A 70,416-nucleotide genomic window follows, 5' to 3' on the forward strand; every position below is an offset into this window, starting at 1 on the left:
TCCTCACTTCCTAGACGGGGCGTCTGGGCAGAGGCGCTCCTCACATCCCAGACGATGGGCGGCCGGGCAGAAGCGCTCCTCACATGCCAGACGGGGCGGCCGGGCAGAGAAGCTCCTCACTTCCCAGACGGGGCGGCCAGGCAGAGGCGCTCCTCACTTCCTAGGCGTGGTGGCGGCCGGGCAGAGGCTGTAATCTTAGCACTTTGGGAGGCCAAGGCAGGCGGCTGGGAGGTGGAGGTTGTAGCGAGCCAAGATCACGCCACTGAACTCCAGCCTGGGCAACACTGAGCATTGAGTGAGCGAGACTCCATCTGTAATCCCAGCACTTCGGGAGGCCGAGGCGGGCAGATCACTCGAGGTCAGGAGTTGGAGACCAGCCTGGCCAACACGGCAAAACCCCGTCTCCACCAAAAATACAAAAACCAGCCAGGCATGGTGGTGTGCGCCTGCAATCCCAGGTATTCGGCAGGCCCAGGCAGGAGAATCAGGGAGCCCGAGGCAGGGAGGTTGCAGTGAGCCGAGATCATGCCGCTGCACTCCACCCTGGGCAACAGAGGGAGACCGTCTCAAAAATAGAAAGGAAAGAAGGAAGGAAGGAAGGAAGGAAGGAAGGAGGACATGCTATTTCTTGAGTCTGTTGGTTAACTGCTTAATGTAATCTTATTTGTAGTAATTGCAAGTCAAAGAGCTATGTGTTGTTCCCAAAGGTTTAGTTATTTTAGCCAAATGGTGATTTACTTGCCTTCTTTTGCTAGCAGCTCCTCCACTTCTCTCTGGGGAGCCCCACCTTCCACCCTCAGTCCTTAGCTCTAGTGTTAGGCTTATGACTCATGCCTGGCCAAGAAGAGCACCATGTCTCCCTGGCCACCGTGAATGGCTCCGTGTGGCACACAACCCAAGCCAGACTAATGGGCCCATTCCACTGGTTGCTAAATTAGGAAGATGTGAGGCAGGAGCCCTTGGAGTCAAGACATGGAGATGAGCCTGCCTTGCAGCCAGGTCAGCCCAAGGCAGAACCAAGAGATGGAGGGAGAACTGGTCCTGATAATGCTTGCACTGTGGGTCCAGCCGTGCCTGCACTTTGCAGTCACATGAGTTGTTTTTCTGTTACTTACGACTGAACTAGTCCTGACCATGCTGCTGAATTGAGGAGGGGGGTTCTCTGGGTGGGGGTCAGGGATGCAGAATTCTCTTTTCAGAAGTTGCTTCCCTAATGAGGGTTGCAAGCTACTTTGCGAGTGTGGATGCCCAGAAGAAGACTCTTGGCTCTGAGGCCAGGCCTACATCCAAGATTAACCTCCGTGAAGACCACGGGCACATTCTGGGTCCTAATTCTGGCTCTGGATAGTGTGGGGAAACTTGCTTTTCCAGAAGGCAGCTGTGCAGAGGGCAGGCCAAAACATAGCGTACAGTGGCCATGTGAAGTGCTGAGTACCTGATGCATGGCTGTGTTGCTTCTGCATTGGCGGGATTCCCCTTGGAAGATGGTCTCCAGAACACAATGCCATGTGGCCCCCCAGGGCCCTCATATGCCTGTTTCTGAGGCTCTGAGTAAAGGGACATATGGACCTCCAACATCTGGCAGCCTCACGGCAGGCACTGTAGCATTCAGTTTGTAGGATCATTGGTAAGAGGCTGCTGCTGACCTAAATGGTCCCTGACCCATGCCTGGGGTGCCTTGTGCAGAGACCTTGGTCACCTGCAGACTGATAGCAAGAAGGGAAGGTCTCTGAAGGGCCACACTGGCTACAGCCACAAAGAGCAGTCAGAATAGGGAAGGCTAGTACCTGTGGCAATCGAGATCACAAACAGGACAGGACAAGAGCAGATGGAGACCAAGGAGGGGAAGGCACATTATGGTGGGTGCAGATCAGGGTCTCTGCAGATCAGGATCCATCTTGAAAGAAGGCAGGAGACACCACGACAGCAGGGGGTGAGATTTATGGGAGGCTGGGGGCCCACGGTAAACAGCTGAGGACTCTGGGGACTGGGCAAGTGGGACAGATGACAGACCACTTTGACGTGGCCAGTTGATGTGGTCGAGACAAAAGTGCTGTGTCCAGATGTAGAATTGCCATTTATAATTTATCAGTGATGTTCCCATCACCATCCCTGGCAGATGATGGGGTGAGGCTTAGAGCTGGGGTCTGATTTGATCTGATTTTCTCACTACCTGGTGAAAGAAATTGCTTGGCTGAACATTTAATGGTTTGGTTTGTAGGCTGTGTTAAATGTCCCTGTGTAAAAAAAGCCTCATCAAAATGTCAGTGACAACTCACCCCTTATCATATCTCAACAAGCAAGAAGGCTTCCTTTTAATCTTTGCAGTTAAGCAAACAGGTTTCTCTCATTGGAAGGAAGGAGGGGTGGGTGGCTTCCTTGGTGAGTTGAAGAGGGGTGAGTATGTCCTCCTTACCCAATCTGGAATGCTCTGCTACTCAACGTGTGGGTCCTGTACAGCCACATCAGCAGCCTCCGACAGTTTGCTAGAAATGCAGACCCTCAGGCCTTACCCTAGGCCCAGTGAAGCAAGACCTGCTTTTTAATAAGGTCTTCCTGTGATTCATATGCATGGAGACTGTTGAAAAGTGCTGCTGTGGTGAACATTCTTTACAGCATCTTCCCAGATCCCAGTGGCTCTCTGTTCCCTCCAGCAGCAGGGGTGAGGCTGGTAGTCCTAGGGGTTGGGGCTGGCCGTCCTAGGGGTGTGGAGCTGGCAGTCCTACTGGATAACTCCTCATGCCTTGTCACCGTTGGCTGAGTGAATTAGGGCTGGTTGTCTGACCCAAGCTATGCCAATCTGAGTGCTTCTCTGGGAATTTGAATTAGGACTCCCTCTCTCTCTCTGTGTGTGTATGCATGAGAGAGAGAGAGAGTGAGAAAGAGAGAGAGAGAGAGTGAGAAAGAGAGAGAGAGAAATGGAGGGAGGAAAAGAAGGGAGGGAGAGAGGGAGGGAGGGAGGAAGAGAGAGAGAGAAAGAGAGAGAAAGTGGGAGAAAGAGGTGAATGCCCTTTCTTTGGGTAGCTGCATGTATCACGAATATTTGGGATTGGGTCATTTTTCACCAGCTGCAAGGCCCTGAGTGAAGGAAGCCGATAGGTAGAGAGAGCGGCATGAAGCAGATGTGTTAGACACTGGGTAGTGATGGTGTCTTAGTCCATCCAGGCTGCTATAACAAAATCCCATAGGCTGGATGGCTTAAAAACAACAGAAATTTATTTCTCACCATTCTGGAGGCTGGGAAGTACAAGATGGAGGCACCAGCAGATTTGGTGTCTGGTGAGGGCTTCCTGGTTCATGGACAGTGCTTTCTTTTTGTGTCCTTGGTGGAAAGAGTGAGGGTCCCACCTCTGCCCGGCCACCCATTGTCTGGGAAGTGAGGAGCGCCTCAGCCCGGCCGCCCCGTCTGGGAAGTGAGGAGCGCCTCTGCCCAGCACCCCCATCTGGGAAGTGAGGAGCCCCTCTGCCCGGCCACCCATCGTCTGGGAAGTGAGGAGCGCCTCTGCCCGGCCACCCATCGTCTGGGAAGTGAGGAGCGCCTCTGCCCGGCCACCCATCGTCTGGGAAGTGAGGAGCGCCTCTGCCCGCCACCCATCGTCTGGGAAGTGAGGAGCGCCTCTGCCCGACCACCCATCGTCTGGGAAGTGAGGAGAGCCTCTGCCGGCCACCACCGTCTGGGAAGTGAGGAGCGCCTCTGCCCGCACCCACCGTCTGGGAAGTGAGGAGCGCCTCTGCCCGGCCACCCATCGTCTGGGAAGTGAGGAGCGCCTCTGCCCGGCCACCCATCGTCTGGGAAGTGAGGAGCGCCTCTGCCCAGCCACCCATCGTCTGGGAAGTGAGGAGCGCCTCTGCCCGGCCACCCATCATCTGGGAAGTGAGGAGCGCCTTTGCCCAGCCGCCCTGTCTGGGAAGTGAGGAGTGCCTCTGCCCGGCTGCCTATCGTCTGGGAAGAAGTGAGGAGCGTCTCTGCCTGGCCGCCCCGTCTGGGAAGTGAGGAGCGCCTCTGCCCGACCACCCACCGTCTGGGAAGTGAGGAGCGCCTCTGCCCGGCCACCCATCGTCTGGGAAGTGAGGAGCGCCTCTGCCCGGCCACCCATCGTCTGGGAAGTGAGGAGCGCCTCTGCCCGGCCACCCCGTCTGGGAAGTGAGGAGCGCCTTGCCCGGCCACCCATCGTCTGGGAAGTGAGGAGCGCCTCTGCCCAGCCGCCCCGTCTGGGAAGTGAGGAGCGCCTCTGCCCGGCTGCCTATCGTCTGGGAAGAAGTGAGGAGCGTCTCTGCCTGGCCGCCCATCGTCTGGGAAGTGAGGAGCGCCTCTGCCCGGCCACCCCGTCTGGGAAGTGAGGAGCGCCTCTGCCCAGCCGCCCCGTCTGGGAAGTGAGGAGCGCCTCTGCCCGGCTGCCTATCGTCTGGGAAGAAGTGAGGAGCGTCTCTGCCTGGCCGCCCCGTCTGTGAAGTGAGGAGCGCCTCTGCCCGGCCGCCCCGTGTCTGGGAAGAAGTGAGGAGCGCCTCTGCCCGGCCGCTCCGTCTGGGAGGTCTACCACGGAGGCCAGAAGCAATGTGGGAGCTGGACGTGGTGGCTCACGCCTGTGGTCCCGGCACTCTGGGGGGCGAGGCGGGTTGATCACTTCGGGCGAGGAGTTTGAGATCAGTCTGGCCAACTTGGCGAAACATGAAAAATACAACAGACAAACCAACCAACCAACTCAGTGACAACAAAACAGGTCTACCCCGGAGTCATACTCTAATTTTTCCTATTTTCCTCCCTTTCTGATCCTTTATCCCACTTTCTTTTTCTTCCTCTTCCTTCTCCCTCTTCTTTGTCAAATAGAGGATTGAGTTATTATCACTGATCCATATAAAGTCCCTCTCTCATTTATTTTAACTCCCACCCCCCATTTCTATTCCCTGACTTCCCATGTGTAACCTTCCTAATATGTTTGATACGCATCTTTTTGTTTGTATGTATTTTTAGAAAATGTTTATTGTTTTTGTGTGCAAAAAAAATTAATAAAAAAAAAAAAGAGTGAGGGTCCCTCTGGGGTCTCTTTTGTAAGGACACTAATCCCATAGAGCCTTCATGATGGAATGACCTCCCAAAGGCCCTCACCTTCTTGTACCATCATTTTGAGGGTTATGATTTCAACATATGAATATTGGGAGGACATAAACATTCAGATCATAACCCCACCCTGATGCGCAGGTGAAATTCCACACTTGGGTTCCATGAAGCTCCCCCATATCCTGATATACTACCCTGGCTAGCCTAGGCTGGCTTGAGCTGGCTCTGGCACTGCAGCTAACCATGTCAGCTGGGGATCTGGGCGGCACCCACGGAACCTGCCCCGTTCCCTTCCACTGGGGAGAATCTCCTGGTGGTGGTAGTGGAAAGGGGTGTCAGGAGCTCAGGGGAGGTAGGTGGCACCAAGGGAGCTGGGCAGCACCAAAGGAGCTGGGTGGGCCAGTCAGGAGACGCCACAGCCAGGGCCATACAGCAGAGACAGTTCAGCAAACCAAGCCCCTGCCCCTGGGGACCGGCAGTGAGCTGCTCCCCTCACCCTTGCTCCCCTCCAGGGGAACCCGGTGGCTCAGGCATGAGTCAGTGCTTGTCCCAGAGGCGGCCTCGGGGATGGGGAGGCCACCTCTGGCCACTTTGGTTCCCTCCTGGATCTGCCTCCCTCCAATCTGTGCACACCAAGAGCATGGTAATTCCCCAAGGAAACACCCAGTCTATGTGAGGGAAATGGATGCCGGTATCACACAGCTGCACAGTCTGTGTTCTCATCAGAGCCTGGGGCAAGGACAGAGGGGGAAGTCATTTATTTGGGGGTCAGTCTAGAAAGTGGGAGAGGAGCAGTGAGTGTGAGCCTGGAAGAAGAAAAAGCCAAGAAAGGATGTGCTATGGAGCTCGCTGCTTGGGCAACAGGGGTGTGGCTGTACACTGAGGAGCAGGCACAATGCCTTCTGGAAGGACTTGCCTGCGGACAGGGAGATGCAGACATTCACCTGTGGGACCCTCCAGGAGTCATCCAACTGCAGTGTGCTTCCATGGAGGCTGATCTTGAGCCAAACAGGCTATATGGCTTAGAGGAAGCCCAGGAGGGAAAATCAGAGAGGCGCGGGGTTCCCCCTTGAGTAATCTCTTTCTCCTCTAGAGGAGCCTGTGTCTGTCCTGGAAGCTTCCACCCCAGCTGGGGCTGAAGTCCGAGAGGGCTGAGGGAATGTCATGCATGGCACAAAAAGATTCTGCTATAGTCAGGATACAGCTAAAGGTCACATCTCTAGCCCTGAGTGCCTGAGTAAGCCAGGTTGTGGGAAGATAGTAGATGCCCCCTCATTGGAGTGGCTGAATCATTATCTTGAGGGTCATTTGCATATGATCTTACAGCGAAAATTCCCCTTTTCATCTTTACCAGTGACATACATTGGGAAACCAAGAACTTCATAGCAACAAGCAGGGAAAAAATCTCAACTTTCTCTCTGGTTTTTACGGATTTCTATTTTGTAGAAAATGTACAGTGTAGCATGCCAAACTCTGTACGCCTCTCTAATAAATAAAAACCAGTAGCTAAAATATTTCCTGCTTGATGGATCATTTTCTTAGTCCCCGCCTCATAAAATTTAGGGGGCAAATGGCAAATTTCTCATTTATTGGACTGATTTTAGTTTTCCGACAAGGTCAACAAATGCATCCCGTGGCTCTCTCTGACTATTCATTTGCAAAACGTTCACCCAGCCCTGTTTCTGTTGTCTCGGGTGAGTCTCTGTGCACGGAGCAGCCCGGCTTTGGCAAGGCTAAGAGCTGACGTTTCTCTAGTTTCATCTGCCCAGAGTTTTCCTTGTTATTTTTGATTTGTGGCGGCTTACCCCACACATCTGTCTCCATCATGACAGGTGCCCTCTGATTCACGCGGTGCAGCCCGTCTCTCCCAGGCACCGCCTGCTGGAGCTGCTCAGGACGCACCACTCTCCAGGGCTGACTCAACCTTCTGCATATGCTGCCTGTCACAATCCTGTCCCGAGATTTATCCACGCTCTTGAGTGGGCTCCGAGACTCCCACACGGGCTGCCTGTGGCTCAGATACCCCAAGACTCACTGGCTCTTGTTTCCACGTCTCAACATGCCTCAGAACGAGATGCAATGAGGCTGCCACTTCTGGTGACAGCCGCTAGTGAGAAAGGATTGACTTTTGCCCAAACGACAGTGGCTCTGGTTGTAGGGGAGATCCAGCTGTCTGTGTCTAATAAGACTCTCCGAGCATCAGGGAGAGACGAGGAGGCCTCTTAAGACCCAGCTCAAATGCTACTTGAGCTCATTTCCACAAACATTTGATAAGTCCCTGCTATCTCCCCCACCCCCACCCATCACAATGAATTGTTTCCCTTCCTGAGTCCCTTGCTAAACTCCCTACTGTGGGTCTCACAGTCCAGCTTGAATTCCACTTAGCTGTGGAGGTGTTGATTCTTCTTACCAGACCACCAGCTCCCTTACCGGGGGTTAGGCGGTGATCCTTGCATACTTTATCTGTTTCTTCCTGTACAGGGCTGTTTATGGAGTAGTGATCAATGTGTGTTTGCTGAATGAATAAATGTAGTTAATGTCCAGGTGCTGCAGAGCTTTGGGGGTCCATGGTCCCAGAGGCACCCCACATTTCTAGCCTCTCCTTCCCCTGAGTCCTGGTTACCACCAGGACAACTCTTGGTGGGCCATCTCTTGGTGTAGTGGGTGTGGTAGGGGACCACCCACCCAGAGGTGCCTCAAGCTCCCCACCCAAGTGATGTGCTCAGAGCCTCCATGCTCAGTTATCAAAGAACGAGGACTAAGTAGCATGTTCCCGGAGAGGCTCTTTTTACAAAGCAAATGTTCTTCTGAAAACAGGTGGAGAGTTACATCTTTATGAAGTGAATCTTACATTTTTGGGGGGTGGAATTGTCTTTTGTTAAATTAAAAATATTTTACTGCTTTTATCTTGTTACAGAAGTAATAAATGTTCATCACAGAGAAGCCAGACCTCAGTCAGGCATTAAAGTATCTACAATCCCACTTACATAGAAACATAAACTTTTAACACCTTGGTGTCTAACCTTCTAAATCATTATTCATACTTATGTGTGTGCTTCTCTTTCTCTGTGTAATAAAATTGGGATTCAGATCCTATTTTAAACATGCTACAGGAGCTTGCTATTTAAAGGCATTCTGAAGTGAATCCTTTTGAAATGTGAATAATTCCTTGGGGATTTATTTGTGCTGTTGGTTCAGGCAAAATCCAGAAGTCATAAAGTGTTTATGGGTGAGGGGTAAAGGATGTCTGATAATCTTTGAACCTTTGTCTGTCTCTGCCTCTATATCCATTTATCTGTCCATCAATTCGTCCATCCATTCGTCCATCCATCCATCCATCCATCCATCCATCCATCCATCCATCCATTCTCTATTAGCCTATCATATATTTCCTAATTGAGTGTTGAGAGATTGACATAAAGACAGGCAGGAAAGCCAGGGCTGGGTTGACTGAGTGCCCTCCGCAGGGAGCCTCACATGTGCAGCGCCACCTATTTATGGCATTCTCCAAGGACTGGATTACACGGCGAAAGATTAACATCCCTGCTGCACAAATTAAAAATGCTCTATTATTTGCAGCATGGAACGGACTAGCTGAAGATCAGCATCTTCTCTTTGAGCAACATTAATTGAATGTCTCTCAGCCTGAACCCCTCGCTGTATTGATTTGAATTAATTATTTGTGCATTTGTAATCTCCTGGTTTCCCCAGACCAGGAGTGCCCCACATGGCAAGGCTGCATGGCTGCCTCCTCCCAAGCTGCCATCCCTAGTCTGGAAGCCTTTGACAGTTCTAAGGACAATTAATCAGTCAAATGGAATCAGTTTTTGCTGATAAAGGAGAGCCTTCCTTGTAAAACTGACATCCCATTTTATGGGAATTAATGTTTTGAAAAGTGACCGTGGTCTGTCTTAGTTAAAAGCACCAATTCATTAGGGCACAGTTTGGAGAAACCATGGCAGGTGGAGGTGGGGGGGGGCGGGGAACAAAATTTTGCCATCAAAGAGCTTAGAAATGAGTCCGTGAAGGAGGCTTAAGCAATAATGGCCACGTCTTTTGGTATTTAGGGAGCAGAAAGATGTCTGGTCGCAAACAGGGAGTTAATCGGTTATGCAGATAAGAGTATGTTAGTAGATTGTGTTTTAGACACACAGCAGACCTTCTTTCAAAGCAAAACCAGACCATTTTGTATACTATAATTTACCAAAATAAAAAAGCACAGAAAAATCTTGCACAGAAAAAGAAAGCGCAGGTTATCTGCAATCTACTTTAACTTCTTTGCTGTGACCTTAAATCAAAAACTGGATACATGTTGTTCGAAAACATCAATTACTTGCTTCAAGAATGGGATTCTGGTTAACCCTAAAACTTCTTTTGCTTCAGCTCTCTTTCAGAAACACTCTGAATGGCGACCATTTTCTCTGGGCCTGTGAGGCCAGTACAGTGACCACAGCTGGCTGAGGCTGCAGAGGGTGAAGGCAGGGTAGAGCCAGGGGAAGGACCTCCTGGAGTATCATGGGGGCAGCTGTTACTTGGAACCCACCAATTGTCACCACATAGGAATATGAGCCCCGTGTGGCTGCATATTGTATTTTTTTCAGGAGAAGCCAGAAATTTGGGTTTTTAAAACAAATTTTAAGTGTATGTGTGTGTTTGTTACATAGGCATATAACGTAATGCTTGGGATTGAGCTTCTAGCAAACCCACCTCCCAAACAGTGAACGCTCTACCTGATAGGTAATTTTTCAACCTTCACTTCCTTCCCACTCTCCTGGCTTTTGGAGTCCCCAGTGTCTGTCATTCTCATCATGTCCATATGTATGTACCCACTGTTTAGCTCTCTAATCAGTGAGAACATGTGGTATTTGATTTTCTGTTTCTGAATTAGTTCACGTAGAATAATGGTTCCTAGCTCCATCCATGTTGCTGCAAAGGACAGGAGAAATTTGGATGTTTACATGAGACTTTCTGATATTGTAAAATAACGAGAAACATTCCTGTGAATGTCAAACATGGCATGTCTGCAGCCAGATGCAGCTTGAGAAGGGCCAGTTTGCAACCTCTGGGTGGGAGATGGAGTTAGATGTGAATTTGTCTTGGGGACTGTGGAAAGGAAAAGTTGGTACTTTGTTTTTGTTTTAATATAAGTCCTGGATAGGACTGTATCATTTTTTCCTCTCCCCCTGCCCCCCTTTTTTTTTTTTGAGACAGAGTTTCGCTCTTGGCCCCCAGGCTGGAGTGCAATGATGTGATCTTGGCTCACTGTAACCTCCGCTTCCTGGGTTCAAGTGATTCTCCTGCCTCAGCCTTCCGAGTAGCTGGGATTACAGGCACCCGCCACCACGTCCAGCTAATTTTTGTATTTTTAGTAGAGACAGGGTTTCAACATGTTGGCTAAGCTGGTCTGGAACTCCTGGCCTCAAGTGATCCACCCACCTCGGCCTCTCAAAGTGCTGGGATTACAGGAATGAGTCACCGCACCTGGCCATTCATTCATTTTTGATAACACGAGATGTACCCTAACTCATCACTCAGTTTGAAAACTAAGAGTTTGATGATGACCTTCATCCAGTTGTGGGCTCCTTACACCTCTGCTTCCCCACACCAAGGTAACCACGGTCCTGTATCCATCTTCACCTTTCCATTGCTTTCCTTTGAAGACAGTTTTATCTTAGCTACGTGTTTTCTTAAGAAGTCTATCTGTCCATCCATCCATCCATCCATCCATCCATCCATCCATCCATCCTCCCTCTATCTGTTGGTTTTAGTTTGGATTTAACTTTATGACAAAGGTATTATACTGTATGTAATCTTCAGGACTTTTTTCTTTTTTCTTTTCTTTTCTTTTTTTTTTTTTTTTTTTGAGACATGGTCTCACTAGGTTGCTCAGGCTGGAGTGCAGTGGTGCTATCAAGTCAAAGCTCACGGCAGCCTTGACTTCCGTGGCTTAAGTGATCCTCCCACTTCAGCCTCCCATATGCTACCACACCTGGCTACATTTTAAAAATTTTTAATAGAGACAGAGTCTCACTATGTTGCCCAGGCTGGTCTTGAACTCCTGGGCTCAAGCGATTCTCCCACCTCAGCCTCCCAAAGTGCTGGGATTACAGACGTGAGCATCCTGCCCTTTTTGGGGGTTTTCCTCACTAATAGATGCTAAGGCTCAGTGTTTTGTTGCATGTTCTTTGCAGATGATTCATGTTGACCCTTGATGGAGTAGCTGGTGTCATGTTCATATAATCGTGAGAACTTTCTACAGCATCTGCATCCTCTCTCCTGTAGATGGGAACTCATCAACTCATCTGTTTCCAGTGTATTGAATGGGGCTGCCTTGAAGTTTTTTTTTTTTTTTTTTTTTTCAAATGTTCCCCGGAGCACAAGAGAAAGAGATTTTGCCACTAAGGATTGGAATCTCTGGGTCACAGTATGTGAATATTCACTTTTAACAGTTAGTGCCAAAGTGTTTTCCAGTGAGGTTGTATCAATTTACACTCCCACAGTCACCCACAGTCAATGTTTAGGTGATCTTGGAGATGGACAACTTCTCTAACACTTGGTATGTCAGACTATTATTTATTTTTACTTTTTTAGAGATACGGTCTAACTCTGTCACTCAGGCTGGAGTGCAGTGGCATGACCACAGCTCACTGCTACCATGAACTCCTGGGCTCAAGGGATCCTCCTGTCTCACCTTCCTGAGTAGCTGGGACTACAGGCTTGCCATCATGCATGGCTATCTTTAATTTTTTTGTTTGCAAAGACGGTAATATGGTTTGGATGTTGGTCCCCTCCAAATCTCACGTTGAAATGTGATCCCCAGTGTTGGAGTTGGGGCCCGGTGAGAGGTGTTTGGGTCATGGGGTGGATCCCTCATGAACGGTTTCGTGCCATCCCTTTGGGGATGAGTGAGCTCTCCTTCAGTTAGTTCACTTGAGATCTGGTTGTTTTAAGAGTGTGGCACCCATCCCCTCCTCGTCTCTCTCCTCACGGCTCTCCCCTCCCTGGCTCTCACTTCACCTTCCACCACAAGTGAAATCTTCCTGAGACCTCACCAGAAGCCAAGCAGATGCCAGAATCATGCTTCCTGTAAAGCTTGCAGAACCATGAGCCAAATAAACCTCTTTGCTTTATAATTTACCCAGTCTCAGGTATTTCTTTACAGCAATGCAGTAACAATGGACTAACACAGATGAGATCTTGCTATCATGCCAAGACAGGGTCTGGAACTCCTGGTTTCACATGATCCTCCTGCCTTGGTCTCCCACAGTGCTGAGATTACAGGCATGAACCACGGCAACCGGCCTTTGTCAGACTTAAATTTTTGATAATTAAGTGGGCATAATCATTGTGGCCTTGATTTGCATTTCTCTCATAACTATTGAGTCTGAAAACCTTTTATATTTTTTTCTGGCCATATTTTCTCTCCCATGATATGGTGGTTCACATCCTTTGTCCATCTTCCCATTGTACTTTTTGTGCATTTCTTTTTTTTTTTTTTTTTTTTTTTTTTGAGATGGAGTCAACTTGCTCTGTCGCCCAGGCTGGAGTGCAGTGGCACGATCTCGGCTCACTGCAATCTCCGTCTCCTGGGTTCAAGCAATTCTCCTGCCTCCGCCTCCTGAGTAGGTGGGATTACAGGCATGTGCCACCAGGCCTGGCTAATTTTTGTATTTTTAGTAGAGACGGGATTTCACCATCTTTGCCAGGATGGTCTCGAACTCGTGACCTCAGGTGCTCCACCTGCCTCACCTGTGTGAGCTGTGGGCGGCAAGCCACCCAGGCGCCAAGGCAAGAGACTGAGGACACGAGCTGTTCCAGTATAATAAAATATAAAACAAGAATAGTTATACCAGATATAGATCTTAGATATGATTATATATGAATATCATTAATCATTAGTTTGTAGGAATTACTCTTTATTCCAATATTATAATAATCCTTGCTCTATAATCATAACCTAGGAAAAACCAGGCCATACAGAGATAGGAGCTAAGGGGACATAGTGAGGAGTGACTAGAAGACAAGAGTGCGAGCCTTCTGTTATGCCCAGACAGGGCCACCAGAAGGGCTCCTTGGTCTAGCGGTGACACCAGCGTCTGGGAAGACGCCCATTGCCAGGCGGACGGTAGTCTAGCGGTAGCGAAAAGTATCAAGGAACAACACCTGCTACTTAGCAGACTGGGAAAGGGAGTCACCTTTTCCCTGGGGGAGTTTAGAGAAGACTCTGCTCCTCCACCTCTTATGGAGGGCCTGACATCAGTCAGGCTTGCCCGCAGTTATCCGGAGGCCTAACCATCTCCCTGTGATGCTGTGCTTCAGTGGTCACGCTCCTAGTCCGCCTTCATGATCCATCCTGTACACCTGGCTCTGCCTTCTAGATAGCAGTAGAAAATTAGTGAAAGTACTAAAAGTCTCTAATATGCAGAAATAATGGCATAAGCTGTCTTTCTCTTTGTCTCCTCTCTCTCTCTCTGCCTCAGCTGCCAGGCAGGGAAGGGCCCCCTGTCCAGTGGACGTGTGACCCACGTGACCTTACCTATCATTGGAGATGACTCACACTCTTTACCCTGCCCCTTTGGCTTTGTATCCAATAAATAACAGGGCAGCCAGACATTCGGGTCCACTACCAGTCTCCGTGCATTGGTGGTAGTGGTCCCCCGGTCCCAGCTGTCTTTTCTTTTATCTCTTTGTCTTGTGTCTTTATTTCTACACTCTCTCGTCTCCGCACACGGGGAGAGACCCGCCGACCCTGTGGGGCTGGTCCCTACAGTGAGCCACCATGCCCAGCCTGTTTTTGCTTTTCTTATTGATTTCTAGGAATTCTTTGTACATGTTTGATAGTAATCCTTCCTTGGGTGTATTTTGTAAGTCTCTTTTCACTTTCTTTGTGATGGTTTTTGATAAACAAATGCTCTTTGTTATAATGTAGTCAAAATTGTCCATATTTTCCTTCTTTTTTTTTTTTTTTTTTTTGAGACAGAGTCTTGCTCTGTCACCCAGGTTGGAGTGCAGTGGCACAGTCTCAGCTCACTGCAACCTCTGGCTCCCGGGTTCAAGCAATTCCTGCCTCAGCCTCTGAAGTAGCTGGGACTATAGGTGTGCACCACCACACTGCGCTAATTTTTGTATTTTCAGTAGAGATGGGGTTTTACCATGTTGGCCAGGCTGGTCTTGAACTCCTGACCTCATGATCCACCCACCTCGGCCTCCCAAAGTGCTAGGATTACAGGCATGAGCCCCCATGCCCGGTCCATATTTTCTTTTATAATTACCGCTTTTTCAGTCTCATTTAAAAAATCATTTCTAACTTCAAAATCTAAACGAGACCACATATATGCTTTCTACTAAAAGTCCACTTACCATTTCTCCCTTTTAAACAATCAGGTACAGGGAACACATGTGATCTTTGTTGGGTCTTTGCTAGTTGGTGGCAAGTTAGGCTTGGTGTGAAGTCATGTTTTCTATGACTTGAAATATATTTTTGGTGCTCCTTGGGTCTTTGTCATTTAAAAGGGGTCACCCCTGGTGGTGTTTCCAGACTCTACCTCATGTTGTGTCTGCAGCCACAAAGTGGGGCAGGTCCCTCATAATCGTTGTGGGTTTTCCATGTGTTTCTAGGGCCCCTGGCATGAGGTAAAAGGTGTATTTATGCTGTGGTAGGGTGTGCAGGTTCTTCTTGGCTGATGAAGGCAGGGAGCCCAGAGGGGCAGCAGCTCCATTCTGGGGAGACAGGGTGCCCAGTTGGCTGAAGTTTCCTCAGTGCTGCACCATTCCTGCTGCTGCAGCCTTAGTGAGAAGGAAAGCAATGGTGTTCTAAAGCAGCAGCTGCTACATACAGGTGTGTGCATGCATGTAGGGGCAAATGCACCAAAGCCTCTGGCCACCTGTTTCCCAGGAAAAGCAGGAGTTGCATCCTCTGAAATGCAGGCAAAATGAATGCCCAGTGTCACCCAAAGTGGGGATGGGCCCACTGGAAGAAGCAGTGCAAAAGTAGGCAAGAACTCGCCGGGTGCAGTGCCTCACATCTGTAATCCCAACTCTGGGAGGCCGAGGTGGGTAGATTACCTGAGGTCAGGTGTTTGAGACCAGCCTGGCCAACATGGTGAAACACTGTCTCTACTAAAAATACAAAAAAATTTAGCCGGGTGTATTGGCGGGTGCCTGTAGTCCCAGTTACTTGGGAGGCCGAGGCAAGAGAATTGCTTGAACCCAGAGGCAGAGGTTGCAGTGAGCCAAGATCATGCCACTGTACCCCAACCTGGGGGACAGAGTTAGACTCCATCTCAAAAAGAAAAAAAGAAAAAGCAAGAACTGTTCCCCTGGCTGGCAGGGGCAGAAGTCCATTTAGCCACAAGCTCAGCAGCTCACAAATGGCTGTTTGCTGTATTCCAACCAACGGCAGGCTTGGATCCGACAGAGCTGTTGTTTTCTGAGCCAGAGCTGTAACCAGGAATGTGGGGTTGAAACAGAACTGAAACTCAGAATGCTGCAGCTCTGCTCATACCACCTCCCATCAAATTCTGGGAATTCCTGTCCTTCCTTCCAGGCTATGCCCCTAAATGTTGGTGGCTGCCTGGAAGACGCAGGTGGGTCAGCACCACATGAGGGGCTAGAATCAGGGACAATCCACATCACCAGGCAGAGCAGGGCTCCTGCACGGGGGTCTGGGCTTGGCTTGGTCTCCCCCTGCCCCCACCCTGGCTGCCCTCCTTCTCTTCCCTGCTGTCACTCAGCCCCGGGCTGGGGTGGAGTTTGCACTCCCTCTGGACTCCTGTCCCTCACTTTGGAGTTAGTTGCTACACAGACCCACAGCTCCACAGTCCCTTCAAGCAGGCGGGGGTCCTCTCAGCCTGCACCCGAGCTCCCGAGGCCGCCCACAGTGCATTCTTCCCAAACCGAAATAAATTGTCTTGTTCTCCAACCCCAGCCCATGTCTGCCAAGGCTGAAAGCAAACTCCAAAGGGAAAGGCAGTTTTGGGAGTGAGCACCACGCCACGGTTTTTGTTTCTGGAGGGCGCTTCTCTCTTCTGGTTTATATGCATTCCATAACACGCAGTGCAGGCTGAGCGTTCTTTGTCCTCATTCTTGGAGTGCGTGGGACCCCAGAAAGCACGAGCCCGGACCCCGTGGATTGGCACTGCGGACACTTAGGGGTGCACTTTACTTCTTTCTTTGTGTCCGGGGCCCTGGACCAGCGGGACTGCCGGCAGCTGCTCCATGGGAGCCTGGGTCCAGAGATTTGCCTTGGCTTCCAGACCCGCGACAGCCCCAGTCTCAGTTCCATTAACTTCTGCTGGAGGCCTGGTTCAGCCTCCCCTTCAGGGAACTTGCTCAGCCTCATGCTCAGCTTCCCACCTGGAAGTGCTCTATCCCCAGGAGGCAGATATGAGGAATAATTTTCTGTGTTTGAGGGGAATCCTCTTTGTGCAGAAAAAACTGGTTTCTCCAAAGCACACCTGTTCCTCTCACCAGGGCCCATCACACCAGCCCTTCTCCTGTGCCCATCACACCTGCCCCTCCCCTGTGCCCATCACACAAGGCCCCGCCCCTGTCCCATCACAACTGCTCCTTCCTCTGTGACCATGACACCAGCCCCTCCCCTGTGCCCGTCACACCAGCTTTTCCCCTGTGCCTATCACAGCAGTCCCTCCCCTGTGCCCATCACACCAGCCCCTCCCCTGTGCCCATCACACCTGCCCTTCCCCTATGCCCATCACACCTGCCCCTCCCCTGTGCCCATCACACCTGCCCCTTCCCTGTGCCCATCACACCAGCTCCTCCCCTGTGCCCATCACACCAGCTTCTCCTCTGTGCCCATTACACCTGCTCCTCCCCTGTAGCCATTACACCTGCCTTCTCCCCTGTACCCATCACACCAGCCCCTACTCTGTGTCCATCATACCAGCCCTTTCCCTGTGCCCATCACACCTGTCCCCTCCACTGTAGCCATCAAACAAGGCCCCGCCCCTGTACCCATCACACCTGACCCCCTTCCCTGTGCCTATCACACCTGCCCCTCCCCTTTGCCCATCACACCAGCCCCTCCCCTATGCCCATCACACCTGCCCCTCCCCTATGCCCATCACACCTGCCCCTCCCCTGTGCCCATCACAGCAGTCCCTCCCCTGTGTCCATCACACCAGCGCCTCCCCTGTGCCCATCACACGACTTCTCTGTGCTCATCACACCAGCCCCTCCCCTCTGCCCATCACACCAGCTTCTCCCCTGCGCCTATCACACCAGCCCCTCCCCTCCCCTGTGCCCATCACACCAGCTCTTCCCCTGTGCGTATCACACCTGCCCCTCTCCTGTGCCCATCACAGCAGTCCCTCCCCTGTGCCCATTACACCAGCCCCTCCTCTGTGCCCATCACACCTGTCCCCTTGCTGTAGCCATCACACCTGCCCCTCCCCTCTACCCATTACACCTGCCCCCTCCCCTGCACCCATCACTCCAGCCCCTCCCCTGTGCCCATCACACCCGCCCCCTCCCCGTGCCCATCACACTTGCCCCCTCCACTGTGCCCATCACACCTGCCCCTCCCCTGTACCCATCACACCTGCCCCCTCCACCGTGCCCATCACACTTGCCCCTCCCCTGTGCATATCATGCTAAAGGTTGGGAGCTTCCAGGCTGGGACCTGACCACCTGTGTTTGTACAGAGGCATCTGGTTTTGGTGATGGGGAATGACTCCCCAGCCCTCCATCCCCTGGAACGATCGGTACAACGTCACCCTTACTGACACATTGTCCCGGTTCCACTGGTATCCAGGAAGTACGGTTTGCTCTCCAGCACACTGGGCCAGTATTTAACATGACATTAGCTGCTGCAGTATTGAGTTAACTATAAAAGGAGATGATCCTTCTGGACAGAATCACTATCCACCAGACAGAGTGATTAAACTTACAGCTCGATTGGTGCTGATCAATATAAAGGAAATGTGAAACAAGTTAATGTACCCATCAGAAACAGCCGTCTGGACGTTCTCTCCACACAGGCCTCCCCAGACATCAGCTCCATCCTGGAGGTCTCTGTACACGCGGGACTGTCCAAATGCACAATTACTCCTCCCCTGAGCTAAATACAGTCGATCAACTACACACTGAGCCAATCAGGACAGGCTGGGTTATGCTGCAATAACGCCCGAAGATGGGTAGGTGAAGCGGCCATGGTGGACTCCTCATAGGGCTGCAGGATCCAGCGCTGGCCACAGGGAAGGCTGTGTTCATCGCAGTCACTCAGGGACCTAGGCTGGAAGAACACGTGCTGATGTGAACGCTGCGAGTCGTCACGTTAGAGGACAAGTGCTTTGGAGGATCGCACTAGCAATCCTGTGCCTTGGACTAGAAGCAATGCGGATCCTTTCTGTTCCCAGCTCATGCGCCAGAGCTGTGGCCCTACCCGCCACAGGAGGCCGGGAAGCGCTATCCTGCAACGGGCCTGGCCAGAGGAGAACGGAAGTATTTGGCGAACGACATCAATGACAACCACACTTATTGAAACCGCAGGTGTTAAAATGTGGCTGGGTTTTAAACAAATCCACGGGCTCCAGCTATCTAATGAGATGCTGTCTTAGAATGAAGTATACATAGTAGCCCCCACCCAGGGCATGCCCGTTTCCGTAGGACATGTGTAATCTGCCCCAAACTTATGAGTTTCAGAGGCTCAAAGCAATCTTCAGATGCACGGGAAGGAGTGTGGCAAGCCCTACTTTCTCTCCAAATTCCCCCTTCAAACTAGCAGCAAAGCTAACCACAGTAAATACACCTTGACATACAATCTCCAAGTGGGCAAATGAATTGCATGATTCATTGAAACGAAGTGGGGGAGGAGTGGTTCTTGACTTATTTTACACCTCCTCCTAGCGATCTCCTTTCCTTCAGGACCCAGGCTGGGGGCTCGTCTCACTGCGGCCTCCACGAGGTGCCCTGTCCCTAGGGGAGGCTGGGCAGGTGCTCCCATCTGCTCAGCGTGATCTCAGCCAGGTGCCCTGGGCTGTCCTCCACGCCGGGTGACACCCAGCCAAAAGTGCAGCTGGCGTCAGAGCACAGGAGGGGACGGCAGGCAGCCAGGCTGCAGTGGGCACCAACGCTTGACATTCATACATGGCTGTAGAAAGGTTATTTCAAAGTTGTTTTTTATTCAACTGTTCTTCAGCAATATACAATACAGTTTATAAACAAGTGTCTGACCTTGTTTCCAATCTTTATTTAAAAATAAATATTATTGACTGAATTTTAATTAGGATGTGTCTTTTTTAATCAAAATGCCTCAAAAGAAATAATTTAATAAAAAAGAAAAGCCCCCAAAGAAAAAAAGTAAATTAAAAAAAATCCTAAACACAATAATCTACTAAAAATATTTTGCTTTGTCAAAAGGCTTTGACCCCAACATTTGTACATATTATCCTAAAGATAACTGCTCAACAGTTCGTGCAAAATGAAGACTTGGAGGGAAAATGTGGAAAAGAAGACTACATCGAAGTAGAGAAATCATTGATTCCCACGCAGACTGCATGGGCCAAACTCCAAATTATTTGGAAACTAGATGCATTATTTTAGGTGTTCTACATTTGTGTAACTTCCCCAAAAATATGATTTATTTATTTTCTGTGTGGACTTTTCCATGCGTCTCTCAGTCTCTCTGTGTCCATCCAGCGACGTGGTCCTCACCAAGGGCCCCGGGCAGGTCACGTGTGGCCTCTGAGATGCTCGGGTTGGCCTTGTCTGTCAATGTCCCACCAGCAGGCGCAGGAACTTATGCAGAGCTAACAGAAGCAGGGACAAGAGCGGGTCTGTGGTGTAGCTACGGCCGGTGCCTGCAGGGGATGAGAAAACCGGCAAGGTTAACACCTGAGTCACAAGAACCTAGGAGCTCACGGCAGACCAGGAGCAGTGAGGCTTCCCCAGGCTGGGGCCACTCACGCTTAGCACCCAGCTGGAGGCTGGTGCATGGTGGCTGCCTTGGTTTAATGATAAAGCATTTTGTTGCTGCTGTTTGTAATTTACAGACCACATACTTTAGGATCCTAGTGAGATCAGACACAAGTGCCTGGCCTGAAGTGGGGTGTGACAGCTCTAATGTCCAAGTCATTACCTTATTTTAATAAAAAGATGATATGAGCTGGGTGTGGTGGATTACGCCAGTAATCCCAACACTTTGGGAGGCTGAGGCTGGAGGATCACTTGAGCCCAGGAGCTTGAAACCAGCCTGGGCAACATAGTGAGACCCCATCACAACAAAAAATAAAAAATTAGCTGTGTGTGGTGGCATGCACCTGTATTCCCAGCTGCTCAGAAGGCTGGATCGCTTGAGACCAAGAATTGGAGGCTGCAGAGAGCTGTGATCTCACCACTGCACTCCAGCCTGGGAGACAGAATGAGACTCTATTTCAAAAAAAGAAAAAAAAAAGACAATATGATTCCTTCTCTCCAAATACATGCTGCAAAATGTCCTCATCATTTCCCGCCCTGCTTGTCCTCCTCCTCCATGAAGTCTACATGATTGCACACAATTCTGTCCCTTGTGCATCCCGGCATCCCCTCCATGCCCCTGCCTAAACTGCACAGCTTCATACTCCCAGGCACCCTGTCTCGGGCATCCTGATGCTGCTGTGTGTAAGTCTTTTTTCCCCAGCAACCTTGTCTGTCCACCCTTTGGGTTGCAGTGTGGAGCTGAGAAATCGCAGGTTGGTGGAGATGAGTGGGTTGGGGTCTTTGAGGAATGACCCCAGCAACATCTGGGTCACTCCCACCTGTCTCTCCAATGTGGTCATAACCTGGCCTCTGGCCTGCCATGGATGCCGTAACACCTGTGCCTCACCCTGCTTCGCCTGGGTCCCCCGCCTGGCTCCCCGTCGGTCCTTAGGGTCTTCATCTGTTTTAAGGCCTCCCATGCAACTGGGGAAAGCCCACCCATAAACCCCGGGCTTCTCACCTGGAAAGTGGGATGCTCCCTCCAGGGTTATGAGAGGAGCAAGTGTGGAAGCACCCTGCACGCTCCTTGGTGCTGCCAAAACCCCCTGGGGACATCAGTGCTACTTGCTTAGAGTCAGCGGCATGAGTGGAAGCCGTTTCCAGCCCCGCCCTGCTCACCTGCACCATCCGGAGGTCTCTCTCCTCCCTTCTCTTGACCCTACCAGCTGGGCTGCAGCCCCATGCCTGTGAGGAAACCCTACCCTGTGTCAATTTTCAGTAGTGCTTTCACTCCGCCACTGCAGCCAGGATGGCTGGTTCTCTCCAGCCTTAATAAACAGAGACTTGAGGCTTCCCTGACAAGGCTGGGCCTGAATGCACAGCTCTCCTCTCTTCAGGTAGCAGCACCCTTAGTCATTCCTATCCAAGGCATCTCCTGCTCCTTAATTCTCCCTGCTCTGGCCATAGCTGTCTGTGTCATGGAGTACATGTCCTGGCCCCCATCATCCTCTTTTTGCAGAAGGAGGAGGTTGTACAAATCATCTGGCCTGAAAGTCTGGGATTCCACCTGACCACTGTGGGAAACACAGGCTGTATTCAAACATCTGAATGCAAAGTGTGTTCAAACATCTGAATGCAAAGTGGGTGGTGCTGTCCAAGGGGCAGGTGAATTGTCCATAGACCATCGCTTCTGCACACAGTGCAAGGCCCCGGCTGAGAAGCGTTAGGACAGCAAAACTCCAGGTGTGCAGACCTTCCTCTCCAGATCTTTATGCTTCAGGCAGTTGTCCTTCCTGGCCCTCCTGCAGCACAGCTCAGGCCGGTGCTCTGCCTCTGGGCCCCTTTTGTGGGAAGAATCGTCCTGCGGTTGCCACTGCGAAGACTCCAATCTGCTCTCATTCCTTGCTGTCGGGCATCACTGGGAAGGATGACGGGAGGATGTGATGGACGAGCTGATGGATGCCCAGGTGCCTGGGTGGAGTTCACCGAGGCTTGGGTATGTGGAAAGTGGGGATCCAGCCAGGAGAGCAGGGTACTGCCTCCTGGGTACTTCACCCACAGCCACACTGGGCCCATGGGTCTCACAGATATCCTGGCTCTGATTTATTTAATTAATTAATTGAGATGGAGTTTCACTCTTGTTGCCCAGGCTGGAGTGCAATGGTGCAATCTCAGCTCACTGCAATCTCCACCTCTTGGGTTCAAGCGATTCTCCTGCCTCAGCCTCCCAAGTAGCTGGGATTACAGGCGCCCCACACCACGCCCAGCTAATTTTTTGTATTTTTAGTAGACATGGGGTTTCACTATATTGGCCAGGCTTGTCTCGAACTCCTGGCCTCAGGTGATCCACCTGCCTCGGCCTCCCAAAGTGCTGGGATTACAGGCCTGAGCCACCACACCTGGCCTTTTTAATTTTTAATTTTTTTTATTTTTTTGAGACAGAGTCTCACTCTGTCACCCAGGTTGGACTGCAGTGGCGTGACCTCAGCTCACTGCAACCTCCGCCTCCCAGGTTCAAGTGATTCTCCTGCCTCAGCCTCTCGAGCAGCTGGGATTACAGGTGCTGGCCACCATGCTTGGCTAATTTTTGTACTTTTAGTAGAGATGGAATTTCATCATGTTGCCCAGGCTGGTCTCAAACTTCTGACCTCAAGTGATCTGCCCACTTCGACCTCCCAAAGTGCTGGGATTACAGGTATGAGCCATCATGCCTGGCCCCCGGCTCTGATCTTTAGGCTTCTGCAAATCCTGACACGAAGGCAGGTGCAGGTAAGACAGAAATAATCTGCATGAGGTGTTTAAAGGTGGATGCACTTGTGCATGGAACTCCAGGCCCTCAGGGTACGCAGTGGCAGGGGAAATGGCTAACAGGAGGGTGAGCCTGACAACGTGAACCTTGCCTGGTGCCCCATGGGACCGTTGGCATGGAGATTTCAGGAGACATTTAAAATTGCCTCTAAGTACTCCCAACTAGTCATTGGCACTATCACAGCCTCACCTACTCATGTTTAAAAGGTTTTAAATTGCAGGATTTTCAAAACACTGTTGATTGAAATAACCAGCCTGCCACTTTGTGCTGGGCCAGGGTGGGGCCTACAGTGGCAGTGGGGCTGCAGCGTTGGCTCCTGGAGGCTGATGCCTGGGGAGGGTTCACCCAGGGTCTGCTGTGTCTCTGCTGGTGGATGTCTGTACGGGTGGCCAGGGTTTGGCTCCTGGATGACACTTCATTCTCTCCCTGGCCTGGCACTGATGTTGGGGTGGAAGGGAACCTAGAGAAGTGGGATGGTGCAGTGGGGTGGCACTGGAGAGATGGGCTTCCAAGCCTAGTCCTATTTCCAGCTTGCTATATGACCCAGGGCAACATTCTTCACCTCATAAAATGGGATGTGCATGGCTCCATAAAATTAATATGTGCATGGCATTTCTCATTGGGCAAGGGTCCAGATTAAGCAATATCATAGTGGTTGATTGCAAAAATGGCTACAAGTCCCCCTTCGCCATCCCAGCATCGCTATCATAGTGCCCTCCCACACTGACTCTGGGCTTGGCCACATGACTTGCTTTTGCTGATGGAACATTATCGGGTGTGAAGTGAGCAAAGGCCTGAAAAGTGCTTGTGCACTGAGGTTTGCCCTCTCTCTTGTGCCTCCTAGAACCCACTGTCACATGAACAAGCCTGGGCCAGCCTGCTGCAGGATAAGAGCCATGAGATGCCCTAGTGGACATCCCTCTAGACCAACCTGGCCTCAATTGAATTAGCGGCCGATCACAGATGTATGAATGAGCCCAACAGACCAACAGAAGAATCGCCCAACTGAGCCCGGCCCAAATTGCTGAGCCACAGAATCCTGAGCTAAAAACAGCTGTGGTGTTCTGCCAAAGCCATTGAGTTTTGGGGTCCCTCATTATGTGTCAAAAGCTAACAATACAAACATGTAAACAACAGCGCCTCAAACAGAGTCAAGTGCCATGCAAATAGATATTACAGAAAAGGGTGACATAGCTTCTTCTCTAAAAGGGCTGGAGAATAATCTTTCTCAGGTTGTGGATTTCCTTCTCTCAAGAGGAAAATTTTCCAAGCTAGAGCCAGCAGGGCAAACTGTCTCCTCAGCCACCTACTTATTTATTTAAAATATTATTATACTTTAGGTTCTGGGATACATGTGCAGAATGTGCAGCTTTGTTACATAGGTATACACGTACCGTGGTGGTTTGCTGCACCCATCAACCCGTCACCTACATTAGGTATTTCTCCTAATGCTATCCCTCCCCTAGCCTCTCAACTCCCAACAGGCCCCAGTGTGTGATGCTCCCCTCCCTGTGTCCATGTGTTCTCATTGTTCAACTCCCACTTATGAATGAGAACATGCAGTGTTTTGTTTTCTGTTCTTGTGTTAGTTTGCTGAGAATGGTGATTTCCAGCTTCATCTATATCCCTGCAAAGGACATGAACTCATCTTTTTTATGCCTGCATAGTATTCCATGGTGTATATGTGCCACATTTTCTTTATCCAGTCTATCATTGATGGGGATTTGGGTTGGTTCCAAGTCTTTGCTATTGTGAACAGTGCTGCAATAAACATATGTGTGCATGTGTCTTTATAGTAGAATGATTTATAATCCTTTGGGTATATACCCTGTAATGAGATTGCTTGGTCAAATGGTATTTCTGGTTCTAGATCCTTGAGGAATAGCCACATTGTCTTCCACAATGGTTGAGCTAATTTACACTCCCACCAACAGTGTAAAAGCGTTCCTATTTCTCCACATCCTCTCCAGCATCTGTTGTTTCCTGACTTTTTAATGATTGCCATTCTAACTGGCGTGAGATGGTATCTCATTGTGGTGTTATTTTTATGTTTCTTTTTAAAAGATTTTTATTTTATTTCAAGTATTGGGACACTTGTGCACGATGTGCAGGTTTGTTACATAGGTAAACATGTGCCATGGTGGTTTGCTGCACCTATCAACTCATCACCTGGGTATTAAGCCCCACATGCATTAGCTATTTATCCTGATGCTCTCCCTCCTAACCTCCCAACTGACAGGCCCCAGTGTGTGTCGTTCCTCTCCCTGTGTCTATGTGTTCTCATTGTTCAGCTGCTACTTATTAATGAGAACATGCGGTGTTTTGTTTTCTGTTCTTGCATTAGTTTCCTGAGGATAATGGCTTCCAGCTCCATCCATGTCCCTGTAATGGACATGATCTCATTCCTTTTTATGGGTGCATAGCATTCCATGGTGTATACATACCACATTTTCTTTATCCAGTCTATGATTGATGGGCTTTTGGGTTGATTCCATGTCTTTGCTATTGTGAATAGTGCTGCAGTGAACATATGTGTGCGTGTATCTTTATAATAGAATGACTTATATTCCTCTGAGTAAATACCTAGTAATGGGATTGCTGGGTCAAATGATATTTCTTGTTCTAGGTCTTTGAGGAATCACCACACTGTTTTCCAAAATGGTTGAACTAATTTACATTCCCACCAACACTGTAAAAACACTCCTATTTCCCCACAGCCTTTCCAGCATCTGTTGTTTCTTGACTTTTTAATAATCACCATTCTGACTGGTGTGAGATGGTATCTCACTGAGGTTTTGATTTGCATTCTCTAATGATCAGTGATGTTGAGCTTTATATATATATACATATACATATATATATACATATACATATATATATACATATACATATATATGTATATATATATATACATGTTTGTTGGCTGCATAAATGTTTTCTTTTGAGAAGTGTCTGTTCATGTCCTTTGCCCACTCTTTAATGAGGTTGTTTTTTTCTTGTAAATTTGTTCAAGTTCCTTGTAATTTCTGGATATCAGACCTTTGTCAGATGGATAGATTGCAAAAATTTTCTCCCATTCTATAGGTTGTCTGTTCACTCTGATGATAGTTTCTTTTGCTGCACAGAAGCTCTTTAGTTTAATTAGATCCCATTTGTCAATTTTTGCTTTTGTTGCAATTTGCTGTTGATGCTTTTGTCATGAAATCTTTGACTGTGCCTATGTCCCAAATGGTATTGCCTAGATTTTCTTCTAGGGTTTTTATAGTTTTGGGTTTTACATTTAAGTTTATTTTATTTTATTTATTTATTTATTTATTTATTTATTTATTTATTTTTGAGATGGAGTTTTGCTCTTGTTGCCCAGGCTGGAGTGCAATGGCACCATCTCAGCTCACTGCAACCTCCACCTCCCGGGTTCAAGCAATTCTCCTGCCTCAGTGCCCTGAGTAGCTGGGATTGCAGGCATCCACCACCATGCTTGGCTAATTTTTTGTATTTTTAGTAGAGACGGGGTTTAACCATGTTGGTCAGGCTGGTCTTGAACTCCTGACATCAGGTGATCCACCCACCTCGGTCTCCTAAAGTGCTGGATTACAGGTGTAAGCCACCGTGCCCAGCTTACATTTAAGTCTTTAATCCATCTTAAGTTAATTATTGTATAAGGTGTAAGGAAGAAGTCCAGTTTCAATTTTCTGCATACAGCTAGCCAATCTTCCCAGCACCATTTATTAAATAGGAAATCCTTTCCCCATTGCTTGTTTTTGTCAGGTTTGTCAAAGATCAGATGGTTGCCGATGTGCGTCTTATTTATTAATAGAATAGTTCTCTATTCTATTCCATTGGTCTATGTGGCTGTTTTTGTATCAGTTTTTGTACCATGCTGTTTGGTTACTGTAGCCCTGTAGTATAGTTTGAAGTCAGGTAGCATGATGCCTCCAGCTTTGTTCTTTTTGCTTAGGATTGTCTTGGCTATATGGACTCTTTTTGGGCTCCATATGCATTTTAAAATAGTTTTTTTTTTAATAATTCTGTGAAGCATGTCAATGGTAGTTTAATGGGAATGGCATTGAATCTATAAATTGCTTTGGGTAGTATGGCCATTTTCACAACATTGATTCTTCCTATCCATGAGCATGGGATGTTTTTCCATTTGTCTGTGTCCTCTCTGATTTCCTTGAGCAGTGGTTTGTAGTTCTCTTTGAAGAGATCCTTCACTTCCCTTGTCAGCTGTATTCCTAGGTATTTGATTCCCTTTGAAGCAATTGTGAATGGGAGTTCATTTGTGATTTGGCTCTCTTTTTGTCTATTGTTGCTTGTCTATCACAGGAATACTTGTGATTTTTGCACAATGATTTTGTATCCTGAGACTGCTGAAGTTGCTTATAAGCTTAAGTCACTTTTTGGCTGAGACAATGGGATTTTCTAGATAGAAGATCATGTCATCTGCAAAAAGAGACAGTTCAACTTCCTCTCTTCCTACTTGAATACCCTTTATTTCTTTCTCTTGCCTGAGTGTCCTGGCCAGAACTTCCAATACTATGGTGAATAGGAGTGGTGAGAGAGGGCATCCTTCTCCTGTGCTGGTTTTCAAGGGGAATACTTTCAGCTTTTGCCCATTCTGTAGATATTGGCTGTAGGATTGTTGTAAATGGCTTTCATTATTTTGAGGTATGTTCCATCAATACCTAGTTAATTGAGAGTTTTTAACATGAAGGGATGTTGAATTTTATTGAAGGCCTTTTCTGTGTCTATCAAGATAATCATGTGGTTTTTGTCTTTCATTCTGTTTAGAATTATGTTTTGTGCATCCCAGGGATGAAGCTGACTTGATTGTGGTGAATAAGCTTTTTGATGTGCCTCTAGATTTGGTGTGCCAGTATTTTATTGAGTATTTTTGCATCGATGTTCATCAGGGATATTGGCTTAAAGTTTTCTTTTTTTTTTGTATCTCTGCCAGATTTTGGTATCAGGATGATGCTGGCCTCATAAAATGAGTTAGGGAGAAGTCCTTCCTTTTCAATTGTTTGGAATAGTTTAGGAAGAAATGGTAACAGCTCCTCTTTGTATCTCTGGTAGAATTCAGCTGTAAATCCATCTGGTCTCAGGCTTTTGTTGGTTGGTAGGCTATTTATTACTGCCTCAATTTCAAAATTTATTACTGGTCTATTCAGGGATTCAACTTCTTCCTGGTTCAGTCTTGGGAGGTTATATGTATCCAGAAATTTTTTCATTTCTTCTAGAGTTTTTAGTTTATTTGCATAGAGGCGTTTATAGTATTCTCTGATGGTTGTTTGTATTTCTGTGGGGTCAGTAGTGATATCCCCTTTATCATTTTTTATTTTCTATTTGATTCTTCTTTCTCTTCATCTTTATTAGTCTAGCTAGCAGTCTATTTTATTAATTTTTTCAAAAAACTAGCTCTTGGATTCATTAATTTTTTGAAGGATTTTTCATGTCTCTATTTCCTTTAGTTCCACTCTGATCTTGCTTAACTATTTCTTTTCTTTTACTAGCTTTGGAGTTTGTTTTCTCTTGGTTCTCTAGTTCTTTTAGCTGTGATGCTAGGGTGTCAATTTGAGATCTTTCTAGTTTTTTGATGTGGGCATTTAGTGCTATAATTTTCCCTCTTAACACTGCTTCAGTTGTGTCCCAGAAATTTTGGTACATTGTCCCTGTTCTCATTGATTTCAAATAACTTCTTGATTTCTGCCTTAATTTCATTATCTACTCAGAAGTCATTCAGGAACTAGTTGTTCAATTTCCATATAGTTGTGTGGTTTTGAGTGAGTTTCTTAATTTTAAGTTCTAATTTGATTGCACTGTGGTCTGAGAGAATGTTATGATCTCAGTTCTTTTGCATTTACTGAGGAGTGTTTTACTTCCAATTTTGTAATCAATTTTAGAATAAGTGCCATGTGTCACCAAGAAGAATGTATATTCCGTTGTTTTTGGGTGGAGACTTCTGTAGCTATGTATCAGGTCCACTTAATCCAGAGCTGAGTTCAAGTCCTAAATATCCTTGTTAATTTTCTGTCTCAATGATCTAATATTGACAATGGGGTGTTAAAGTCTCCCACTATTATTGTGTGGGAGTCTAAGTCTCTTTGCAGGTCTCTAAGAACTTGTTTTATGAATCTGGGTACTCCTGTATTGGGTGCATGTATATTTAGGATAGTTAGCTCTTCTTGTTGAATTTATCCTTTTTACCGTTATGTAATGCCCTTCTTTGTCTTTTTTGATCTTTGTTGGCTTAAAGTCTCTTTTGTCAGAAACTAGAATTGCAACCCCTGCTTTTTTCTGCTTTCCTTTCGCTTGGTAAATTTTCCTCCATCCCTTTATTTTGAGCTTATGTGCGTCTTCGCATGTGAGATGGGTCTCTTGAATACAGCACACCAGTGGGTCCTGACTCTTTATCAGCTTACCATTCTGTGTCTTTTAATTGGGGCATTTAGAGCTTTTACATTTAAGGTTAATATTGTTATGTGTGCATTTGATCCTGTCATCATGATGCTAGTTGGTTATTTTGCAGACTTGTTGACATAGTTGCTTCATAGTGTCATTGGTCTTTGTACTTCAGTGTGTTTTTGCAGTGGCTGGCAACAGTTTTTCCTTTCCATATTTAGTGCTTCCTTCAGGAGCTCTTGCAAGGCAGGCCTGGTGGTGACAAATTCCCTCAGCATTTGCTTGTCTGAAAAGGATTTTATTTCTTCTTTGCTTATAAAGTTTAGTTTGGCTGGATATGATATTCTGTGTTGGAAATTCTTTTAGGAATGTTGAATATTGGCCCCCAATTTCTTCTAGCTTGTAGGGTTTCTGCTGAGAGGTCCACCATTAGTATAATGGGCTTCCCTTTGTAGGTGATCTGGCCTATCTCTCTGGCTGCCCTTAACATTTTTTTCCTTCATTTCAACCTTGGAGAATCTGATGATTATGTGTCTTGGGGTTGATCTTCTCATGGAGTATCTTTCTGGGGTTCTCTGTGTTTCCTGAATTTGAATGTTGGCCTGTCTTGCTAGGTTGGGGAAGTTCTCCTGGATGATATCGTGAAGTGTGTTTTCCAACTTGGTTCTGTTCTCCCCACCTCTTTCAGGCACTTCAATCAGTTGTAGGTTTGGTCTTTCTACATAATTCCATGGGTCTTGGAGGTTTTGTTCATTCCTTTTCATTCTTTTTTCTCTAATCTGGTCTGCCTGTCTTATTTCAGTGAGATAGTCTTCAAGCTCTGAAATTCTTTCCCCAGCTTGGCCAATTTGGCTATTGATATTTGTGATTGTATTGTCAAGTTCTTGTGTTGTGTTTCTTAGCTCCATCAGGTCATTTCTCTTCCTCTCTAAACTGGTTATTCTGGTTAACAGCTCCTGTAATGTTTTCTCATGTTTCTTAGTGCAGCAAAGTTTGTTATTACCCATCTTCTGAAGCCTACTTCCGTCCATTCATCCATCTCAGCCTCTGCCCCATTCTGTGCTCTTGCTGGGGAGGTGTTGCAATCATTTGGAGGAGAAGAGGCACTCTGGCGTTCTGAGTTTTCAGTGTTTTTTCATTGATTCTCATCTTTGTGAGCTTATGTAGCTTCAATCTTTGAGGCTGCTGGCCTTTGGATGGGGTTTTCTTGCAGGGACTTTTTTTTGTTGATGCTGTTGTTGCTTTCTGTTTGTTTGTTTTTGTTTTAACAGTCAGGCCCCACTTCTGTAGGGCTTCTGTGGTTTCCTGGGGGTCCACTCCAGACCCTATTCACCTGGGTTTCTCCCACACCTGGAGGTGTCATCAGTGGAGGCTGCAGAATAGCAAAGGTGGCTGCCTGCTCCTTCCTCTGGGATCTCCATCCCAGAGGGGCACCAACCTGATGCCAGCATGAGCACTCCTGTATGAAGTGTATGGTGACCCCTGTTGTGGGGAGTCTTGGTCAGCAGGCATGGGATCTGGTACTGCTTAATGAAACACTTTGGCTCCCCCTTGGCAGAGGGGGTGTGCTATGCTGGTGGGGATCCCACTTGTCCAGACTGCCCAGATTCCTCAGAGCCAGCAGGGGAAAAGACTAAGTCTGCTGATCTGTGAAGACCGTGGCCACCCCTTCCACTAGAGGCTCAGTCACAGGGAGATCAGAACTCTGTCCCTACACCCCTGGCTATAGTTGCTGAAATTCCTGCAGGGAGGCTCCCCCTGCTAAGGAGGGATGGGTCAGGGTTGGGCCTAAAGGGGCAGTCTGACCATGATCTGCCACAGCCGCTGTGCTGCACTGTGGGGAATTACTCCTGGGTCCAAACCACCTAGTCTCCCCAATACTGGCAGGGGAAAAACAGCAGACTGGAACTGCAGTGATGGCTGCCGCCCTTCCCCTGGGGAGCTCAGCCATCTTAGGCAGCAGGCAGCCTCAGTGATGACAGCTGCCCCTCTCCCCGGAACTCAGTAGTCTTAGGCAGTCTCTAGCTGAGTGGCGTGCTTGGGACCCAAGGCCCTGGTGGCGTGGGCTCATGAGGGAGATCTCCTGACCCATGGGTTGCACAGATCTGTGGAAATAGCATGGTTTCCTGGGTAAGGTAGCATGATCACTCACCGCCTCCCTTGGCTGGTGGTAGGTGCTCCCCTTGCCCCATGCGGCTCCCAGGTGGGCCACTGCACCACCTTGCTTTTCCTCGCTCTCCATGGGTCTTGTCAATGACCTAGTCAGTCCCAGTGAGAGAACCTGGATACCCCAGTTGCCAGTGCAGGATTCCTCAACCACTTATTTTGAGACATCCCTGGATCTTCGGCAAAAGAAGGACCTAGGATTCGCAACCTTTTACTACCTGATTCATCAGACATATAAACAATCTAAGTTTCCCAAATGAATCGGGGCAGACCAAAGAAGACTGGCTTCCAGGCTGGCCCTGAATAAGCGGGGTCTGTACATCAGCAATGGTTCAGAGCTCAGGAGTCTTGCAGCTCTGTGTCCACCTGCTCCCCAGGCATTGCCTCCTTTTCCAAATGTGACACAAGACACACAGAGGTGAAGGATGTTGCCCAGGGTCACATTGTCTGTTCCATTGTCTAGCACTTGGCCTCTGCTGTCCATTGCTGTCCAGAATGACAGGTCTCAGGCCCAAATTGACCCTACAAGGCAAGGCCCAGAGGGTGAGTTCTGCTCAGCTGAGGTAGGATCTCATTCCCATCCCTGTAGCCTCTTTTTTTACACGGTGTGGAGACATCTGTGTTCCTGGGGCTGTGTGCTGAGTGGGCTGGCTGGCATGCAGGCTGATGCATTGATTGGATGCTAATGGTTTCTTTATCTATTCCCTCCTGTCCTAAGGAGTACCAGGAATAGCGCTGGAGCATGTGGAAGTTTGTCATGATTAAGCTGTAAAATCAGGCTGAGAAGTGAGGGAAGCCCTCTGATGGAACAGTAGCTGATTCATTCCTTATATTAAGCAATATCATCATTTTGCTAATCACTCTTCTTAAAGGAATCAAAGCTTCTTTGGCTCAAGATTAAGATATCAATTAAGATATTAATTTTTATCATTCAGATAGTGAGCAGGATAAGACATACGCTGGAACCATTTGAAAGAGACCCTCAAAGAACACAACGGGCATCTCTGCTTCCCCCAGCCCCCACCCCACCATAAGCACACTGAAGGTGCCAGCCCAGCAGCTTGTCTGGGAAATTCCTCATTTCAATGTATCAAGCAAAAGCAGAATTCCAAATCCCTGCCAAAAAGCAATATGGCAGCTCTCAAGCCATTTCACGTCTTGTGATAAAAGTAAAGGTGAAGGTTCCTCCAGGCCATCCTCTGACCCAAGCTCTGGAGAGTGGGGAGAAGAGTTGGGAATCCCCATATTGGCTGGGACTTCCATAGCCATGGAGTATCTGTTTCTATGCTGTGGAATGGAGTGCAGAGGGGGCCACTCTTACCCTGCGGGCATTGGGATCACAGTGGGGGACTCCCAGCTTACCAGCCTGCACAGCTAGCCAGGGCAGCCACTGCTGCCTATGTTTCTAGAAGTATGGATGGCTTCCCTCTGCCTTTGAGGTAGTATGGGCCCCAGCTGGTGTCTGTGGCCCTTGTCCTGTGGCTGTGGCTTAGAAGAGAGCTGCAGCCCTCTCCACTGGGGCTGAGAACCTTTGGGCCTGGCCAGGTCCCTTGCTCCTGCAAACCTGCTGGTGGCCTGGGAGCTGCAGCTGGGGTCAGGGGTTTGCAAACAGTGCTGTTTTTGTTTTTGTTTTTGTTTTCAGGTTTGAGAAGAGTAAGTAAAATGAAGACACATTTGAGGCCTGGCTCTACACACAAAAATGGACAACAGGTTGGTCTGGCTTTTGCAGCCTGGCTAAGTGGAGGCTCATTTCATAGGCTGATGCTGTAATGCTTCTCCTGTCTTTCACTTGCTTTGTCCAGTACTGCACGGCATATTCACACATTGAGTACAGGCAGCCACTAAAGAAGAGCTAGTTCAAGGGAAGACATTGTCATCTTCAGACAAAGCCATTCCAACAGTAAGCTTGGATATTCTACCATGAGGACAACCATGGAGGTCTCACGGACAGGCCCCTCCTCTGTGTCAAGCAGATCAAGGCCACTCACGTCTGTTCTGCATTTTGTGCTGTCATAGCACATTGATTGATTGACTGATTGATTGACAGGGTCTCGTTCTGTCACCCAGGCTGGAGTACAGTGGTGCAATCACAGCTCACTGCACCCTCCAACTCCCAGGCTCAAGTGATTCTCCTGCCTCAGCCTCCTGAGTAGCTGGGACTACAAGTACATGCCACCATGCCCAGATAATTTTAAAATTTTTTGGTAATAATGGAGTCTTGCTATGTTGTCCAGGCTGCTCTTCAACTCCTGGCCTCAAGCGATCCTCCCGCCTTGGCCTCCCAAAGTGTTGGGATTATAGGTGAGAACCGCCACTCCTGGCTTATAACAGATCTTTAGTCAGAACAAAGACTTCCTGGCTAGAAAGGTTAGAGAACCAAGCTGAGCGTCCTGGATAGGGGTCCCTCAGCTCTGATGTTCAAGCCTATTTCTAGTCTCTTTTGCTGTCATCTGAGAATGAAACAAGAGGGCTGCACCCAAGGGGCAACCATGGCCTTGATGGGCTGGACTTGAACATCCATTTAGCCATGGGGATGGCTGTCTGCCTGGGGCAGCTGGGAGCAGACCTGCTCTTCCCGATTCCCCATCACCTGCTCTGGGGCCCGCTCAGGAGTGCAGCAGAAGGCCATGCCCCAGCTGAAGGAGGAGGCTCCGTCTCCCAGCTTCCTGGGGCCAGCATACAACAAATTTCTCTGGGTTTGCAGGGGCTTGTGGAGTGAGAGTAGGAGAGGGCATCTAATAGCCATCCTGGCTACAGTCAAACCCCATCCTTTTCCCTGTGGGGAGACATATATGGTCCAGATGCCAAGGCCAGGGTCAGGGCCAGCACTGAGGCCAGCGTCAGGGGTCTCCTGGGGCAGCACTGGGGCCAGTGTCTGGGGTCTCCTAGGGCAGCCTTGGGGCCAACGTCAGGGTTCTCCTGGGGCAGCACTGGAGCCAGCGTCAGGGGCCTCCTGGGGCAGCACTGGGGGCAGCATTGGGGCTCTCCTGGGGCAGTGTTGAGGCAGCACTGGGGGAAGTATCAGGCTCTCCTGGGGGCAGCACTGGGGCCAGTGCCAGAGCTCCCCTGGGGCAGCATGGGTGCAGCACTGGAGGCAGCGTCGGGGCTCCCCTGGAGACTGGCCTTTCACTCTTCTTATTTCCCTGCCTGCCCCGCTCCCTGATTTCCTGGTTACAAAATGCTGTCTTCTACAGAGCCCAGGGACAAGGTAAAGGCACAAGGTGGCCACCTGAGGGCTGTCTGGTTTGCAGAAGGGTCTAGTTTGGTGCACACAGAGTCTTACAAATTGTAAATTATAATCCAGCATGTAAAAATTGGGAGACTTCTACATAAAAGCAGAGATTCAGGTGTTTCCTAGAAAGGCCCCAGAATTAGCAACCCCAGGCCTGCTTTTCCACCAAGCTACAGGACACTGGGGTGGGCGGGGGCTGCTCTTCCAAGCAGAAATCCTTCCCTTCATCCCTCCCTGCTAGCCCGCAGCCTGGGCCCAGGGTGAGCTGCCAGTCCCGCCCCCACCTCTTGCGCAGTTGGGCCCCTTTTGCTCAGCCAACCTGGCCCTTTGTGGGTGCCTGAATTTGCACTCTATGTGCCAGGCCTGGCGCAGGACCCAGGAGGCCTGGCATGCATCCTATCTTTGTCCCTATGCAGTTGTGTGGCCAGACACGCCCCTTCCTTCATGTGGGGGGCTGGCTCTCCTAGCTCCCACATTCCTGGCTTCCTGATGGGGCTCCTGAGCCTGCCCCACCCTGGGAGCATCTGGCGGGATCTCCTAGGCCCTGCTGAGAACCTGGCTCCCAGCTCTCCCCTGGACGCAGCACTGGCCCAGCCCGCTGCAGGGTGAGAACCTCTGCCACCTTGCAAGGAGGCTGCCTCCCTTGTTGATGTTTTATTGAAAGCCTCTTCATGGATATTTATTCAAAGGCAGTCAGCGAGGAATAATTGAACACTAATGGAGTTCGGGTAGAATTAGTTTCTGCCATAAAATTAATATGTACTGTAACTGGGGCAGAAGCGAGGGGCCACTGATGCAGTTGAGCTTTAAAGGAAATCGAGATATTTTAAAGAAAAGTCCAGTGTGGGGTGCGGACCTGTGAGAGCAGACGAGATGTGCACAGGTCCTCCTGCCCCATCCCTCGCTTCCAGGCCCTGGGCAGTCAGCTCCTGGGTTTGCAGACAAGCTGTCCTCCTGGGGGTGACATCATATCCCTTGGGGATGATGCCCAGATGGCTGCCTCTGTGTCCAGGACGTGGAAGGAGCCTGAGCACTCCTGGGCAAATATGGCTGGGCTGCCTGTTCCCCACCTGTTTTTTTTTTTTTTTTGAGACGGAGTCTCGCTCTGCTGCCCAGGCTGGAGTGCAGTGGCGCAATCTCGGCTCACTGCAAGCTCCGCCTCCCGGGTTCACGCCATTCTCCTGCCTCAGCCTCTCCGAGTAGCTGGGACTACAGGCGCCCGCCATCACGCCCGGCTAATTTTTTGTATTTTTAGTAGAGACGGGGTTTCACCGTGGTCTCGATCTCCTGACCTCGTGATCTGCCCGCCTTGGCCTCCCAAAGTGCTGGGATTACAAGCGTGAGCCACCGCACCCGGCCTGTTCCCCGCCTGTTTTGGCCATTCCCTGCTGTGCCCTCTCTCCCCTGCCGCAGCCCCAGTTCAGACCTCCACCATGCCCAATGACAGCAGTGGCCCCTAAAGCATTCTCCTGCCTTCATAACCACTCCATCCTTCAGACGCATCTGGACACTCTCCCTGAGATGCAGAAGCTTTGATGAATGCCCTCTGTCCACAAGAGAAAGAGCCACTGCCTGAGTGCCACAGTTGGGGTTTCTCCATAATCCCCTATCCCCCCACTTCACTCTGGCCACCCGCTGCTGCAGCCATGTGCTCTGGTTCCCTGCAAGCATCTGCATGCTGACCCCACAGAATGACTAGCCCCCTACTTTTCCTTTGTCTACATGCTGCCTCGTCCAGGCAGCCCTCCCTGAGCACCCAGACACAGAGGGCTTGGCACAAATGTCTGTGCTGTTTGTTTAGGTGCCCCTTGCCTCTGCCTTCTTCTCTTCCGCTACCCCCTAAGTGCCTTCCTCACATGTCCTACCTCTCTGGTCGTGGAGGAAGCCCATGCGTCAGAGGGCTGGCTTAGGGCCTCCCTCTCCCCAGCCCCCAGCAAGGAGCCCCACCCACAGCCAGGACATGGCAATTGCCTGGTGTTGCAACTGATGACCTCTAGCCAAGAGCAGATGGCAGGGACCAGACCAGTCAAGCAGACAGAACCCAGCACGTTTGGGATAATGAGGCAAAGGTTGCCAGCACTTATTAGGGCCAGGTACTGCAGCAAGTATGTGACCTACGTTAAATTCAATCCTTGTAACGGCAGGAGTTACTTTCACCCCTATTTTATAGTTGGGGAAACTGAGGTCCAGGGAGATGAAGTGATTTGCCCCAGGCCTGGGGTTGCCAGATAAAAAACAGGACATTCCATTGAATTTGAGTTTCAGAAAAACAATGGATACTTTTTAGTACAAGTATGTCCCAAATATTGCATGGAACATACTTACATTCATAAGATGTTACTGGTGGTTTATCTGAAATTCAAATTTAACAGGGTGTCTTATATTTTTATTTGCTAAATCTGGCAGCCCAAAGAGCCGGAACTCTCCTTCCCCACGAATGCCTCAGCCTGACCCCGGCTCCTGGCTACTTGCAAGGGAAGGAGAATGGGGGATGAGATTTTTCCCTGAATGTTAACATTCATGGTGGCTTTTTAATGTGGCCAACTTTGTCGCCACCTCCTCTCCAGTTTTCCATCTCTTTTGAGATAACATCTTGCCCCCAATGGCCCTTTAATGATGTCACTTAATGTGAACGGCAAACAGGCCTTTTCTCTGTGGTCGGGCAGCTGCTGTCAGAGGGGGCCACAAGTGGCCCAACTGCAGTGAGCACCGGGGTGGCGGGGGGCGGGGGTCTCCCCAGCAGGGATGGCGAGGCTGCCTCCCTCAGCGTGGGGCTCCTTCCTCACCTGGGGGGCCCCTGCCCCATCTGGATTGCTAACCTTTGAGGCTGTGGGCTGCTAAAAGGCACACAATTCTCAGTGCCAGCAACTGCACTTGGCCCCTGCAAGATAATTTTCCCCTTTATCCCTCTCAGCAGCCTTAGGAGGTAGAAACCACTTTCCCCTTTCATAGGTGAGGTCCAGAGAGGTTGAGTGACTTGATTAAGGTCACACAGTGGGTAGGTGGTAGAAGGTTATCTCCAGTGACTCCCTGGTACCTATGAATGAGTCCAAGTTCCTTAGCCAGCTGGAAGCCCTTTCACCCAGTGGACAGTGCCGCCTTGCCTGTCTCCACACTCCTTTGAGTGCCTTCAGCACCAGGTAAATGGGGCTCCTGCGCTGGGGGCTGCATGCACCCAGGCTCTCCTGCCTTCAGGCCTTTGCTCAGTCTGTTCCCTTGGCTAGATTCCCTTCCTGTTCCTCTCGAGCTCACCCATCTTCTCTGGCCCATCCCAGAGGCCCCCACAAGCTGACTCCAACACAGCTCTGAATCCATCTACTTCCTGCCCCTGCCATTACCCCACACCCACCCTGTCCTGGCCCTCCAATCCTCCCCCTCACTGCATCAGCTGTCACCTGGGGCGGGGGCAGCAGCTCCTGACTGGCCTCCCTGCATCCACCGAGCCCCCACAAGCCAGTCACGGATAGCCCAGCACTCTAATGTGGCTTCCCGGAGTGCCATTTTTCTTTTCTTTTCTTTCTTTTTTCAACTTTTATTTTAGAATCAGGGGGTACATGTGCAGGTTGGTTCTACCAAAAAGACACCTGCACCTGTATGTTCATCACAGCACTCACGATTCACAATAGCAAACACATGGAACCAACCCAGATGCCCATCAACGGTGGGTTGGATAAAGAAAATGTGGTACATACATACCATGGAATACTATGCAGCCACAAAAAAGAACCAAACCATGTTCTTTGCAGAAACAGAATGCTCTTTTCTTTTCTTTTTTTGAGATGGAGTTTCACTCTTGTCACCCAGGCTGGCATGCAATGGCATGATTTTGGCTCACTGCAACCTCCACCTCCCTGGTTCAAGTCATTTTCCTGCCTCAGCCTCCTGAGTAGCTCGGGTTACAGGCATGCGCCAACACACCCAGCTAATTTTTGTATTTTTAGTAGAGATGGGGTTTCACCATGTTGGCCAGGCTGATCTCCTGACCTCAGGTGATCTAATTGCCTTGGCCTCCCAAAGTGCTGGGATTGCAGGTGTGAGCCACCATGCCTGACCCAGAGTACTCTTTTCACATGCAAAGCACAATTTCCTCCTGCTCCCCAAGTTCCCAGGAGTCTCTGTCTCAGGTTGAAGACCTAACTCCTTTTGCCTGGCTACCCCTCTCCCCGCACCCCTGCCTGCCTCCCAGTGCCATCATGAATCCACCCTGCCGACCCCCAAAGACCTCCCATTCACTCATTTCCATCCGCCTCAGACCATGGGTCTCCTTCAGACATTGGGCCCTCCCTGACCCAGCCTGGAGGCTCCCTTTGTCTTACAGGCTCCAAGGCAAGTTCCATTTCTTCGGGGCTGTATGTGGATGGCCGTAGCGTGCTACTGTCTGACCCCTGTCTTCTCTGCTAGAGGGTGTCCCTGAGAGAGTGGAGACCATGGCTGTCTCAGCTGCATATGTCCTCATCACCCAGCACACTGCCCGAACCCGCAGAGGCTCACAAAATGTTTGTTGAATGAATGAATGAAAGTCTTTCTTAGACATCCCAGCTGCTCTAACCATCCATAATGCACCAGACGTGGGCCAGGTCCTTCAAAGGTGGCCTCACATTTTTAACCTTCAGATACAAGCTGGGGCTGAGAGGCCTGTCTCAAGTTCCCTCTGGAGAGCCCAGGGCTGCAACAGTGACCTTGACCTCACCTTCCAGCTTCCCAGCACTGCCAGCACACATGTCTTTGTCTAACTTTTTCTCAGGATAATTTCACAAATTCACCTTCATTTTCCTTTTATTCCAATTTGTTCATTAAAAACTTTTCCTTCTATTATGCCACATTCAGTTTTATAAGCCACTTCAAATTCTTCCCTTAGAAGGTAGCATATATATGAAAACTATTTGTATATTTAATATAAAGTGCATATATATATTTAATATAATGTGCATATATATAGGTATATATATATACACACATGAGAACTATATAAGCTGCTTTTAAATCTTTTAAAGCAGTAGAACCCTATTTTCAACCAATGACTGCATGGGACCCCAATATGTAAAACCATTAGAAGCAGAATTGCTCCGGTTGAAGTTGGTGGGGCTCCTGGGGTTCCAAGGAGCACAGTTTGGGAATCACTCACCCTAGGCTCTCTAAGAGCCCCTTCCAGATCTGAAACTCTGGGACTTGTGAATGCTGGAGCGCTGGTGTGCCCATTATGCAGATGACAGAGCTGGGGGACCTGTCCGTATTTTGAATGAGTGGAGCCTGCCCCTCCTTGAAATCTCCTATACTAGCCTCATTTAAACCCCAATTGTCTAGGGGTAGCTTACCTCCCCACTACAATTTTCCCAACCTTGGAGCCAGGGTGTACCTTGGATCTCTTGGGTCAGGCAAATAGTGGGTAGTCAATTAATGCCTGCTCAAGGAAGGCTGCTCACTGTATGGGTCTAGGCTTCAGCTCCTTGTCCTGCACAGTGGAACTGGGCCTGGCCATGCGAGGGCAGGGATGGTGCAGCATGGCCTGAGGTCCGGGAGGAGGCTGTAGGTCCCTCCAACCAGCACACGCAGGACCTAACAGCAGTCCTTTCCCATTACAACTCGCCTTTGGGTTCCACCTCAGTGACACCTGGATATTTCTTTCTGTTTCACAGTGAGGACTTTTCTTTAGAAACACAATTTAACCAAAAAGGTTAACATATTTTAATTGCCCAGGGATAGTGCTCTGAAAATTCTATAACATGTGCTCATTAAATGAAATTAGCACAGAGGAGCTGCCTGGGATATGTCACGCATTAAAATATGACTCTGTAGAATAGAATGCATTATGAATTATTGCCTGGTGTATTTTTGTTACATTAGTCTTTAATGTGAATACAGTTATTTTTCTGCCCACCTGGAGATGGGATTTCTTAAATGCCTGAAAAAACATATCTACATTAATTTGTACATGGACAAAAATCAGCAAATCTGGGCCAGGCTGCATCCACCAGAGTACCCAGTGCCCAGCAGAGGGAGGAGGTCCACCGTTCCTGTCCCTGAAGGCTGAGGGGTTAGGGGAGCTGGAAGCAGGTTGGGATTGGCTGTGTCCACTCACTCTGCCCTTCCCTTCTGTCTATGTTCAGTGACCTAGGGACTGTAGGCAGAAGCATGGAATGGCATGGAATTCTGGGCTCTACCACCACCTGGAGACTTTTTTCCTATGGCCTCCTTCCTGGAAGACATGAGTGTGCAGTGTTCAGTTGCTGGAAACTCCAACCTTAGGCATGCCTGCAATCCCAATCCCACCCATCCTGCAAGCCTCAACTTGTATCCCAAATCTACCCATCTTTCCATCCATGTTTTAGCTACTTATCCATTTCTCCTACTTTCTACTCTCCATTCACCCATCCATCCACTCATGTCTTCTTTCTACTTATCCATCAGCTATTTATTTTTCTACCCATTCCCAATCTACTCATCCATCCATCCATCCATCCATCCATGCATCCATCCATCCATTCATTCTCCCATCCATTCACCCATCTATCCATCCACTCATCAGCCCTCCTCCCACCCATTCATTCTCCCATCCATCTACCTATCTACCCATCCACTCATCTTCCTTCTACCCACCCATTCATTCTCCCAACCATCAACCCATCTACCCATCTACGCATCATTCTTCTATCCATCCATTAATTCTCCCACCCATCCACCCATTCACACATTGATTCACCCTTCTTCTTACCCACCCATTCGTTCTCCCATCCATCCACCCATCTACCCATCCACTCATCATCCTTGTATCTATGCATTCATTCTCCCATCCATTCACCCATCTACCCATCTACTTATCATTCTTCTACCCATCCACTCATTCTCCAATCCATCCACCCATCTACCCATCTACTCATCATCCTTCTGCCCACCCATTCATTCTCCCATCCATTCACCCATCTACCATCTACTCATCACCCTTCTACCCATCCATTCGTTCTCCCATCCATTCACCCATCTACCATCTACTCACCATCCTTCTTCCTACCCATTCATTCTCCCATCCATCAACCCATCTACCCATCCACTCATCATCCTTGTATCCATCCATTCATTCTCCCATCCACCCACCCATCTACCCATCCACTCGTCATCCTTGTATCTATCCATTCATTCTCCCATTTGCCCACCCATCTACCCATCCACTCATTCTCCTTCTACCCATCCATTCTCCCACTCATTCACCCATTCCCTTATCCTTCCTTCCACCCATCCAATAATTCTCCCACCATCCACCCATCTACCTATTCACTCATCCTTCCTTCTACCCATCCACCCATCTACCCATCAACTTATCATCCTTCTACTCACTCATTTATTCTCCCTTCTATCTACCCATCTACCCATCCACTCATTTTCTGTCTACCCATCCATTTATTATCTCATCCATTCATCCTTCCTTCCACCCATCTATTAATTGTCCAATTCATCCACTCACCCACTCATTCTTCTTTCTACCCATCCATTCATTCTTCCATCATCCACCCATCTATTCATCCTTCCTCCCATTCATCCCCCATCCATTCACAATCCTTCCCTTCACTCACCCACCAGCTACTTGTTTTTATCACCCCATTCAGACATCCATCAACCCATCCATCCAATGAGTCCAAGCCCCATCATCTCTTGACTGGATCACTGCCTCCAAAGTGGTCTCCCCCATCTATCAAATTCATCCCACCTCTCCAATCTCCACATTGCAACTAGAGTGACCATTTCTGAAAGCATCATGCCCTAGCCACTCAAACCCCATCCCACTGCCCTTAGGATAAAGCCAAAGCTTCCTGATCTCTTCAAAAGGTCTTACAGTTTGACCCTGTTTGACCAGTAAACGCTGACTCTTGACTTAATTTCCCCTTTGCTTCCCCATCTTGCTTTCTCTGCACCCACCACAGTAAGCTTTTGTGAGGCCTTTGCATTTCCCCAGATTCCTCTTGCCACAAGACCTTTGCACATGTGAGTCCCTCTTCCTGGAAAGCTCTACCTTCTTTCTTTACCTGGCCAACTCTTAACTGTCTTCCTGATTATGGCTCTAATGTCACTTTCTTGGTGACCCTTCCCTGACTGGGTCAAATCTCCTTATTTTAGCTCCCATAGCCCATGGGCCTCTCCTTTAGAGTACCAGCCATGGCTGCGAATTTCCACTTGCTATGTGACTATTAGATCAATGTCTGTCTCTTCCTCTGTCACTTTCTCAGGACCTCATTAGTCTTAATCACACTGTGCCCTCAGTGACTAGAAAAGTTCCTGCACATAAAAAAATGCTCCGTGGACATTTGCTGGATGAATGATTGAATGAATGAATGAACTAGTACCAAGTCCGATGAATATAGGACAGTGGGGAAACAGCAGTGAGAATGAACCAGGCATGCTGTCCATGGGCATCAGTCTGGATGGGGCACTCAGCAGGTGTTGACTGCAGGACAGGGAAAGAACTGCTGGGAGCCTTGAGGCAGCAGCAAGGCACATCTAGGTGCTCAGAATGAAAGAAACTCCTTTGGCTGCAGGGTCAGGAAGTCTTCTCCCAATTACCAGCCCACCCTGGCCCCACCTTTCTGAGTTCTTCCCAACTACTAGTCCATCCTGGTAGCCCACCATTTCTGAGCCCCTCTTGTGCCTGAGCTGAGCCCTGGGTTCATCCTCCTGCATGGCCACCACAACTAGACCATGAGCTCCTCCCCGGGGCAGGGGCTAGGTCTGCCTGATGCTCTGGGTAGCTCCCTGCCCCTTGGCCTGGGCCAGACCAGATATAGCAGACCAGGAATCCCCATCCCCCACTCAGACTGAGCCTGATGTGGTGTCAGCTCCCCCTTCCATAGGTGTATTAAAGATCCTTCCTCTGGGCCAAGCGGCATTTGTATGAGAATCAATTGTAGTAAAAGTCACTCTAAGGTGACTGACATTGCAGCTGGGCTTTCCTGGCTTAAAGAAAACCATGCCTTCCTTCCTGAGGGCAGCGGATGGGCAGCAGGCCAGGGTCAGCAGAGGGAGGGCTCTCTGTCTCCAGAGCTATCTCATTACAGGTGGGTGGGCCTCCAGCAGGAGTCTGCAGTGGGCTGTCTGTGCTGGGAGGGAAGCAGGCTCACATGGGCATGAGAGGTGGAGACAGGCAGGAGGGGTCCTGGCTTCCTGGCCTGGTCTGCAGCCTGCTCACACTCCCAGCACATCCCAGAGGTGTTATCTCTGTCCTTCATTCTTCTCACTAGTCTCGGTGCCAAGTGGCACCTTTATTAGCAATCTCTGGGCACAGTGAGCCACAGAAAGGGAAGCTGGGGTGGATGTGAATGTGAAAAGCAAAATGCGGGAACACAAGTGGAAGAACCAGCACACGTCCTCAGCTTGTAACGGTGGCCTGAGTCCCCAAAAGGCCCATCCCTGTAGGACACTCCCTGACACAGGCGGCTCTCCCTCTCTCTCTCACTCTATCTCTGTAAAGGCCCCAGTGACGGGGACTCCGGGCATCTCCTCTCAGTCTAGACCTACCCCAGGAGGCTTTCTGGCTATATGACATGGTGAGAGAGCTTTCTACCTTCTCCTCACTTCTTCCATGGAGACACAGCTGTCCAGTGCTGCAGACACCAGCCTCTCCTGACCTTCTCCTTGCCACCCAAAAGGCCCTACCCCCTCCCATCACAATGCCCCCACCACTGGCAGCAGCCTATATGACAAAGAAGCATGACCAGGCATGACATGCAGCAGCTTTCCCCAGGACCCCTGTTAGCACAGCCAGGACTCGGTACATGGGCAAACTTGGGGGCTTAATTTGCTGATGGACCACATGAAACCATGATGAAGCTGTCCTTGTTCACCAAGGAGCTCCTGACTCATGGCAAACAGCCCCAACCAGACTAGGATGAGGATGTGGCACCATCCCTATCTTTCTACCTTCCCCCCTTGAAATGGTACAGCCAGAGAACGTACAAAAACAGCAACTCTCCGAACCATTTGCAATCTGATGGCCCTTTCTGTTTCTGAGCTCCATCAGCCCCATCACTGAGATGGTTTGGATGTTTGTCCCCTCCAACCTTATGTTGAAATGTGATCCCCAGTGTTGGAGGTGGGTCCCGGTGGGAGGTAACTGGGTCATGGGAGTGGATCCCCCACAAATGGCCTGGTGCCCTCCTCATGGTAATGAGGTAATGGGTGAGTTCCTACTCTATTACTTCACATGAAAGCTGGTTGTTTAAAGAGCCTGGCACATCCTCCCTCTCTCTCTTGCTTCCTCTCTCACCATGTGACACGTCTACTCCCCTGCCTTGAGTTAAAGCTCCTTGAAGCCTCACCAGAAGCCAAGTAGATGCTGGTGCCTTGCTCGTACAGCCTGCAGAACTGTGAGCCAAATAAACCTCTTTTCTCTATAAATGACCAGACTCAGGTATTCCCTGATAGCAATGCAAAAGGGACGAATACAATCACCATTAGCTCCATCATGCTCACAGCAAGTGCAGGAGGGAGGGCAGTCTCATGATGGAAGTCTCAGATCAGAGCATTCTGTCCAGCTTAGTAAGCGATCCTGGATGGTTAACACCATTCCCATGAATAACGCTGATTACCAAAGCCAACATCCACTGAGTGTATTCTAGGTGCCAGGCCCTGTGCTAAGCTAACATCTTTCCACGGATTATCCTCCCCGATCCTGCCAACCACTCTCTGGCATAGGAGTCAGTGTCGTGCTGACGATAACAGATGATGGAACTCGCACACAGAGAGTGGGAAGTGATGGACTCAAGATTCCAATCAAATGGTTGGATGTATCCGGAAAACAAGTATAATACTTAGGGTATGAAGGGCAGAAGTGAGAAGCACATGCTGTGACTTTTGCAGGGCCAGAGCCCAGTAAAGGCCCAGAAATGGGGCAAATTTGTTGGCATTGAAATCTTGGCTTACCTGTGAGCCAGCAGGCTGAACAGTGAGGAACATTTGAAATGTCAGGAGAGAATGCAATGGTTGGAAGTGGTAGAGAGTGTAACTTCCTCTGGAACCATGTTCAGTTTCCCTTGGGTGATGCTTTGGTTCTCCCACCAGCATGGGCAGCTGTGGGGAGGACTGACCTGCCTAGGTAATTGTCCTGGCCTCGGGTGCTCAGCTGGGACTTTTAGGGGGTGCCCTGTCCCTCTCAGTGGCCCTGCTGGCAAGCTGGTTACTTCTGAGCTGGATGGAGCAGGGCCCATGGGTGTGGGAGAGTAGGTGGGTGCGGGGGGCGGGTGGGTGTGGGGAAAAGCTTCTGAAACGTCCACTTTGGCTCCTTATTTCATGCCAACGCCAGGACCCCTCAACGTTCCTCTTGAACTGCAAGAACCAGAGCCAAGTGAAGCCTGTCCAAAGTAGCTTTGATATTTTAGCCCGGAGAGCAGTAACGACAGAACAGAACAACCAATAACTTCCAGAAACAGGACTGCTGGCAGGGACAGGCTTCTCACAAGGTCTGTCTCTCAAGGGCCATCCTGTGGAGGATGCAGGCCAGAGGAGGGGCCTGGGCTATGCTCATACTTTGCGGTCACTGAGGGTGCTGCTGTCTGCAAGCGGCCCCCCAGCCACCTCCACCACTGGCTGCTTAACAGCAGCTACACCCTAACCCACAGGAGGCCAGACTGGATCCTCCATCTTGGTATTTATAGCACATCTTCCCTGAGAGCACCAAAGCCACTGACAAGCAGGCTAATTTCCCTAGAAGCACCACCCCGGGGAAGGAGGTGTGTCATCCTTCATCAGGAATAGGCAGCAATCGGGAGTTACAGGGGCTGAGCCTGTTGACTTCTCATCTCAAACTTCCCTGCAGCCCTTATGTAAGGCAAAGTGAAACCTTCTCACTGCTCTGGATACAAGTTTCCAAGAGATGCCTGGTGATAGTCAGCAAAGCATGGGGGAATAAAAAAGATAATGCTTTTATTTTTCACCTGTGCTGCAAAAATGTGTTAAAACCATGCTGGCGTCTCCCAGAAAGCTCAGGGGTTTAGACCACAGCCAAGGCCTTGTTCTGTCCACACAGAGCAGAACTAATCAATATCATATTACAAAAGCACTTGACCTCATTTATCCCCACGGATGCTTGGGGAATCCTTAATATTCAGAGCTTTAAGGATATGCACCTGGCGTGTTTAATGAGCAGTTCCTTGTTGCGGGGTTAGCTCATGGTGACATTTAACAAGGCTGGCTCCCAGCTCTTTTCTTGGGGGCTGCCACTCCAGCTGGGGAGAGAGTCTGGGCTCTGGCTATGAGCACAGAGAGAGCGCTGTGTCTTCTGGGGGATGGACTGAAGCAGGAGGCATTAGGGAGAACTGCGAGAAGGAGGAAAGCCAGTGAGAAGAGAGCGTGGCACATAGTAAGTGCTCAGTAAAAGGCAAATGTTATTATTTATCATTATTATAATCCAAGAGCAGCTGTTTTATCCTGAATTTAGGGTCTTCCTGATGCTGAAAGGATGGTTGCCCAGTGAGCTGACTGATACACAAAGGCCATTCCATTTGGTGTGGACTTCTCCAACCTTGGGAAGGAGAGAGGGGGCATCTGAAAGCTTTCCAAGGTCTGACCTAATTGGGAGGACTTCAGCCCCAGGTGCTTCTTTCAAGCCGTAAGTCACACACCACCTACAGGAAGGCTCTCCTGATTGCCTCAGCTGGATTAGTGCTGGCACAGCACAGACTGCTTTGTCCTGGAATTACCTGGGTGCCCTGGCTCCTCTAAGTTTGGGTTTACGCTGCCATCTCTGGATCCCCCTCATGGCAAGAGTGGGGCTGGGCCCAGCAGGCTCCCAGTGACTGGCTGCTGGGGGAGAGGATGCCATGTGGCTGATAATGGTGTAAGATTGCTGCTGTTAGGGATGAAGCAGGCATCGCTTGCCAGCTGTGAGGCTCAGCCATTTCCTTTATGAAATCCTTTAATTTTCTCTTTCAGGATGCTCAGAGAGCCTCGCCCTCTCTTCTCTGGGACATCTCTTGCCAGATTTGTTTTCTTCTTAATTATAATTCTCATGTCACATCAGAGCTTGGGGGAAGAGTGGATTGTTCATTTAAGGCAAAGGCCTTTGGGTCCTCGTGGGTCCAGGGAGATGGGAAAACCAGGTGGCCACCTCCATGGCTTGCTCAGGGCCCACAGGTCCTAGGCCTGCTGGTACTGCTGGTGACTCTGCTGCATCGCGATTATCTTGGGTCACGTGTGTGCCATTCCTTCAGCTCTGTCATCACCGGGGCATGGGTCAAGATGTAGTGACTGTCTCCACCTTGCCCACGGCCCCTTTTGGTCACGGTTTACGGTTGCCATGGTGACATCCAAGGATGCTCCCCCTTGATGGCTCCCAGCAGCTGCAGCCTCTCTATAGCCATCATATCCATGGCCTTGGCTGTCTTTCTCTCATTATTAATTGAAATATTGAGAGGCAGTTCTCCGTGTGGGCACCCAGCAGCAGCTTGCCACATCCAGCCAGCTCTCTGTGGGGGCCATGGTGCCTTCCCTTGGAGCCAGAACCCTGAGGCTAATTAGAGGTCCACACGCCACTGCTTTGATCCCAAGGTCCCTGCAGAGGGGAACCTATGGCCAACACGCCAGCCATTCAGTTGCAAACTGGATTCTTTTGAGGCCGTGCTAGACTTCACTGCGGTGCCTTTTCCATTTAGAAATGTTTGTCTGGAAGATACTCTGGTCTCTCTCTCTCTTTTCTAGAAATGGCAACCAGCAACAAAGTGTTCACGAAAAATGGGTCAGCATTCAGATTAATTAGGAGCCAGATTTATGAACACAGCTAAGACAGGGCCCGGCCTCCTGCGTCTGCTCTGCTCTGCTAATCCAGTCCATGTTTATTTTTAAGCACAAATACCAAAATGTCTCTTGACAAGTGAGACGTGAAATGAATGAGTTTTTGCACACCAACTTTTAGTGCAAATATGTATTTGGCTGTATTGGGTACACATGCGGCATGGGAAGGGCTTTCTTGCCTCGCTGTGCAGTAGCTAACGGATGAGGGCTGGAGAAGTCCCCCCTCTCTCCTTTGTGGCATTACGAAAGTGGCTCACTTAAAAAATAGGGACTTTTTTCTGACTTCCTTCCCGGAACGATCGCTTAATGGGGGACTATTTGGGGAGATGTGTTGGGACCACCCCTGCAGTCGCCAATCTGAAATGGCCAGTGTCCTGAGCCTCTTTTCTTTCTTTCTTTCTTTCTTTCTTTCTTTCTTTCTTTCTTTCTTTCTTTCTTTCTTTCTTTCTTTCTTTCTTTCCTCTTTCTTTCTTTCTTCTTTCTTCCTTCCTTCCTTCCTTCTTTCTTGTCTTTCTTTCTTTCTTTCTTTTTTTTTTTTTTTTTTTTGAGACAAAGTTTCACTCTTGTTGCCCAGGCTGGAGTGCAATGGCGCGATCTCAGCTCACTTCAACCTCTGCCTCCCAGGTTCAAGTCATTATCCTGCCTCAGCCTCCCAAGTATCTGGGATTACAGGTGCCTGCCACCACACCCAGCAAATTTTTTTGTGGTTTTAGTAGAGACAGGATCTTGTCATGTTGGCCAGGCTGGTCTCAAACTTCTGTCCTCAGGTGATCCACCCGCCTTGGCCTTCCAAAGTGCTGGGATTACAGGCATGAGCCACCGCGCCCAGCACATGAGCCACTGTGCCTGGCCCTGAGCCTCTTCAGTGCCCCCAGGTCCTCAGCCCACCCTTCTCCACTCTGCTGTGAGCCCCTGAGGGCTGACCTCTATAGCCTGCACCACATGGGTGCCCCTGCCCTCAGGTTCCAGGAGGGTTTGGCCAAAGAGAGGCCCAGACAGGGAATGGAGGGCGGGAGGAGAGTGAGATCCTTGCTGTGTGACTGTAGGTTGGCTGTGTGCCTCCCCTCCTACTCTCTGGGTGCTACCAGCTGCCCCTGTCTTGGCTCCTTTAGGCTAGGTCTGCTGATGGCTCCCACTGATGCCAGCCCTGGGGACCTGCACCCATCCTTTGTTGGCTGCCCTAACCCTGTCCACACCTTGATACATACACTCTTTCCATCCCCCCGGTGACCCTGTTTGAATGTTCCATGTGCCTCTGCCAGCACCCTGGTTGATATCCTCTGCAAACACTCTTGGCTATTAACCAAGAGGCAGCGGTCCTTTCTGGACCCCTCCCCATCAAGCTACCTAGAATTGCAAGGCTGGAAGGCCGGGCCCAAGGTCGTCTGCCCCGAGCTCCCTCTGCAGCTCAGGCTGCTGTGGTTCTGAGCAAAGCGGCTGGCTTGCTGCCTCTCAGGGCGCTCAGCAGGACCTGGTGCCAGCAGCCGAGCTCGGGGCACTGGCTGGGGATGCAGCCCTACAGAAAGGTTACTAACGCCCATCCTCCAAAACACAGTCTGCAGGCTTCACACTGACAGCACACAGCCTGGGTGGCCTTGGGTGGCCGGGGCGAGGTGGGACACAAGACTGAGCATGGCTCCCTCCTTGGCATCAAGGTTGTTTGGATATGTTTGTGAATGACAGGTCTTGCCATCCATTTTCCGTGCCCAGAGTGGGACATAGAGTGCCTGGAGCAGAACCACTCTCATAAGAGCTTCACCTGGAGAGTGAGGGACACAGGTTTTCTGACCTCCCAGCTGAAGGCCCACCTTCTGGGCACCCCAAAAGAGACTTGGAGAGAGACTGGAGGTTCTTTCTGAGATGTGTCTACACAGTTCCTGGCCTGTTCAGGAGCTGGCAAGGGTTAGGGGGTGACAGAGACCTCAGAGGCCACTGTACCTCTATCCCAGGGGTGCTGCTGTCAGCCCAGCTGGGATTCAGGCAAGCTGTGCTTTCTAGATGGCAGCGGACATCAGCCCCTCTGGGGAAGGCAGAGTGACCCACACGGACATTAACATATGGCCCCGTGGCTGATGGGTGCCCAAGGTCCTATCTGCTGGGATGGCACTGGGCACTGTACCATCGGCATTGAGCTGACCTGAGGACCTCCATATCTTCTGGGAAGAAGGGCACTGTCTGGCCCACCTTCCCCGGATGAGATGTCCTAGAGCATCTTCACTCTCTCATTCAGCCTCCACGACCAGCACAGAGTCTGGAGATCGGACTGGCTATGGCAGGCAGTCAGGTCATCTGTGGCTGGGCCTGGGACTCAGGCTGAAGGCCAGGGGAAGAGAGAGATTCAAGCAGGAGTACACTCATGACCTTGGTCTCATTATCATTTTGTGAGCACAATGAAGTTCACTCTCAAAGACCTCTTTCACACGGTCTTGACCAAAGTCTTTAACCAACTGCTGGTTCTACTTGGCATTCAAGGCCCTCCATAGCCTGGCTTCCGATTGCCAACCTTTTAGCTTTATCTGCCCATCCCCTCCTCTCCAGCTAGTGCAGCTAATGACCAGGGTGATAATAATGAACATATATGTGCAGCAGTTTCCATACCAAGCTCCCTCTGAGGTCAGACAGATTATCCTGTTCATTTTACAGATGACTCAGAGATGGTAAGTCACTTGCCTAAAATCACACAGCCAGTAAGTGGTGGAGGCACAACTTACATCTGGACTTCTGCCTTTCAAATCCTCCAGGAATATCCTAGAGGTACATCCCAGCCTGTAATGCACACATTTCCTTGCTGGGGCCCAAGGGGAGGGGGAAGAAGAATGTTCTCTTCACCAACCAGCATCAGTTAAGCCAATGGCTCTGTAAGTCAATAGGCACTCTCCCTGAGCACTGCCTGTATGCTGAACAGAGATGGTTAACTCCTCGAAGAGTCACGCTCCTGTTGCACTGTGAAGAGATGAGGCCCGAAAGCAGCCGCTGCTCCAAGGACTACATTTCCCAGCGGGCCCTACATCCATGTTGGACCGTGTGACTGAGTTCTGGCCGATGGAAGAGGGTAGAAATAATATTTACCACTTCTAGACCTAGCCCTTAAAAAACACCTTGCCATTTTTCTAAACCAGCTTTTCTCTGAGAGAGTTAAGCGCTGCCAGAATGATTTGAGTGGCTATTTTCTCAGTCTCCCAAGAATGATACATACTTAGGGCTGTCCTAAATGCATATGAAACAAGTTGATTCATTATACACAGTGCATGCCTGAGAGCATTAGGGCTTCATTTTCTTAGGGCAGTGAGCTGACAAGGGCTGCTTCTGTCTTTCCTCCCTGGTCTGCTGGCTCTATGTCATGCCCAGAGTGACTTTGGAAGCCTCCTGCTGAGGCTGGTACTCTCAGCCTGGGTCCCTGGATGACTGCATGGAACAGAGCCACCACATGCCCCAGGGCACTCCAGGGCAGGACTTGATATGAATGAGGAATATTAAATTTGAATTTTGTCAAGCCACTGGCTTTTTGGGGTTTATTTGTCACCGCACCTAAGGATATCTTAGTGCAGGGGGTGGAAAGTTCCCAGCTGGGCTGTGGAGGCCCTCTGCAGGTCCCTACCTTCCCCAGTAGCCTGAGGGACAGTCTTGTAGGGCCCTGTGTGGCATCCAAGAGGGATGAGGCCTTCGGATCAAGCCAATAGCCTGAGACGCACTGAGGAGGCTGCTACAGTGGGTAGAGCTGAATGAGAAACAGAACTGAACTGATGTGCCAGGCAGACTGCAGGCTCAACTGTCAGAGGGCTTGAGAGTTAGCCAGGGAGGCAGGATGAGATGGTGACACTAAGGACATGAAGACCTGCCCCTGTGGATTCTGCAGGTAGTCCAGGAGCCTGCAGACCACCCTTTGGGAACTACCACCGTAGGGGTGTGACAATGTGCTCTGTCACATCTGGGAGGTTTCACATGCACCTGTATCCAAAGCCAGGCTTCCAGGGCCATGTGGCCAGGAGAGATGCTCCTTGTGGGACTCTGCATCAAACAAGATGGAGGAGAGGGGCTGAGGGAGGGAGCAACCTGCTCACAGTCAGGCACTGGGGTGGGCTCTGAGGCCCAGCTTGGAGCAGGAGGAGAGAGTGGGGGATGCCTTGGGAGGAGGGGCACACTGGGCAAGCCTTTCTACCCTCCATAACCACCCCCCACCGCCCCCACCCCTGCCTCTGCCAATGGCTTCTACCGCCCCAGAGCTGCCTACCAGGGGGTAGTCAAGCCATCATTTTCTCCTCCTTCTGCCTTCCCACATCCCGCCCCCACCCCCAATTCCTTCTCCCAGCCTCTCAGCTCCCTAAGAAAGCAAGCCTTCCCCTCTGGGTGCCTTCCTAATAGTGGCTTAGGGCTCAGTCCTTACTGCCCCCACCCCAAAGCCAAAGGGAGAGGATCTGCGGTTTACAGCAGAGTACAGAGCTGGTGCCTAGGGCCATCCTGCATTTAGCCAAAGAGAGCGTAGGTTACAACACAGCCAGGCCCCTCCACGCCCTTGGACAAAGTCTGTTCAATCGAGCACACAAAATAGAAACCAACGCAACTCAAGTTTTAAACGCCTCCCGCCCTCCACCAGGTGCCAGTGCCCCCATCTGGGGATAGCTCATTTCCACCACCGATGCTGGCAGAGTACTGGCCCCTTGCCACCATCGGAGCTCAGCCCTCAGGGTCCAGTTCTCCAAACCCAAAAGAGGTCGCCTCCCCACACTGCAGCCTCCAGCGTACCCTGAGGTAGCCGGCAGGGCAGCCCTCTCCTCCATTCATAAATGCACATCATAAATGCTTCCAGAGGCCCGGAGTAAAGACAGAGAAACCTCGGGAAGAGGGCCGTAGGGGAGGGCGCTCCCGACCTAACTAGGAAGGAGTATGCATATGCAAATGCGCCCAGGGGGCGGGTCCTGGGTCCGGAGCCCCCCGGGTCGTCCTCGCGCAGCCCTAGCCCTGAGCCACCCCCGCGCGTGCGCTCTCTCTCCGCGCGCCCTTACCGGAGCCGTGCCTCTGGCGCAGCAGGACCGCCTGTCCCGATGGCGGCGACGCTGACGAGGCAGCAGCAGCTGCCGCGACTGTGGTGGTGGGCGTGTGGGCCGCGGAGGCTGCTGCGGCCTCGGGGACTGCGGGATCGACGGTGGCGGGAGGGCTCCCGGGCGGCGGGCTCTTGTCGCCGCGGCCAGGCTCGGAGGTGGTGCGGCTCGCGGCGCCCGCGTTGTTGGCGCTGGCGGCGCTGGCTGGGCCGTGGCGACGCGGGCCGCTGCTCTGGATGTGGGACACGGCCTCGGCGGCCTGCATGTTGGGCGGCGCGAAGCGCGAGAGCACGCGCAGCAGCGCCTGGGCCTTGTGCTCTTGCGTGTCGTCGTCGCTGTAGTCCGACACGCGGCACTCGTACACGCCCTCGTCCTGCAGCCGCACGGCAGACAGCCGAAGCCGGTGTGAGATGTCATTGCCCTGGACGCGCACGGTCTGCAAGAGAGCAGGGTTAGAGGCCGGGCTGGGCAGCTCCCAGACCTGCTCTTCTGGCCGCCCTGGCCTTCGCGTCCTCTCGTCCGCGCACCCCAACACTTCCCAGATCCTGGTTTGCCCACCATCACGATCCGGCTTCCCTTTCACCCGCGTCTACCCCGTGGCATGGGGCTTCCAACTCTGCGTGGACGCCAGGCAGCCAGCTCTTTGGACTGTGTCCCCACGTCCCCATCACGTTAACAAAACGCCTGCCTTGCATCTGCCCCGCCCATACAAACCAACACTGCTTGTCTTCCCGTAGCTGGCACTTCAGAAGGGCAGAGCCCACCTCTCCTTCCTCCCTCCTGCACCTTCAGGAAACCCCAGGCTGGATTCCTTGTTCCCTAACTGCCCCACGTCTTTCCCGCCCCGACGCGCTCCTACCGACAGTCCCGCCCCAGCCGGCCCTCCACACCTCCCGGAGCACGGAGGGCCTGCCTGAATCGCGTCCTAAGGAAAGCAACCCTGTCACCGGACCCCGCCCTTTACAGCTAACACTCCGCTTTCCCAAGAAGGCAAGCAACGCTGAGGTTGCTGCCCGGCTCCCTGGCCACCTGCTACCAACCCGCCTTTCCGCGGGATCTCCAGAAGCCCCCCAGTGAAGTGCTCCTCCCCTGCGCCCGGGTGGGGACTTCGGGAAGTACTGCTCTATGGCTCTCAACAAACACCCAGGGAGCCCTCACCTCTGAACCGAGCCCACGAGGAGGCTTCGTCATCTCCAGGCCTTTCTACGCTCCAGCTGGGAAGCTTGGGCTCATCTCCTCCCATGACCCCGGCCCCTCGCAGCCTGGCACAACCATCCCCTACCCCGTCCCCTGCAAGCCTGCAACACCCCGCACCCAGACCCGCAATCCAGGCGGAGGATAAAGGGTAGCAGCGGAGGGCGCAGAGCGGATGCTCAGGGCGGGGCAGAGGGGGCGGGAAGCTGGCGCCATGATCGCGGCGAGGGCGAGCAGCCGCGCGCTCCCGGTGCTGGGAGGAATGCCCGCAGAGCGGAGGCTGGCAGGCGCGAGAGGGCCTAAGCGCGCAGTCCGGACCAAGTGGAGTTTTACAGGTCAGCGCCGAGCCGAATTAGGGCACTCAAGCCTTGGACCCTTGATTTACACAAAAGAGAACCGGACCCCGCAACCGGCGACAGATGGCGCCCGGACACGCCGAGCAGCCACCAATGCAAGGCTGCGATCGCGGCCCTACTTGCGCGGCCCCACATGCGCGGCTGCCGCGGCTTGCTAAGGGGAGGGAGCTGCGGGACGCGAGGCGGCCAGAAGGGGTCTCCCGCGGCCCGCGCTGGGCTCCACACTTACGCTGATTTTAGTTGCATCCTTATTTGTTACCTAAAATGCAAAGAGGGAGAGAGAGAGACGTGAGGCTCGCGGCCTTCTGGCTGGGAGAACTCGGATCCGCCTTTAGGCAAGGGCATCCTCCTCCGGCAGACTAGGACCGAAACCGCCCGGGGGGTGGGGGTTGAGGGCACAAAGGACGTCCGGCTTTCCAGGAGTTTCCCAGGAGGAAGCGGGCTTTGGAGTTAGCTAGCATGGTGCCTGACCAACGGGTGGCTGCCCTGGTGCACACCTGCCGGCTGAACTGGGGAGCCTGGATGGACACCAGGGTGGGAAGGAAAGCCCCTCTCCTTCCCTCTGGGCATCCTTAGGCCCTGCCGCGTGGCTCAAAATCCTCCCCCAGCTCACTGGGAGCCGTGAAGAACTGGAGGGAGGGGCGCTGTGTCTGGACAGGACCCAGCGGGAGGCTCAGTGGCAGTAACTCTGGGTTACTGTGTGTGTGCAAGCGTGCACACTAGAGTGTGTAAGAGAGTGTGGGTTTTGAGTTAGACAGGCAGCGTGGGCCTGTTTTCGGCCACAGAGAAGTTGCCCCTCTGTGCCCCTGAGGGCTGGAGGTCCTGCCGGCTTTCCGGTACTCGGTTTTCTGCTGGCCTCTGGAACGCAGCCTTGGGAGCCCTGGGGTCCTCAAAGTGGCAGAGAGCGGGGAGAGCCTGATGGGATCAAGGGGGCTTCCTTCACTATCCAGCACCCATCAGAGGGCCGCAGCCTGCAAGCACGAGCAAGCGTCCTGGCTGAGGTGTGGCTCTTTAGGGGCTGGGCGTGAATGGAGTTCTGGGAGGTGGCGGGAACAGCGATGCTGTCAAAATAATTGACAGGTTTGGGGGTAACCACTGCTGACTTCGAAGATGCTTTGGGATGCGAAGGTGGAAGATGGCCTGCGCCACAGGGCGGCGCCCTGCGCGAGTGAAGCCGGCTGCTTCCCTTCCCGGGTTAGCCCTCGCCGCCCCGGGCGCGAGCCGGGCGCGCGCTGGTACCGCGTGGGCGGCGGGTTACCTTGCTCCGGGCGCCCGGCACGCTGAGCGCCAGCTCGTGCAGCAGCTCCCGGGGTGGCTCCTTGAGGTACCACCACTGAATCTCCAGCGAATACGAGGTGGCTCCGCTGGCCCGGAACGCGCAGGGCATTTCGATGTCGTCTCCCTCCCGTACTGTCACATCTTTGGGGACTTCTGTGAATGTAGCTGGGGGTGGGGAGAGAGAGAGGCGTGACCAGCTGTAGGGCGGGGGCCTGGGGCAACCCAAAGCGAGGCAGTCGGTCTCTGGCTCGCTGGCCTTGTGCCCCCCACCCCGCAGCTGCTCCGTGGCGCACGGCCGCAGGGGCTAACAAAGTTCGGGGAAGCGGCTGCAGGGCCGCGGCAGGGACCAGCCATCGGCTGCCTACTGCTTCCCTCCGGATGAGGCGGGACGGCGGGGGCGGCTTGTGCTTCTCCCCCGCGCCTGGCCGCACCGCCAGAACCTGGCTGGGGCGCGCCAACTCCCGCTCCCCGCAGGCATCCTTTCCGCAGCCGGGGCCCCGGCGGGACTGGGAACGACTCCGGCACGGCGCTGCTGCTGCGGCGACCCTTCGCCGCTCGCCTCCCCCTACCCCTCCGGGCCCGGGCTGCACAGCGGGATTGCTGGAGACCGCGAAGCTTCCCGGTTCGTTCTCCTTCTCCTTCTTCTCAGTGGCAGCCCCAGCAAAGACACCCCCGAGCCCACCGCGGCAGCAAAGTTCCCGCCCTCACCGTCGGCCACGAAGAGCAGCAGGGCATGCAGCAGCAGAGGCGGCAGGTATCCGAGGGCACCGAGCCGGTTCCGCTGTTCCATCTCCCGCGGGGGGCGCGGTGGCGGCGGGGGCCCGGGAGCGGAGAGGCGGCGGCCGCGTGGGCTCGGATCGGCTCCGGCTGGGGCTAGGACGCCTCCGAGCCTGCCATGGCCCCGCGCGGCGCCCCCTCCCCTGGCCGCCGGCGGCCGCCAATCAGCCCCGCTCCCTCGCCGGCTTGCCCGGTGCGGCTCCGGCGGGGGGCGCTGCGCGGAGTGTGCGGGAGACGCGGTCCCACCGGGAGGCTGCTGGCGATCGGTCAGTGCCTCTCTCTGTCCAGTCGTCCACAGGACGGTGGGGATCCGCGGTTCAGTCTCTGCCCTGCGGGCCAGGCAGGGGCTGGGCCGCGCCGGGACCCATCCCTGGCCGAGGGAGTGCGCGCCACGGAGCCGCGAGCTTCTGCCTCCCTGTCTCCTTCTGGTTCTGCTCCCGACTGCCACCTCCTTCGGCTCCCGCCGCCGCTCCCGCCGCCGCCCCCGCCGGTTCCTCCGCGGCTCTTTCCGCAGGGCGAGTGGGCGCTCAGCCGCGGCGCGCAGACCTGGCGTCCGACCCAGCGCAGCGCGGAGAGAGCGGGTCCGGCGTGGCGGACCCGGAGCCGGAGAGAGGCGGGGAGAGGGGGAGGGGAGGGGAAGGGAGGGGGCGGTCAGTGGCTGGGCGCCAAGCCGCCTCCACCGCTGCATCGCCTCCGCCCTCCTCTCTCCTGCCACAGCCCGCCCCGCCCCCGCCCCAGAGCGCGCCCCCTCTCTCCTCGGGGGTCGATCCGAGGGACCACCGTCTTTCTGGTTGGAGTACAGCCCCGCCCCGCACCCGCTTGGGTTGGGAGTCCTCCCACCCAAACTCTCCCTGGCTTCTTCCCAGTCTCCACTGCTGGAGACGGCCACTCATCCCTGCTCCCCGTGTGTCCCGCGGTCCTCTCTGCAGCTCCCAGCCCTCAACTCCTTACCCCAGTTTGGGCAACCAGCTGCCCCGCCGTTTGGCCCACGCCTGGGCCATGGCGGGTGGGTGGGCGCCCGGGGCCGCGGGAAGGGCAGAACGCTGTGCCCAGCCGGAGACTAGGCTGGGTGGCGGCGGCAGCGCCGGGAGTCTGCAGTGCGCGAGGGAGAAGTGAGCGCCCAGCGCCCAGCGAGCAGGTGCCTGTGGCGTGGAGAGCGCACACGCTAGCAAGACGGCAGCGGCCGTGAGTGACGGCAGGGGCGGCGGGGGTGGGGTGGGGAGAGCCGGGCACGACTCAGGGCCCGGGAGGTTTCCGGACGGGGGCGGGGTTCCTGCCCCTGGATCGCGGGTCCCTGCGTCTCCACGCGCTCTTTGCCGGTCGTGGCCCCTTCTTTGCCCGGTGCAAAGCGAGATACCGAGGCGGCAGGAGGCCGGAATCCACCCCCACGTCTGCTCTGGCGTACTCGGCATCCCGGTACCTCCCCCAGCCTTCACCCGGAGCCTGCCCCCTCTCCAGCCATCTGAGGGAGCGCGATCTGGTCCCCGAAGGGAAATGCGGGGTGGACATGTGGTTCGGACGCAGCGCGTAGTCATAGTCATAGGGGCGAGTCCTAAGACTCGCCTCGGGTCTCTCCTCTCTCCTTCCCCCGGGTGTCCCCGGGGCACCTCTGCCCCTACCCCGGCCCCTACGCCTCAGCTCTGACCTCAGGTTGGGGTGGGGCAGCCCGGTGGATTCACGTGCCTGCTTCCCCGGCTACCAGCCTCCCGGAGGCACCGCCAGAGGATTCCCTGGGAGCCAAGGGGAAGGAAACCCAGAGAGAAAACACTTTCCAGCAGCCACCCTGGTCCAGGCGGCCAGCGCAGCACAGCTCAGAGGGGAGGAGCTGCAGGCCCTCGCCAAGGCTGTCCAGCGGGTGCCCCGGGCCAGCCCTTCGTGCCTACAGTGCCTGCCTTTCAGTTTCCTAGTCTATGGCCCAGGAGTCACTCCCACCCCATGGCTTGCTGTGGCTCATCTATCAACCCCTTGTTTTCTAAGGTCTCCTGCTGGGGGCAGAGGGAAGAAGGGGGTCCTGTAGGACTTCCCTCCTTTCCCTCAAGTTCCTCTCTAAGGGCTCCACAGAGGCAGTCGCCAGCTCCTTCTGTCATGGCAGGAGCTTTTCCTAGGAAATCCCATGTGCCCTTAGAAACCACTTTGGACCTCCGAATGTAAGACCCTGCCAGGCCCCATTGCTGTCTTCAGCTTCTGAACGGAGAGGGCAGACTTGCACCGCTCTATGCAGATACAGGAGCATGGTGGGGTTCCAGGAAAGCAGGCTCATTTAGGGACTGATTCCAAGCAGGGTTCTGAAGAAAAAGCTAGCCCACCGCGCAGTGGCCCACCTGGAGAGGCAGCAGTCTCCTTTCCTGATGCCAGATCCAAGCAGAGGCTAATGCTAGAGACCAGCGATGCCCATGGGAGAATCCCTGTAGCTAGAGGGAATTATCTGGAAGTAATTTATCCCTGTACCGCCTTGTGGGGTAGGGTGTTTCTCACCCACTGCATGAGTTGGTATTGCTCTAAGAGCGACAGATACATGTTTTCACATGCTTTCCATGTACTAGACACTTTTCCAGGCATCAGTTCTCAACATGACAAAGAGATCCTTCTCAGGGAAATCAGATCCCTCTTCCGCTGCTGAAAAACCCCGCAGTGGCTCCCATTTTACTCGGCATAAACACCAGTGGCCTTGCAGTGGCTGCCAAGGTCAAACCGTCTTCCTTTCTGCTTCTTGCTCACCCTTTTCCTTCATCTCCTCATCTTTTCTGTCTTCTCCGTAGCTCATACTCCCCTAGCCGCACTGTTCTCCTTCCTACAATGCAGCACGCTGGGCATGCTTCTACCCCAGGGCCCTTGCACCAGCCATGCCTTCTGGTTGACATGCTTCTCCCACAGATACCTGCTTGGCTAACTCCGTTGTGCTCTGGTTTTTGCCAAGCAGTCACCTTCTCCATGAGGCCCACCTGGACCACCATATTTAACACTGCAGTCTACACTGCCTCTCCTCCCACCACCCAGCACTGCCAGGCCCTCACTCTGCTTCCTTTATTTTTTCCATTTCACCAGCCATCTTCAAACACATGGGACCACATCCTTATTTATTGAGTGTATTGTTGCAGGTCTCTAAGACTCTGCCTGCTTTGTTCACTGATGTATCTCTAGCGCCTAGAACAGGGTCGGGCACAGAGTGGGAGCTAAGTAAATACTTGTGGAATGAATGAATGAGCTCATTTTATCTCAGTCACAACTCCAGGGGTAGACATTGTGATTTCACCCCATTTTATGGATGAAGCTCAGAAGCTTACGGAACTTGCCCAAGGTCACATAGTTAGTAAGTGGCTGAGTGACGCATCAACCCAAAGCCTGTCTAACTCTGGGGTCCTGGATCTTAACCAAAACACTAAGCTCTTCCCTGTTCCAGGTGAGACTCTGGTCCTGATGCGTGTAGTTGGTGTGGAGAGCAAGGCCCTGCCCTTGACTGATGGGAGCAAGGAGCAGCCTGAGCTAGACTTGTAGTCTCTTTCCTGTCTGTTCAGCTTGGTCTATCTGTTTCTGCCCTGCCTTGTAGACTGTGATGACAGCAGCTGACCCACCTTCACTGTGTTTTTTTTTTTTTGACAGGGTCTTGTTCTGTTGTCCAGGCTGGAGTGCAGTGGCATGATCTTAGCTCACTGCACCTCAACATCCCGAGCTCAAGCACCTCAGCCTCCAGAGTTACCATGCTGACACCAGGAGGGTTAGCCCACCATATATATATATATTTTTTTTTTGTAGAGATGGGGTGTTGCTATGTTGCCTAGGCTGGTCTTGAACCCCTGGGCTCAAGCAATCCTTCTGCCTCAGCCTCCCAAGTAGCTAGGACTACAGGCATGCACCACCACACTTGCCTAACTTTGTGTTTAAAATTTTTGTAGAGGTGAGGTCTTGCTCTGTTGCCCAGGTTGGTCTTGAACCCCTGGGCTCAAGCCATCTTCCTGTCTCAGCCTTCTAAGTAGCTAGGACTACAGGCATGCACCACCATACCCAGCTAATGTTTTATTTTTAATATTTTTTTTTGTAGAGATGGGGTCTTGCTGTGTTGTGCAGGCTGGTCTCAAACTCCTGGCCTCAAACAGTCCTCCAGCCTCTGCCTCCCAAAGCACTGGGATCATAGGAGTGAGCCACCACACTGGCTTTCTCTGTGCCTTTAACTCCCAGCTGGGCCTGCCCATAGTTAGAACCTAGTAAATGTTCGGACTGGGAACTCTGCTAAGAGCATTGGGGTAGGGGCGCTTTGCCTCCCCATTGCTGTGGGTTTTCTGTGGGCAGGGCAGGGATTTTGTCTCTTCAACTTAGCCCTTTGGCTAGTTGGAGGATTAGTGAGCTAAGACCAGACTGCAGCTCCTGCCAGTCAGAGGGCCCTGGGTTCCTTCCCTGCCAGTCTCTGCCAAGCCACCTCTAAAGAAGGTGGCTGGGATGGAGCATGCGTGTCACTTTTCCCAAAGGGACACTAAGCTCTGCGGACACAGCCATTCAGCTCTACCTACTGTGCTATCTCTCCGGCTCCTACAAAGATGACCTGTTTGCAGTGAATCGTGGTTATGTGAAGCGAGGGACTTGAGAGTATTTCATGATCATTTTGTTTCTAGTCCTGATGACTAATGACTATTAGTGGGAACTAACACGGTTTTCCCCTCCCTCCATCCACAGCTATGAAGTGCCTGTGGGGTCGCTGTGCACAGGGACCTGGAGGCAGATCCTCTTGTAATGTGGTTGATGGGGCCATGGGTTGGCTGCCCTGCCCAGTTGGCTGTGCCCGGGGGGCTTGCTTCTGCCAGGGCCTGGCTACTGTGTGCCCAGCCTCGGGGCTCTCACTCATTACCTATTATGAGCTGTTATTATAGGGCTGTGAGCTGGGGTGCTTGTCAATACCATTTTGTGGATGGATTCACTGGACTCTCAGAGGCACTTTAAAAAGTGCTATTTAAAAAGACTGCCCAGCCTCTTGTGAAAGCACCCTTAAATTACAGCCCTAAGTGAGTGTTTTTCCTGGAACTCACTTTCAAAATTTATTTATTTTAATGCTCAGATCCTCTTGGAGCTGGGGTTTCAGTATTCTTGTCTCGGCTGACCTTTCTTGTCCTCCCTGTACCATGTACGGCAACATTGATTTTGGGTAATGTATTTTGATTTTAAGATGCAGCCCGTCCATAAACTTTTCTATCAATAATCCCAGCATACTCTGTGTACCCGATAGCTTATAGGAAAATAGGAGATTTATGAGGGCTTTTATTTTTGGTCAGTTTAGTCATTCACACGCCACCAGTGTCAGGGATAATGGCCTGAAGTCTGGTCCCAGGAAGACGCCACTCCAAGGGCACACATCAGGTCATCGAGGGGTGGAGGCCTGGCCCTGCCTGGACCCTGACAGGGACTGCTGGGTACTGCTGGAGGGGGAAGCAGTGATTGATGCCCTTAAGATGGAAGGAGGGGCAAGTGAAATGGCTCACATTTTGGGTTCCTGTGGCCTTTGCCTGCCCCTCATCCTCACCAACTTGGAGTGCTGAGTTCCAGGAGGAGGGTAGCAGGTGCCAGCCCCTGCATTGCATGGAGACAAGAGAGGGCCCCCCTGCTGTCACCAGGGCCATCAGGGAGGCAGCCTGCCCTTTCCCATGTGCACTCACACTTGGCAAAGCAGGCTTGCTCGTGGTCAGCCAGGGCTTGGCCAGCAGCAGCAAGAGGACTTACAGCTGCCAGGCCCCAGGGTCTGGCCTGACATCGCTGCATCAGTGCCATCACACTGCATCTTCAGAGCCTTGGGCTGTTTGCTTCCTTGTCACAGGCAGGATCAGTTGGGTTTGGGGATGCTCTAGAGAAGGGGAACACAACGGGAGAAACTCCAGGCGGGGCCTGTTTCACCCCAGACATTTTTCCAGCCAACATGTCCCGAAGACTGATCATTTATCTAGTATATGTCCCACGATATGCCGGTGCAGGGGATGCTGCCATAAGCAAGACAGACGGGCTTCCTGCCTGCAGGGAAATTGTATTTGCACCCGGGAGCGGGTGGAGACAGACCCCCAGAGAAGAAACAAAAACTAAGTCTGATATTTCACCCAGTGCTCAGTGCACTCCCGCATGGAGTGGGAATTTTGGTGGTGGGGGAAGGTCTGGGGCTGTCAGCCAAGCAGACCTGGGGAAGGAAGAGTGCTTTTGGCAGAGGACACATGAGCGCCAAGCCCATGGGAGGAGATGTGGTGGTATAGCATGGCATGTGAGGGAAGGGGGTTCGGTGGGATAGGAGGCAGGGCAAGGGAAGCTGGGGCTTTGCAGCCACATCAAGGATTCCTGTGCCCAGAAGAGCGGGGCTCAGAGCTAAACAAGACGTGGCCCTGGCTATGAGGCTCAGAGCCTTGTGGGGAATCAAGCTAAGCACATAGTGATCCCAGCCCTGGCAGGGGCCACCTGAAGAGGTGAGCAGTGGGTCCTGCCTGGGGAGGCTTCCTGAGCTCTGCCTAAGTGCAGAGTGGAATCCGGCCGAGATAGGTGGGAAGTGGTTAGGGTACATCGGCATCCCAGACAAGTAGCTGCCTATGCAAGGGGGTGGAGGCAGGAGATCTGGGGACTTCGCTGGGACAAAGAGAAAACTCCAAGATAACAGGATCAGCAGCAGTGGTGTTGGGGGACAGGACAGGGTAAGGCTTTGGGCTTGGTGACAAGGAAGAGTTCTGACCCTGATGGCAGCATAGGGGGTGGTGGGAGCTGGGAAACTGCCATCCCCTAGAGGGCCGGTGGCTGGGAGCTGAGGGCAGAAGCCAAGTGGTTGCCACAGACCCCTCCTTATTGGGTCCTGGCTCTGAGGAGAGACCATTCGATGTGTCCTCACCTCCCACCTTCCTCTGCTGGCCACCTCCTTTGCCTGCAGAGCTGCCCCAGCAAACAGCAGTGCATCTGGTGCAGTGAAGGTGGGAGGGTTTCCGAGCGGGCCCCTGTGCCCAAGTCCCGGGGCCAGCCTGCCTCACCCCACACTTCCTGGTTCCTCTGCCCTCCCTGGGGTGCCAGCCTTTGTGTTCTATAGGGAAAACCCAGACGCTGTCTCTGATGAGTGTCATCAAAGCATGATCCTGCCTCATGGCCTGGGCCATGTATGGCCAAATGGACAATTAAGTAAAAAGCAAAACAAAGCAAAGCAGAACGAAGCAGATTGGGGTCCAGGGCTATGGAGTCTGATGGACGTTGGCTCAGATCCTGGCCTTGCCTTGGCCTTGCAGAGCCTCGTTTTTCTCATCTGTAAAATGGGTGTCCTGGCATTGCTGCCTGCAGTGGATGAATGGGAGGATTGGTTTTGAGAGCCAGTCACTCAGCACCTGGGGTGTGGCCCTAACAGCAAGAGTCCACATGTTGATGCATACGCATTGCTAGCTTTGGTGTTGTAAGGATGTAGCATGGGGTATTTGAGGGCATTGCCCAGCCACTCTTGAACCCAGGTGCTCAGGAGGGGTGGTGTTACTAAGAGGAGAGGAATGGCCAGAACTTGGAGGTGACTGGTGGAGCTGAGCACCCCCAAATTGATTTTATTACAGCCTCTGTGTGTGTGTGTGTGTGTGTGCGTGTGTGTTATTTAATCATTTGCCAAGATAAATCTTATAGACCCATGGAAAGTTTATTTTTTTATTTTTAATATTCTCAATACACTTGGGGTTTTATTTCCCACTAGATCTATTAGTTTAATTTAGTAGAGGACAGACTGTGTATATACTTAACCAAAAATTGCTTTGACATTATGGAGAATTAAGAGGCTGGGGCCAGACGGATCTCAGCAGATCGATCTGTTGGAGATAAACTCTGCTATTTCCCCGTGCGCTTCCTTCACCTTAATGGCAAGGCTGGTGATTAGCAATCACGGAGCTGGCTCGTCATGACCAAGGGTCGGCCAGAGGGTCAGGGCCCTGGCTCCCCTGTGCTCTCCCGACCCATGGAGAAGGCTCCCCGCCGGCAGGATGCCGTTTAATGGTTCCAGTGGAGATGCTATGGGGGCCTGGGGCATCTGTGGCAGCCTCCCGCCGGGTCCTGCCAGCCTCGGTCCCCTGTGACTGACCAGCCTCCTGCAGGGTTGGTCTGATGTCGTCAGGGAAGCAGGAACACAGGGAGGGGAGCACGGTGCAATGGAGGCAGTGAAGGGGTGGTCAAAGCCTGGATGCAGACACTGCCACTGTTAGATCTGTGCTGAGTCTCTCCACCACACTGAGCCTCGGACCCTCTGCTCAGAGGGCACTGTGTTCCTTCCCTGCTCCCAGGGCTGCTGTGAGGTCCACCAGCTGATGCCCAGGAAGTAGCTTTGCAAATTGTCATGGGGTGCACTCAGGTCAACGTTCACGTTTCTGTGTACCCTGAATTTCTGGATCCCAAGTGGCTCGGGAAATGCCAGTCACACTAAAGGGTGGCTTCCGATCCAAAACCCCAAGGTTCTGGCATCCCTTCTCCATCTTCCTGGGCCACCATCTAGAGGCTTCTGACCTGAGCATCCCTGAGAATGGGTCCTGGGGCCAGCTGGTGACACCATGGCCACAGGTGTTTCCTGGCTCTTGGTGGCTCACCTCTGTGCCCTAGGGGTGGCTCTGAAGGGTGGGGGAAGCAGAGGATCCTCCATCCCACCGACACTGTCCTGGGCTAAGTGACCCCTGAAGGTCTAGGGCCCCACCTGGGGCTCCACAGTAGGGCACAGGATGTGGACTCCGTCCCACTTCATATCCCCCCAGTTGCCAGCCTGGCTCGGGCCTGCACCTACTCGCCTGCCTGTTCACACAGCTCTCCTGGCAGACTCTGGCCAGCTGCAGTCTCTCCTTCTCCAGGAAGCCTTCCTCCTGCTTGCTTCCTCCTAACATGTTGGACTGCCCTTGTTTTTGTCACTACACCAAGAACTGCCCTCGTGTCTGGCTTTAAGCTCTTATTTCAGGAAGGCCCCAGACCTGCTTTCATCTCAGGCCAGCTCCCAGAGTCTGAGGCTGCACCTGGGCTTAGCAGGAGAGTGTACCATGTTGTGATGTCTGCCGAGGGCTTGGGGGCTGGGGGAGGTGGCAGGATTCGCCATCTCTAGAGTGGCTTTCTGGGTCTCCCTGAGTACTGGAGGGAGCTAAGGCCTTCTTGCACTGTCCCTCGAAGGCCAGCACAGGGCTGGCTCTATGCGCATGCAGGTCTGTGGCAGAGTTGACGGGCTCTGGGAGGCCTGCTGTCCATGTGAGAGGTGGCGTGCTCCAGGAGGGGGCTGGGCCTCAGCAGGGTCTCATTTCAGCCCACTCCCAGCTTCTGCCCAGGTGGGGTTACCTGGAAAAAAAGATGCCTGCTCTGAGCCCTTCCAGGGCAAGAGCTGTGCTCTGGTCATCCTCGTACCTGCCTAGTCACCTTGCCTGGCACATGACAGGGGTTAGTCGGTGCTGGGCTGCAGGAAGCTGAGGCCATTTCACATCTTCTGGTCCTCAGGCCCAGGCTGTTCTCTCAAAGGAGCCTTGGTCTGTCCTGGTCTCATCCTAGGTGGTGGCTTCTCTGCACTGTGGGACTGTGGTAGGCACAGTACTGGGGTTTGAGGACAGTCACAAGCTCCAGATTTGACATCATCTTTGGCTTCAGAGGTCAGTTTATTCTCCCACTGCAGAGAGCACATGTGGCAAATGGACAGACCAGGTCCAGAGGGATGCGGTGGTCCTGTGGGGGCTGTGGCCGTCTAGGCCCCTTCTCCGCTTGGTGCTGACGTGGGGCCTGGGCGGAGCTCTCTGGCACTGCCATGACCTCCATGCCTGACTTGTCCCCTTCGAGTCCCTCCTGCTGATAGACTGGCAGCTGCCAGCGCTGCTCGGTTTGTGAAATGTCAGTGGTTTAATATCAATTCTGGAGGTTTTATTGCCTTTCCTCCTGTTTTCCGATGGGATTTTGATCCAATCATAGCCGATACAGAGTGACGGTAGATTTGTGTTCCTGTCCGAAGTTGACAAAAGGTCACCGTGCCTGGGGAGCTGGGGCTGCCTGGCCTCGTGTACATGTGGCTGCTGTCCCCCTAGGCTCTGAGGCAGGCCACGCTTCCCCAGAAGCGCAGGGTCAGGTGGACACAGGCTGCTCCCCCTGGGGCCTGCTGGCCAGGCCAGGGCACCTGCGGGTTTAGACTCAGCAGTCACCAGCCGCAGCAAGCCCTGGTTTTATTTGCAAAACATCTGTGATGCTTCAGATCTAGCTTAATTTTTCACAGTAATGTTGCAAAATGTCATTTTTCCATTTCAAAATAAAAATAAAAAGCCCTATTGATTGAGATTCTCTGTCTGGGGAGAGCCCCGGCGCTGGGCCACACTGGCTTGTGCCCCTGTCCTTGTCTCTCTGGCTGGGCTCTCTGTACTCACCGGCAAGTGCCACTCGCTGTCCGGCTCCTTCCAGGACCGGGAGCTGGCGAAGGGGGATAATGGGTGCAAGATTCTTTGTCGAGTTTTGAGCTGGTCCCATGCCACTTTAGACAAGTGGTATCTAGAGGTCTCACCCAGCTTGGCAAGTCTCTAGGGAGGGCCTGCTGTGTGAACGGCCTGGTGCTGGCTTGGAGGTGGGTCGTGGGGGGCACACCTGGATGGAGGACCAGGCCTTGCTGGGCTCAGAGCTCTCTCTTCTTTGCTGTGGAAGGGTTGGTCCTGTGTGATTGCAGTGGTGCCATCGGTCTACACCATGGCTTCCAGAGCCCGTTTGGCTGGGGGATGGGCAGAGAGATACTAGGGTGAGCAGGCTGAGGGGACGGAGGAGCAGGGGATGAATGACAGAGCTGGGGGAGGCCTGGTGAGAAAGGGAGCGGCAAGTGCACCCGGAGAGTTGGCAGGGGCTAGAGTCCCCCCACACCTGGAGTGTGCCTGGAGGGTCAGTAGGGGCTAGAGTCCCCCCACACCTGGAGTGCGACTGGAGGGTCGGTAGGGGCTAGAGTTCCCCCACACCTACCTCCCTGTCTCTGGGCCTGTGGAGGGACCCAGAAGTTGGCCACCCCTGGGTCTCAGCCTCAAGCACCACCCTTTCCCATGACTATATGTCCCCTAACTCTTTCTTCTAGGTGCTGGGGTCCCAGCAGTGTGACCTCAGGACACAGACAGCAGGTATGCAGAGAGGATGTGTATGTGTGTGCACACACTTGTATGCGGACAGTATACCCGTGTGTGGATGGCATGCCTACTGTGTGCAGACAGAGAGCGTGTGTGCAGATGGGGTGTTCCCTGTGTGTGTGTGTGTGTGTGCGCGTGCACACACACAAATAATGTCTGCTGGCATAGACAAGTGACAGCTGATGTAAGCAGATGACACAGGTGTGTATAATGACATGCCCAGAGTGTGTGCAGGCGGTATGTGTGTATACAGAATGTGTGTGTGTAGGGAAAAGGCAGCAAGGCGTGTTCCAGCCAAGAGGCAGGCAGTCCACGTGGGGCAACAGGAAAGTGGAGATCTTGCTCTTGGAAGAGACCCTCTCCTTCCTCCTCATCCTCGCTCTCTGTCTTCCTCATGCCCCTCTCTCCTTCTTCCTCATACCCTGTCTCCTTCCTCCTGATTCCCCCTCTCCTTCCTCCTAATCTCCCCCTCTCCTTCCTCCTCATCCCCCCTCCTTTCTCCTCATTCCCCCATATCCTTCCTACTCATTCCCCCCTTCCTCCTCATAACCCCTCTCCTTCTGACTCATCACTCCCTCCTTCCTCATCTCCCCTCTCCTTCCTCCTCATCTCCCCTCTCCTTCCTCCTCATCTCCCCTCTCCTTCCTCCTCATCTCCCCTCTCCTTCCTCCTCATCCCCCCTTCTTCCTCCTCATACACCCTCTCCTTCTTCCTCATCCCCTGTCTCCTTCCTCCGCATCCCCCCTTTCCTTCCTCCTTATCCCCCTCTCCTTCCTCCTCATCACACCTCTCCTTCCTCCTCATCCCCTGTCTCCTTCCTCTTGATCCCCCCTCTCCTTCTTCCTAATCCGCCATCTCCTTCCTCCTCATCCCCCCTCCTTCCTACTCATCCCCCACCTCCTTCCTCCTCATCCCCCCTCTTCTTCCTCATCCCCCCACCCCCTTCCTCCCCATCACCCCTCCTTCCTCTTCATCTCCCCTCTCCTTCTTCCCCATCCCCTCTCTCCTTCATCTTCATCCCCCCCTTTCCTTCCTCCTCATCTCCCTCTCTCTCCTCATCTTCCCTCTCCTTCCCCCCATCACACCTCTCCTTCCTCCTCATCCTCCCTCTCCTTCCTCCTCATCACCGCTCTCCTTCCCTCTCATCTCTCCTCTCCTTCCTCCTCATCACCCCCTCCTTCCTCCTCATCCCCCCTCCTTCTTCCTCATACCCTCCCTTCTTCCTCATCTCCTGTCTCCTTCCTCCTGATCGCCCCTCTCCTTCCTCCTAATCCCCCCTCCTTCTTTCTCATCCCCCGCTTCCTCCTCATCCCCCCATCTCCTTCCTACTCATCCCCCTCTCCTTCCTCCTCTTACCCCCTCCTTCCTCATCATCCCCTCTCTCCTTCCTCCGCATCCCCCCTTTCCTTCCTCCTCATCCCCCTCTCCTTCCTCCTCATTTTCCCTCTCCCTCCTCCTCATCACACTTCTCCTTCCTCCTCATCCCCCCTCCTTCTTCCTTATACCCTCCCCTTCTTCCTCATCCCCTGTCTTCTTCCTCCTGATCCCCCCTCTCCTTCCTGTAATCACCCCTCTCCTTCCTCCTTATCCCCCTCCTTCCACCACATTCCACTCTCCTTCCTCCTCATCTCCTGTCTCCTTCCTCCCCATCCCCTATCTCCTTCCTCTGCATCCCCCCTTTCTTTCCTCCTCATCCCCCTCTCCTCCCACCTCATCACCACTCTGCTTCCTCCTTATCCCCCTCCTTCCTCCTCATCCTCTCCTTCCTCCTCATCCCCTCTGCTTCCTCCTCATTCCCCTCTCCTTCCTACTAATGTCCCCTCTCCTTCCTCCTCATCCCCCTCCTTCCTCCTCATCCCTATCCTTCCTCATCTGCCCTCTCTTTCCTCCTCATACCCCTCTCATTCCTCCTTATCTGCCCTCTCCTTCTTCCTTATCCCCCTCCTTCCTCATCCCCCTCTCCTTCCTCCTCATCCCCCTGCCTTCCACCTCATCCACCTCTCCTTCCTCCTCATTCCCCTCTCCTTCCTAATTTCCCCTCTCCTTCCTCCTCATCCCTATCCTTCCTCATCTGCCCTCTCTTTCCTCCTCATACCCTCTCCTTACTCCTCATCTGCCCTCTCCTTCTTCCTCATCCCCCTCCTTCCTTATCCCCCTCTCCTTCCTCCTGATCCCCCTCCTTCCTCCTCATCCTCCAGCTCCTTCCTCCTCTTCCCCCTCTCCTTCCTCCTCATCCTCCTCTCCTCATCCCCCCTGTCCTTCCTCTTCATCTCCGTCTTCTTCCTCCTCATCCCCCATCTCCTTCCTCTTCATCCCCCTCTTCTTCCTCTTCAT

The 70,416-nt window shown here is 52.1% G+C and overlaps 1 protein-coding gene across 2 annotated transcripts; it reads right to left on the bottom strand.

Annotated features, from left to right (window-relative positions):
• Positions 1 to 19,410: 19,410 nt before the first annotated feature.
• Positions 19,411 to 58,051, bottom strand: VSTM2B (V-set and transmembrane domain containing 2B). Of its 2 annotated transcripts, XM_003275037.3 has the most exons (6): positions 57,953 to 58,051; positions 56,933 to 57,547; positions 56,205 to 56,389; positions 55,176 to 55,205; positions 53,361 to 53,832; positions 19,411 to 19,878 (listed from the first exon to the last, which is right to left on the bottom strand). In XM_003275037.3, exons 2-6 carry the CDS (start codon positions 57,012 to 57,014, stop codon positions 19,790 to 19,792), a joined length of 858 nt encoding a protein of 285 aa, XP_003275085.1. In that variant the 5' UTR covers positions 57,015 to 57,547; positions 57,953 to 58,051; the 3' UTR covers positions 19,411 to 19,789. The 2 variants fall into 2 exon arrangements, with proteins under 2 accessions (XP_003275085.1, XP_030676148.1); XM_030820288.1 differs by lacking the exons at positions 55,176 to 55,205; positions 57,953 to 58,051 and having other exon boundaries at positions 56,933 to 57,900.
• Between the last annotated feature and the right edge of the window lie 12,365 nt (positions 58,052 to 70,416).

This window comes from Nomascus leucogenys, chromosome 10, assembly GCF_006542625.1.
Source record: "Nomascus leucogenys isolate Asia chromosome 10, Asia_NLE_v1, whole genome shotgun sequence".
Classification (NCBI taxonomy): domain Eukaryota; kingdom Metazoa; phylum Chordata; class Mammalia; order Primates; family Hylobatidae; genus Nomascus; species Nomascus leucogenys.

Excerpts from the sequence above, each read along its gene's own strand:
- VSTM2B (XM_030820288.1), bottom strand. The coding sequence starts at position 57,689 with ATGCAGCGGTGGAGGCGGCTTGGCGCCCAGCCACTGACCGCCCCCTCC. Across the intron at positions 56,390-56,932 it reads GCTGCTCTTCGTGGCCGACG|CTACATTCACAGAAGTCCCC; the intron begins GTGAGGGCGGGA and ends CCCCACCCCCAG. Across the intron at positions 53,833-56,204 it reads TGCCGGGCGCCCGGAGCAAG|ACCGTGCGCGTCCAGGGCAA; the intron begins GTAACCCGCCGC and ends GCTCTCTTGCAG.